The sequence below is a fragment of the Ailuropoda melanoleuca genome, chromosome X (genome assembly GCF_002007445.2).
Source record: "Ailuropoda melanoleuca isolate Jingjing chromosome X, ASM200744v2, whole genome shotgun sequence".
In the NCBI taxonomy this organism is placed as follows: Eukaryota; Metazoa; Chordata; class Mammalia; order Carnivora; family Ursidae; genus Ailuropoda; species Ailuropoda melanoleuca.
The window spans coordinates 64,895,977-64,968,065 of NC_048238.1; the positions used below are offsets into that span (position 1 = coordinate 64,895,977).

Genomic DNA, 72,089 nt, shown 5'->3' on the forward strand with positions numbered 1-72,089 from the left:
AGGGAAACCCTCTTACAGTGTTCGTGGTAATGCAAACTGGTGCAGACACTGTGGAAAAGAGTATGGAGGTTCTTCAAAAAGTGAAAAATAGAAATACCCTATGTATGATCCAGCAGTTGTAGTACTAGATGCTTACCAAAAGGATACAAAAATACTGATTTGAAGGGGCACATCCACCTTGATGTTTATGGCAACATTATCAACAATAGCCAAACTATGGAAAGAGCCCAAATATCCATCAACTGATGAATGGATAAATGAATAAAGATATATATATATATATATATATATATATATATATATATACACACACACACATAGATTATGGTATATATGTATCAAAAGTAATGAAATCTTGCCATTTGCAATGACATAGATGGAGCTAGAATGTATTATGCTAAGTGGAATAAGTCAGTCACAGAAAGACAAATACCACATGATTTCAATCATATGTGGAATTTAAGAAATCAAACGTAGGGGAAGGGGAAATAAAGATGGGGGAAAGCAAATCTTTAGAAACTCTTAACTATAGAGAACAAACTGAAGGTTGATGGAGGAGGTGGGCATTGTAGGTGCTAAATGTTGATGGATGTTAAGAAGGTCACATGTTGTGATGAGCACTGGGTGTTATACATAAGTGATGAATCACCAGATTCTACACCTGACACCAATTTTGCCATATATGTTAACTAACTAGAATTTAAATAAAAACTTGAAATCAAGAAAAAATGAAAACAGCTTGAGGCATTACAATCACACATTACAAGATGAACTAAAAAGCAGTAGTAATCAAATTAAGTATGGTACTGAGCTATAAATAGACACATACATCAATGGAACAGAAGAGAGTTTAGAACTAACCCCACACTTAAATAGTTAATTAATCTATGACAAAGGAGGAAAAAATCTATAATGAAAAAAAGTCTTTTCAATAAATTGTGCAGGGTAAAGTGGATAGCTATATGTGAAAGAATGAAAATGAAGCACCTCTTCTTATTATTATTTTTTAGAGGGTGTTGAGGTGCAGAGGGAGAGAGGGGAAGAGAATCCCAAGCAGTCCCCATGTCCAACATGGAGCCCAGTGCAGGGCTCAATCCCACAAACTTGAGATGTCCAATGCTTAGCCAACTGAGCCACCCAGGCACCTCTGGAGCACTTTCTAACACCATACACAAAAATATCTCTAAATGGATTAAAGGCCTTAGTGTGAGACCTGAACCCATAAAAATCCTAGAACGGAATACAGGCTGTAATTTATTTGATATTAACCACAGCAACATTTTTTGAGATGTGTCTCCTAACGCATGGAAAACAAAAGCAAAAATAAACTATTGACACTACATCAAAATAAAAAAAAATATTTTGTATATTGAAGTAAGCCATCAACAAAACAAAAAGGAAACCTACTAAACAGGAAATTATATTTGTAAATGATATATCCAATAAGTTAATATCCAAAATATATAAAGACCATCCACAACTCAACACCAAAAAAAAGTAAATAAATATTCTATTAAAAAAATGGGCAGGACATCCGGGTGGCTCAGTCGGTTCAGCATCTGACTCTTGATTTCTGCCCAGGCCATGATCTCATGGTCATGGGATCAAGCCCCTCATTGGGCTTCAAACTCAGCAGGGAGTTTGCTTCCCTCTCTCTCTCTCTCTCTCTCTTCCTCTCTCCCTCCTCCCACTCATGCTTTCTCTCTCTGAAATACATACATACATACACACATATATATTTTTTTAAAAAATGGGCAGAAATTCTGAACATTTTTTTCAAAAAAGTCATCCAGATGGCCAACAGACATGTGAAAAGATGCTCAATATCACTCATTACCAGGAAAATATAAATCAAAACTATGAGACATCACCTCACACGTGTCAGGACAGCTAAAATCAAACCAGAAGAAATGACAACTGTTGGCAAGGATATGGAGAAAAAGAAACCCTCTTGTACTGTTGCAGGGAATGCAAACTGATGCATCCACTGTAGAAAACAGTGTTGAGGTTCTTCAAAAAATTAAAAATAGAAATACCATATGACTCAGTAATTCTTCTAGTGGGTATTTACCACAAACAAAAACACTAATCTAGGAAGATATATGCATCTTTGTGTTTATTATAGCCATATTTACAATAGGCAAGATGTAACCAACCTAAGTGCCAATCAATAGATGAATGGATAAAGAAGATGTGGTATATTTGTGTGTGTGTGTGTGTGTATATATATATATATATATATACATATATATATATACATATATAGATATAGATATGGATAGATAGACAATGTATATACACACAGAGACACACACACAATAGGATATTACTCAGCCATAAAAAATGAATTATTGCCATTTGCAGCAACATGGATGAACCTGGAAGGTAAAAAAAGTCATTAAGTAAAGTAAGTCATACAAAGACAGGTACCATATGATTTACTTATGTGTGGAATTTAAGAAACAAAACAATGGGAAGAAAGAAAGAAAGAAGGAAAGAAAGAAAGAGAAAGAAAGAAAGAAAGAAAGAAAGAAAGAAAGAAAGAAAGAAAAAGAAAAGAAGAAAGAAAGAAAGAAAGAAAGAGTGAGTGGAGGGGAGGAGGGAAGGAAGGAAGAAGAGAGAGAGGGAGGAAGAAAGAAAGGAAGAAAAGGGGGAAAAAAGTCTCTTAAATACAGGCAAGAAACTGGCGATTACCAGAGGGGAGGTGGGTTGTGAGATGGGTGAAATAAATAAAGGGAATTGAGAGTATACTTATCTGGATGAGCACTGAAATGTACAGAATTGCTGAAACATTATATTTTACACCTAAAACTATTACACTCTATGTTAATTATACTTGAATAAAAAAGGAACTGATATTTTAAAAAAATGAAACAAATAAATAAAAGGAAAACAAAAAATGAAAATAAATGAATGGGATATTAATAACCTTTGAGGTATTTCAAAAGTACCTTATTTCTTTATGATAACTAAACACGGACATATTTAAATAAGCACCATAAACTTGGTGTACCTATGTTGGTGGTGGGTTTTTTTATATTAATTTTTTATTATATAATGTTAGTCACCATACAGTACATCCCTAGTTTTTGATGTAAAGTTCCATGATTCATTACTTACGTATAACACCCAGTGCACCATGCAATACGTGCCCTCCTTAATACCCATCACCGGCCTATCCCAATCCCCCACCCCCCTCCCCTCTGAAGCCCTCAGTTTGTTTACCAGAATCCATAGTCTCTCATGGTTCATTTCCCCTTCTGTTTACCCCCCCCTTTCTTCTTCCCTTTCTTCTCCTACCTATCTTCCTACTTCTTATGTTCCATAAATGAATGAAACCATATTATAATTGTGTTTCCCTGCTTGACTTATTTTACTTACCATAATCTCCTCCAGTCCCATCCATGTTGCTGCAAATGTTGTGAAATTGTTCTTTTTGATGGCTGAGTAATATTCCATTGTATATATGGACCACATCTTCTTAATCCAGTCATCTGTTGAAGGGGCATCTTGGCTCCTTCCACAATTTAGCTATTGTGGACAATGCTGCTATGAACATTGGGGTGTATATGGCCCTTCTCTTCACTACATCCATATCTTTGGGGTAAATACCCAGTAGTGCAATTGCTGGATCATAGGTGGTATTTTCTAATCTTGGCACCAGCTAAACTGACCAGTGGTAATACTGATTGTAATAATTATTTCTAATTATATGATTAAAAAGTTAACATAAACCTTCATTGATCTAAGGATAGAAATGTAGAACATAAGTGATCATGTTATAGTTATTCTAACAGTTTAAGAGCCTCCTCTTTGTTATATATTTAAAATAAGGTGTTATAGTGCAACTGTTTCTGAAGGTGGAGTTTAATACAAGTCATTGAATAATCTTTATATGTATGAATTTCTTGAATCAAAAAGCACTGTTAAATGTCTAGAGGATTAAAATAGCCAATTTGATCTAATACAGTGTGTAATATTGATTTTCTATTACTATGTCAAATTCTAAATTGTGTCAGCTAACAATGGTAAACACAACACTATCAACACAAAGATACAACTCTGTTAGGTGCCTTATTAATAGAAACGGAGTAATAGCAAAACGTTTATCCAAGGAACTACTATATACCCTTAAAAAGTGTTGTAAAACTGATGGTTAACAGATGAGAAGTGGGTCAAGGATGGGTTAAATAGGTGGTGGGGATTAAGGAGTACAATTGTTGTGATAAGCACCAACTGTATGGAAGCGTTGAATTACTATACTGTACATCTGAAATTCATATTACACTGTACATTAACTAACTGGAATTTAAATAGAAACTAAAAAAGCAAAAGCAAATGATTAAAAATAAAATCAATAAAATAAATGAAAAAGGTGTTATAAAATATTTCATCTGTGTCATATATATCCAATTAAAAGTTCAAAAGGAAATTTAAATCTTTTGAAATAAAAAACATTGTTTTTGGCTTTAATTCTAAATAACAGATTGTTTTTTCTGATTTATTCTACTTTTAGCCTCTGCATGAAGAAAATACTGAGCTACTCCCTATTATGGGCTAATTGTGGACTTATAAGTACATCAGGGATTAAAGCCCTAAACTTGTGACTCATTTAATCTTAATCACCTATTTAAGAGTCTTATCTCCATATATAATCAATTAGCGGTTAGAACTTTAACATGTGAATTTGGAGGAGACAAAATTCAATCTATAACATATGGTTATATATCACTCAGAAGTAATCATAGTCATTAAAGAGAAATTCTATGGAGATAAATGAAGAGTACAATAAATAAGTATCATACTATACAATATTAAAAGGTTAGTGTTTTATTTCTAGTTAGATACAAAGCAAGGGGAGAGGGAGAAGGCAAGATGGTGGAAGAGTAGAGGACCTCGTTTTCATCTGGTCCCTTGAATATAACTATCAAATCATTCTGAACACCCATGAATTCAACCTGAGATGTAAGAAAAGAATATCTGGAATTCTATAAATAGAAAAGTGACCTCTTTTTGCAAGGTAGGAGGTGTGCAGAAGTGAATCTGAGGGGAGATTTTGGAAGATAAATGGTGGGGGGTAAGAAAGCCTCTGTAAGCCAGCTACCAGAAAGTGATATAGGCCAGGAGGGCAAAATCAGAACCCTTAGAAATCTGCTGTAGTAAGACATCTCTGCCTGAAAGGTGCTCAGGTATTGAAATGGGCAGAATTATAGGTGGGACAGTGTGGTCTCAGGATCCCTAGAGCCAGAATTAACTGGACTGCCTGAGCAAGTAGAGTTCCAAAGCACTGGAGTGGAGAAAACAGGATCAGGGAGCCCAGAAGGAAGTTCTCAGCTTTGTTCACCATAAAGCATGAGCAGGGGCCAATGGGGTGACTGCTCTCTGCCTGGGGACTCTGAAGAAGACTGGAACACTGGGAATCTCTGCCATTCCCCAGGAGGGGTAGAGTGGGGTGTGGACATGAACTGGCAAGAGCTCTCAGGGCAGGTGCCCTGATAAAGGCCAGTACCAGGCAAACTTCCACCTTCCTCTGGGAAAGGCAGAGCAGATGTGCACACGATCCAGGGATTACTGTCAGGGACAGGGCCCTAGGAAGTGCAGTAACATAGGACCTTCTGACTTCCCCAGGGGGATCGGTGTGAGCATGCACCAACATCAGTCTTCAGAGTTTGGCACACACAAAAGTGAAGGACGTTTAGTCCTATGGGTTTACAGAATAGAAGGGACCGAGATCTTTTGGCTCTGGGTCTGGAGATTTGGGTGCAGCCATTTTTATTGGAAAGCATTCAGGGAACAAAAGCCACATAGAGGACCAGCTTACACTGAGCCTGGCCGACTGGGTAGGTGTGGTGCAACTCCACACAGGCAAAGAAATCTGAGAAGCAGCACAGCAGGTCTCTCCTACAGAAGACCAGCTGGGAGAACAGGAACACAGCAAGTTAATGGACCCCACAAGACAGTAAAAAAACTTCCAGTTATAAGGGAAAACAGTATATAGAACTCAAGGTTTTTTCTCATGATTCATTTATCTTTCAGTTTAAAATTTCCCATTGATTTTTTTTTCTTTTTTCCCTTTACAACTAGTTTCTTATTTTATCAACTCTTTGTTTTTGTTTTGTTTTGTTTTGTTTTAAAGATTTTATTTATTTATTCGACAGAGATAGAGACAGCCAGCGAGAGAGGGAACACAAGCAGGGGGAGTGGGAGAGGAAGAAGCAAGCTCACAGCGGAGGAGCCTAATGTGGGGCTCGATCCCATAACTCCGGGATCACGCCCTGGGCCGAAGGCAGACACTTAACCACTGTGCCACCCAGGCGCCCCTATCAACTCTTTGTGTTTGTTTTTTAACTTTCATTTTTACATTTACATTTTATAAATATATTCTTCATTTTTGACTTACGCTCTATTCAACCTTATGCTTTGTGTGTGTGTATATATATACATACATACACATTTTGCTTCCCTTACAATATTGGGACTTAGTGTCTTCTAACATAGAGACCAAAGTACACTAAGGAATAAGTGGACCACCAGATTTGTCCACCCAGTGAAATTATATTCTCTCTTTGCCCCCCCACCTTTTTTCTTTTGCTTTTCTGTTTTGTTTTCTGATCTTTTCAGATTTGTCTAGTGTGTATTTACTTGGGTCATGGTTGATATTTTTGATTCTGTTCACTCGTTCATTCAGTCATCTCTAGGCAAAATGACTAGAAGGAGGAATTTACAACAAACGAAAGAACCAGAGGTAATGCTCTCTGCCACAGATCTAATCAATACGGATATAAGTAAATTGTCACAGATGGAATTCAGGATAACAATTATAAAGCTACTAGCTGGGCTAGAAAAAGCATAAAAGACACTAGTGAATCTCTTAGTGCAGAAATGAGATCTAATCAGGTTGAAATTAAAAATACTTTAACTGAGATGCAGTCGAAATTGGATTCTCAAACAGCTAGTGTAAATGAAGCAGAAAAGAGAGTAGGTGACATAGAAGACAAGTTGATGGAAAAGAAAGACTGAGGAAAAGAGAGAAAAACCACTAACAGACCATGATGAGAGGCTTTGAGAAATCAGTGATGCCATAAAATGAATCAACATCAGAATTACTGGGGTGCCTGAGGGCGAAGACAAAGAGGGCCAGAAGGTATATTTGAGCAACTCATAACTGAGAAGTTCTGTAATCTGGGAAAGGAAATAGCCATTTATGACCAAGAGTTAGAGAGGATCCCTCCCAAAATCAATAAAAAATAGATCAACACCCCACCATATAATAGTGAAACTTGAAAATTTCAGAGATAAAGAGAAAATCCTAAAAGCAGATCAAGACAAGAGGTCCCTAGCCTACAGAGGTAGGACCATTAGACTGACATCAGACCTACCACACAGACTTGGCAGGGCAAAATGGGCTGGCATGATATATTTAGGGTACTAAATGAGAAAAATACGCAGCCAAGAATACTTTATCCAGCAAGGCTGTCATTCATAATGGAAGGAGAGATAGAGTTTCCAGAACAGACAGAAATTGAAAGAATATGTGACCACAAAGTCAGCTCTGCAAGAAATATTAAGGAGCATCCTATAAATGAAGAGAAAGCCCAAGAGTAACATAGACCAGAAAGAAACAGAGACAATCTACTGAAACAGGGACTTTAAAGGCAATGCAATGGCAGTAAAATTAATATCTTTCAGTAGTTACTCTGAATGTAAATGGGCTAAATACTCCAATCAAAAGACACAGGGTATCAGATTGGTTAAGAAAGCAAGACCCAGCCATATGTCGTTTACAAGAAACTCATTTTAGACTTAAGGACACCTCCAGACTGAAACTAAGGGGTTGAAGAACTATCCACATGTTAATGGACCTCAAAAGCAAGCTGGGGTAGCAATACTCATATCAGACAAATTAGGTATTAAAACAAGACTGTAGTAAGAGGCGAAGAAGAACACTATATCATACTGAAAGGGTGTACCCAACAAGAAGGTCTAAAAATTATAAAAATTTATGCTACTAATTTGGGAGCAACAAATTATATCAACCAATCAATAAACAAAGAAAATGAAAACATTAATAATGATATATGAATAGTAGAGGACTTCAACACCCCATTCACAGCAATGGACGACCATCTAAGCAGAAGATCAACAAAGAAACAAGGGCTTTGAATGACACACTGGACTAGATGGACTTCAAGGATATATACAGAGCATTCCATCCTAAAGCAACAGAATACACATTCTTCTAGAATGCATATGCAACTTTCTCCAGAATAGATCACATACTACGTCAAAATAAGGACTCAACCAGTACCAAAAGATTTGGAACAATCCCTGCATATTTTCGGACCACAATGCTTTGAAACTGGCACTCAATCACAAGAGAAAATTTGGATGAACTCAACACATAGAGGTTAAAGAGCATCCTACTGAAGAATTAATGCATCAATCACGAAGTTAAAGAATTTTTTAAAAACATGGAAACTAATGATAATGAAAACAAAACTATTCAAAACATTTGGGATACAGCAAAGGTGGTCCTAAGGGGGAAGTACATTGCAATACAAACATCCCTCAAAAAAATTAGAAAAGAGGGAGAAAAGATGGCAGAGGAGTAGGGGACTGCTTTTTCAGCTGGTCCCCTGAGTTGAGCTGGATATCTACCAGACCATCATGAACACCCATGAAATGAGCCTGAGATGCAGGAAGATACATCCGGCTCTCCACAAATGAACATCTCCAGTGCTGAGTATTGAGGTACGAAGAGGGGAGCTGTGAATCCGTGCACAGATATTGGAAGATAAACGGAAGGGGGAGGGAGCCACTGCGCTCAGGCACTAGGAAGCACTAAGCACCTGAATGGGGAGGCGGCTGGACTCCTGGACAGGCACCCACAGGAAAGGAGACTGAGACCTTGAGCCTGGGAACGCACAAGCAACCAGACTGAAAACTGGAGCTCCAGAGTGCTCACTGGAACTGGAATAAAACCGGGAGCTCGGGAGTGCATGCACGACCTGACTGAAAACTGGAGCTCTGGAGCACTCACTGGAACCGGACTGACACAGGGAGCTCGGGAGCACGCGCACAACCAGACTGAAAACCAGCGCTCGGGAGCGCATGCAAACCACATGAAACAGGGAGCTCAGGAGCGTGCAGGAACCGGGGGCGGTTGGCGGTGTTAGAAGCACAAAGGAGAGAGACGTGCCAGCCCTGGAAGTGAGGGCTGGGAGAGTGGCTGTGGGGCACACAACCCGGGACACTGCAGGGTTTTTACCAGCACCGACACAAACAGAGTTAAAGTGGCCAGGAGAGCTCAGTGGAGAGCGGACAGCGATCTCTCTGTTCTGAGACAGAGGCTAGGATATGGCCACTGCTGCTCTGACTCTCAGAAGAGTCAAAGAAAACTGCCAGGGAAAGCCGCCAGAGAACAAAAGCCTGGAAATACCAGCTCACATTGTGCCCATCCCCATTCCCCCTTGAAGGGAACACAGCGACTCTACCCAAACAGGGTTGCCTGAATATCAACGTGGCAGGCCCCTCCCCCAGAAGGCAGGCTGAAAAATCAAGAAGCCCACATCCCTAAGGTCCCTATAAAACAAGTGCACACTGCCTGGGTCCTAGTCAATAATTTGGGCTCTGGGCACCCCTACAGCCTTTCCTCATCAGAATGAAGAGGAGGAGAAATCCCCCCAAAAAAGAAAGGAGACAGAAACTGTGGTCTCTGCCACAGAACTGATGGATATGGATATAACCAAATTATCAGAAATGGAGTTCAGAGTAAAAATGGTCAACATGATGTGTAGGCTTGAAAAAAATATTAATGAAAATATTAACAAGAATATAGAATCTCTAAGGGCGGAAATGAGAGTGAATCTGGCAGAAATTAAAATTGCTATGAATCAAATACAGTCTAAACTAAACTCTCTGACAGCCAGGGTAAATGAGGCAGAAGAACAAATTAGCGAATTGAAGGATGGGATGGTAGAAAACAAAGTTAAAACAGAAACATGGCTCAAAAAAATCCAATCTCAAGAATGTAGATTAAAGGACATTACTGACTCAATGAAACATTCCAATATCAGAATCGTTGGCATTCCCTAGAGGGTGGAGAAAGAGAGGTCTAGAAGAGATATTTGAACAAATTATAGCTGAAAACTTCCTTAATCTGGCAAAGGAAACAAGCACTCATGTCCAAGAGGCAGAGAGGACCCCTCCCAAGGTCAATGACCACAGACCTACACCACGTCAGTTCATAGTGCAATTCGCAAATACTAGATCCAAGGATATAGTATTGAAAGTGGCCAGGGGAAAGAAAATCCTTATGTACAGAGGGAAAAATATCAGAATAACCTAAGACCTGTCTACAGAGAAATGACAGGCTAGGAAGTGTTGGCAGCGTATTTTCAAAGCTCTATCTGAGAAGAACATGCAACCAAGGATCCTTTATCCAGCAAGGCTGTCATTCAGAATTGATGGAGAGATAAGGACCTTCCAGAATCGTCAGAAACTGAAGGAATTCATAACCACCAAACCATCCCTCTATGAGATATTAAGGGGGGGGGTTCTATAAAAGTAAAAAGGCCCCACAATTGATACAGAACAGAAATTTACAATTTATAGAAACAAAGACTTCACAGGCAACATGACATCATTAAAATCATATCTCTCAATAATCACTCTCAATGTGAATAGCCTAAATGCTCCCATAAAACACCACAGGGTTGCAGACTGGATAAGAAGACATGACCCATCCATTTGCTGTCTACAAAAGACTCATCTTGAACCTAAAGATATATCCAGTCTGAAAGTGAAGGGATGGAAAACCATTTTTCATGCCAATGGACCACAAAAGAAAGCTGGGGTAGCAATTCTTATATCAGACAGATTAGATTTTAAACTAAAGACTGCAGTTAGAGATATAGAAAGACACTATATTATTCTTAAAGGATGTATCCAGCACATGGATATGACAATTATAAGTATCTACACCCCCAACAGGGGAGCAGCAAGATACACAAGCCAACTCATAAGCAGAATAAAGAGACATATAGATAATAATACATTAATAATAGGGAAGATCAACACTCCACTCTCAGCAATAGACAAATCATCTAAGCAGAAAATCAACAAAGAAACAAGAGCTTTGAATGACATATTGAACCAGATGGACCTCATGGATATTTACAGAACACTGCACCCTAGAACAACAGAACACTCATTCTTTTCAAATGCACATGGAATGTTCTCCAGAATAGACCATATACTGGGTCACGAAACAGGTATCAACCAATACAAAAAAACTCAGATTATTCCCTGCATATTCTCAGACCACAGTGCTTTGAAATTGGAACTCAATCACAAGGAAAATTTGGAAGAAACTCAAACACATGTAAACTAAGAACCATCCTGCTCTAGAATGATTGGGTAAACCAGGAAATTAAAAATCAATTTAAACAATTTATAGAGACCACGAGAATGAAAACACAACAGTCTAAAACCTATGGGACACTGCAAAGGCAGTCCTAAGGGGAAAATGCATAGCCATCCAAGCCTCACTCAAAACACTAGAAAAATCTAAAATGCAGTTTTTATATTCTCACTTCAAGAAGCTGGAGCTGCAACAGAAGAATAGGCTTAACCCATGCACGAGAAAGCAGGTGATCAAGATTAAAGCAGAGATCAATGAATTAGAAACCAGGAGCACAGCACAGCAGATCAACAGAACAAGAAGCTGGCTCTTTGAAAGAATAAATAAGATTGATAAGCCACTGACCAGACTTATTCAAAAGAATAGAGAAAGCACACAAATTAATAAAACTATGAATTAAAGGGGAGAGATCACAACCAACACCAACGAAATAGGAAGGATCATTAGAAATTTTATCAACAACCTTATGCCAATAAATTAAACAAACGGGAAGAAATGGATGACTTCTGGAAACCTATAAACTACCAAGACTGAAAGAGGAAGAAATTGATTATTTAAGCAGACCGATTAATTATGAAGAGACTGAAGCAGTGATTAGAAACATCCCCAAGGGGCGCCTGGGTGGCACAGCGGTTAAGCGTCTGCCTTTGGCTCAGGGCATGATCCCGGTGTTATGGGATCGAGCCACATCAGGCTCCTCCACTATGCGCCTGCTTCTTCTTCTCCCACTCCCCCTGCTTGTGTTCCCTCTCTCACTGTCTGTCTCTATCTCTGTCGAATAAATAAATAAAATCTTTAAAAAAAAAAAAAGAAACATCCCCAAAAACAGGAGTCCAGGGCCTGATGGGTTCCCTGGGGAATTCTACCAAACATTCAAAGAAGAAATAATACCTAGTTTCCTGAAGCAGTTTCAAAAAATAGAAACAGAAGGAAAACTACCAAACTCATTCTATGAGGCCAGTATTACCTTGATCCCCAAACTAGGTAAAGACCGCATCAAAAAGGAGAATTACAGACCGATATCCCTGATGAATATAGACGCCAAAGTTCTCAACAAGATCCTAGGTAATAGGATCGAACAGTGCATTAAAAGAATTATCTATCATGACAAAGTGGGATTCATCCCTGTGATGCAAGAGTGCTTCAACATTCACAAGTCAATCAGTGTGATAGTTCATATCAACAAGAAAAGAGTCAAGAATCATATGAACCTCTCAATTGATGCAGAAAAAGCATTTGACTAAATACAGCAACCTTTCCTAATTAAAACAATTCAGAGTGTAGGGATAGAGGGTACATTCCTCAATCTCATAAAAACCATCTATGAAAAGCCTACAGCAAATATCATTCTCAAAGGGGAAAAGCTGAAAGCCTTTCCCCTAAGATCAGGAACATGACAAGGATGCCCACTCTTGCCACTATTATTCAACATAGCACTAGAAGTCCTTGCAACAGCAATCAGACAACAAGAAGGGATAAAGGTATCCATATCGACAAAGAAGTCAAACTGTGTCTCTTCGCAGATGACATGGATACTCTATATGGAAAACCCAAAAGAATCCACCCCCAAACTACTAGAAGTTATAGAGCAATTCAGTAATGTGGCGGGTTACAAAATCAATGCTCAGAAATCAGTTGCACATCTATACACGAACAATGAGACTGAAGAAAGAGAAATTAGGGAATTCATTCCATTTACAATAGCACCAAAAATCATACATTATCTCGGAATTAACTTAACCAGAGATGAAAAGGTTCTACATTCTAGAAACTACAGATCACTCTTGGAAGACATTGAAGAAGACACAAAAAGGTGGGAAAATGTTCCATGCTCATGGATAGGAAGAATAAACATAGTTAAAATGTCTATATTACCCAGAGCAATCTACACTTTCCATGCCATCCCGATCAAAATACCAATGACATTTTTCAATGAACTGGAACAAACAGCCCTTAAATTTGCATAGAACCAGAAAAGGCCCCGAATCGTCAAGGAATTGTTGAAAAGAAAAAACAAAGCTGGGGGCATCACAATGTCGGATTTCGAGCTGTACTACAAAGCTGTGATCACAAAGACAGCATGGTAAGACGGTCTCTTCAATAAATGGTGCTGGGAAAATTGGACAGCTATATGCAAAAGAATGAATCTTGACCATTCTCTCACACCATACACAAAGATAAACTCCAAATGGATGAAGAACCTCGATGTGAGACAGGAATCCATCAAAATCCTAGAGGGGAGCATAGGCAGCAACCTCTTTGACATCGGCTATGGCCTCACACCATACACAAAGATAAACTCCAAATGGATGAAGAACCTCGATGTGAGACAGGAATCCATCAAAATCCTAGAGGGGAGCATAGGCAGCAACCTCTTTGACATCGGCTATGGCTACTTTTTTCATGACACATCTCCAAAGGCAGGGGAAACATAAGATAAAGTGAACTTGTGGGACTTCATCAAGATAAAAAGCTTCTGCACAGCCAAGGAAACAGTCTAAAAAACTAAGAGGCAGCCCACAGAATGGGAGAATATATTTTCAAATGACACTACAGATAAAAGACTAGTATCCAAGTTCTACGAAGAACTTCTCAAACTCAACATATGGGAATCAAATAATCAAATCAATAAATGGGAAGAAGATATGAACAGACACTTTTCCAATGAAGACATACAGACGGCTAATAGACACATGAAAAAATGTTCAAAATCATTAGCTATCAGGGAAATTCCAATCAAAACCACCTTGAGATCCTGCCTTATACCTGTTAGAATGGCAAAAATGGACAAGGCAGGAAACAACAAATGTTGGAGAGGATGTGGAGAAAGGGCGTCCCTCTTACAGTGTTGGTGGGAGTGCAAGTTGGTACAGCCACTTTGGAAAACAGTGTGTAGTTCCCTCCAAAACTTAAAAATTGAGCTACCCTATGATCCAGCAATTGCACTACTGTATGGTGACTAACATAATGGAATAAAAAATTATTATAAAAAATTAGAAAACTCTCAAATGCACAAGCTAACATTACACCTAAAGGAGCTGGACAGTGAACAACAAATAAAGCCTAAACCAAGCAGAAGAAGAAAAACAATAAACTTTAGAGCAGAAATCAATGAGATAGAAACCAAAAGAGCAGTAGGACAGAACAACAAAACTAGAAGCCGGTTATTTGAATGAATTAATAAGATCGATATACCACTGCCCAAACTTATCCAAAAGAAATGAGAAAGGAACCAAATTAATAAAATCATGCATGAAAGTGTAGAGAACACGACTAACACCAAGGAAATTGAAACAATTATTAGAAATTATTTCCAGCAACTATATGTCAACAAATTAAGCAACCTGGAAGAAATGATGCCTTCCTAGAAACTTACGAACTGCCGACACTGAAACAGGAAGAAATAGACAATCTGAATAGACTAATAACTAGTAATGAAATTGAAGCAGTGATCAAAAACCTCCCCAAAAACAGAAGTCCAAGGCCAGATGGCTTCCCTGGGGAATTCTACCAAACATTTAAAGAAGAAATAATACCTATTCTACTGAAACTGTTCCTTAAAGAGAATCAGGAGGAAAACTTCCAAACTCGTTCTATGAGGCCAGCATTACCTTGATCCCAAAACTAGACAAAGAACCCATCAAAAAGGAGAATTACAGACCGATATCCCTGATGAATATGGATGCCAAAATACTCAAAAAGATCCTAGCTAATAGGATCCAACAGTACATTAAAAGGATTATTGAGCATGTCAAGTGGGTTTTATGCCTGGGATGCAAGGGTGGTTCAACATTCACAAATCAATCAACGTGATAGAACACATCAATAAAAGAAAAGACAAGAACCATATGAACCTCTCAATTGATGCAGAAAAAGCATTTGAAAAAATACAAATTCCGTTTCTGATTTAAACTCTTCAGAGTGTAGGGATAGAGGGAACATTCTTCAAATTCATAAAAACCATCTATGAAAAGCCCACAGTGAATATCATTCTCAATGGGGAATAGCTGAGACTTTTTCCTTAAAATCAGGAATACAACAAGGATGCCCACTCTCACCACTACTGTTCAACATAGTGCTAGAAGTCTTAGCCTCAGCAATCAGACAACAAAAAGAAATAAAAGGTATTGAATTTAGCAAAGAAGTCAAACAATCTCTCTTTGCAGATGACATGATACTTTATGTGGAAAAGCCAAAAGACTCCACCCCCAAATTACTAGAACTCATACAGCATTTCAGCAATGTGGCAAAATATAAAATCAATGCACAAAAATCAGTTGCTTTTCCATACACTAACAATGTAAATGTAAAAAGAGAAATTAAGGAGATGATTCCATTCACAATAGCAGCAAAAACCATAAAATACCTAGGAACAAACCAACTAGAAACTACAGAACACTTATGAAAGAAATTGAAAACACAGAAAGATCGAAAAACATTCCATGCTCATGGATTGGAAGAATAAAGATTGTTAAAATGAATATGCTGCCCAGAGCAATCTATACTTTCAATGCCATTCCTATTAAAATATCATTGGCATTTTTAAAAGAGATGGAACAAACAATCCTAAAATTTGTATGGAACCAGAAAAGACCCTGAATCACCGAGGGAATGATGAAAAAGAAAAACAAAGCTGTGGACATCATGTTGCCTGATTTCAAGCTTTATTACAAAGCTGTGATCACCAAGACAGCATAGTATTGGCACAAAAAACAGACACATAGATCAATGGAACAGGATAGAGAACACAGAAATGGACCCTCGGCTCTTTGGGCAACTAATCTTTGAGAAAGCAGGAAAAAATATTCAACGGAAAAAAGACAGTCTCTTTAATAAGTGGTGTTGGGAAAATTGGACAGCTACATATAGAAGAAAGAAACTCACAACATACACAAGGATAAACTCAAATTGGTTGAAAGACCTAAATGTGAGACATAAATCCATCAAAATTCTAGAGGAGAGGGGTGCCTGGGTGGCACAGCGGTTAAGCTTCTGCCTTCGGCTCAGGGCGTGATGCCGGCGTTACGGGATCGAGCCCCACATCAGGCCCCTCTACTATGAGCTTGCCTCTTCCTCTCCCACTCCCCCTGCTTGTGTTCCCTCTCTCGCTGGCTGTCTCTATCTCTGTCGAATAAATAAATAAAATCTTTAAAAAAATCCTAGAGGAGGACATAGGCAGTAACCTCTTTGACACTGGCCACAGCAACTTCTTTCAAGACACATGTCTGAAGCAAAACAAAAGCGAAAATGAATTTTTGGGACTTCTTCAAGATAAAAAGTTTCTGCACAGCAACGGAAACAGTCAACAAAACTAAGAGGCAACCCACGGAATGGGAGAATATATTTGCAAATGACATTACAGATAAAGGGCTGGTATCTGAGTGGTATAAAGAACTTCTCAAACTCAACATCCAAAAAAACAAATAATCCAGTCAAGAAATGAGCAGAAGATATGAACAGACACTTCCCCAGAGAAGACATACCAATGGCTAACAGACACATGAAAAAATGTTCAACATCACTAGTCATCAGGGAACTACAAATCAAATCCACAATGAGATACCACCTTACACCAGTTAGAATGCAAAAATTAACAAAACAGGAAACAACAAATATTGGAGAGGATGTGGAGAAAGGGGATCCCTCTTACACTGTTGGTGGGAATGCAAGTTGGTGCAGCCACTCAAGACGTTAAAAATAGAGTACCCTGCAACACAGCAATTGCACTACTAGGTATTTACCCCAAAATACAGATGTAGTGAAAAGAAGGGTACATGCACCCCAATGTTCATAGCAGCAATGTCCACAATAGCCAAACTGTGGAAAGAACTGAGATGTCCTTCAACAGACAAATGGATAAGGAAGATGTGTTACATATACACAATGGAATATTATTCAGCCATCAGAAGCAATGAATACTCACCATTTGCATCGACATGGATGGAACTGGAGGGGATTATGCTAAGTGGTGTAAGTCAAGCAGAGAAAGATAATTACCATATGGTTTCATTCATATGTGGAACATAAGCAATAGCACGGAAGATCATAGGGGAGGGGAGGGACATCCGAAGGGGAAGAAATCAGAGAGGGAGATGATCCATGAAAGTATGGACCCCGGGAACAAACTGAGGGTTTTGGAAAGGAGGGGGTGAGGGGAGGGGATAACAGGCTGATAATTATTGAGGAGGGCACATGCTGTTATGAGCACTGGGTGTTATACATAACTAATGAATCATTAAATACTACATAAAAAAACTACTAACTAAAAAAAGCAATTTCCATTTCTATATACTAATAATGAAGCAGCTGAAAGAGAAATTAAGAAAACAATCCCATTTACAATTTCACCAAAAACAAACCTAATACCTAGGAATAAACCAAAGAGGTAAAAGACCTTTACTCTGGAAACCATAAAACACCGATGAAAGAGATTGAAGAAAAAAAAAAGAAAGAAAGAAAGAAAGAAGAAAGAAAGAAAGAAAGAAAGAAAGAAAGAAAGAAAGAAAGAAAGAGAAAGAGGAAGACACTCAATGGTCATGAGTTAGAAGAAGAAATATTGTTAAAATGCCTATACTACCCAAAGCAATCTACATATTCAAATCAATCCCTATTAAAATACCAAAAGCATTTTTCACAGAACTAGAACAAATAATCCCAAAATTTGTATAGGAGAACAGAAGGTCTTGAGTAGCTAAAGCAATCTTGAAAAAGAAAAGCAAAGCCAGAGGTATCACAATTCCCAATATCAAGTTATATTACAAAGCTCTAGTAATCAAAACATTATAGTACGGGCACAAAAATAGACACATAGATCAATGGAACAGATTAGAAATCCCAGAAATAAATCCACATTATATTGTCCATTAATCTTTAACAAAGGAGGAAGTGTAATCCAATGGGACAAAGACAGTCTCTGCAAAATGGGTGTGGGGAAAACTGGACAGCTACATGAAAAGAATGAAACTGAACCACCTTTTTTTTTTAAAGATTTTATTTATTTGACAGAGATAGAGACAGCCAGCGAGAGAGGGAACACAAGCAGGGGGAGTGGGAGAGGAAGAAGCAGGCTCATAGCGGAGGAGCCTGATGTGGGGCTCGATCCCATAACGCCGGGATCACGCCCTGAGCTGAAGGCAGACGCTTAACCACTGTGCCACCCAGGCGCCCCAAAACTGAACCACTTTCTTACACCATACACCAAAATAAACTCCGAATGGATTAAAGACTTAAATGTGTCACGTGAAACCATAAAAATCCTAGAAGAGAGCACAGGTAGTAATGACTCTGACATTGGCTATAGCAACATTTTTCTAGGTAGGTATCCTGAGGCAAGAAAAACTAAAGTAGGGGAAACTTATGGTTATCCATTCTACTACAGGTACAAAACAGGAGTCTCAACCATATTACTTTACTTCCATTGTTACTTAGATAATGTATGTTTCTGCAAGGATATTATGTTGCATTTATTAAAGAAAAATCTAGGCGAATGAACAGATAAAACTTTATTCAAAAATAAACTATAGGGGTGCCTGGGTGGCGCAGTTGGTAAGTGTCTGCCTTCGGCTCAGGGCGTGATCCCGGCATTCTGGGATCGAGCCCCACATCAGGCTCCTCCGCTGGGAGCCTGCTTCTTCCTCTCCCACTCCCCCTGCTTGTGTTCCCTCTCTTGCTGGCTGACTCTGTCAAATAAATAAATAAAATCTTTAAAAAAAACTATAATAATAGCAATTTTATGAAACCCACACTTGTAATAATATAAGATTCTGTTACTAACATTTCTAAATTTCCAATATAGATACTTGTATACTTGTTTTCCAGTCAGCATTCAAGTCAGCATTTTTTTTTTCATGTAATACTGCAAAAACAAAATATCATTTCAGGTGAGTGAAATGACTATGTGTTATTGCAAACACATTCAGAGGCTCTGTGTCAGTTATATCATCTTGGAATATTTTCAGTTTAACAGCCCTTTGCAAACTATAGTATCTGCCATGCAAGTACATACATGTGCACATATTTGCACACACACACACACACAATTAATTACTATGGTACAAATTTTTTTCAAGTTTTCTCCAATAGAAATATACAGCTGTGTCTACATGCAACTGGAACAAGTGGTAGAAAATGAAAATGGTTATTTGCATAAAAATTGAAACTATTCTATAAAAATGTACTCTTGTCTTGCATTATGTTGAGCCATATGAAATTGCTATTTTTATGGTTCAAAGGATGTCAAATACTCATAATCTCATATGGTTTAGTATATTTAATCTTATTATAATGTCCAGTAAACATTTACTGACAAAGCATACATCTCCTTTTAATAGAGTGTACAGTGTTTTAAAATCATACTGACTATTTGATACTTGATGGTTGCATCTATATTATGATAAAATATTCATGTACAGTAAAATGTTAACAATTTTCTGGTTATCTTATCTATTTTACAAATAATGGTAATTTTGTGTTTTTCCAATATTTGAATAATTATAGTTATGACATTAGGAAAAGTTTGACTAAATACTCTTTTGGGTTCTGATTTATTGTCTAAATAATTTTTTTTTTAAAGATTTTATTTATTTGTTTGACAGAGATAGAGACAGCCAGTGAGAGAGGGAACACAAGCAGGGGGAGTGGGAGAGGAAGAAGCAGGCTCCCAGCAGAGGAGCCTGACGTGGGGCTCGATCCCATAACGCCGGGATCACGCCCTGAGCCGAAGGCAGACGCTTAACCGCTGTGCCACCCAGGCGCCCCTGTCTAAATAATTTCTGATCTATATTTTGTCTAACACAACTGCCAAGAATTCTTAACAGTCCTAACTCCAGGTTTTATACAAGTCTGGTCTATTGCTAATAGCCTTGTCCTGAAGCCCAAACTCACTAGGATTTTGTTTGTTTCTAGAGAATCATATTTTGCTCCAATATATTTTACTTTCTAATCACAGCCCTACAAAACTGTAATCTTTGGAAAGCCACAATTAATCTCAGGTTTTTATATCATTAATAAAGTGAATTTCTTGGATGAGTTTATACTTAATATATGTTGGTTTTAATATTTTTGAGTGCTCTGCCATCTCCACCAGCCCTGGAAGATAAGTTGGGTGATATATTTTAATGTATATCAAAGCCACGTATCCCTCAAATTCCAAAACATAACTAAGCATGCTTCATTCTTCCTATATCTATTACCCACAAAATAAGTTGCTTCAGCTTCTGATTCAAAATAAAGATTTCATACATATCAACTTATGAGGCTACTGATATGTAATTATTGTAGGCTTTTATAATAGGATCATATAGCACCTTCTATTTGTGTACTTAATACTTCAATGCTTATTGTAAAGTAATTATTTGATAGGTATGTTCCAAATGGGTATTCATATTTGAAATCATTATGTAAGTTGAGAACTGCCTGAATAGGAATTGTATATTTGTAATTTGTAACATTAACTTACACAAATGTACTGCAAAATAGAAAAGCATATTACCAAATAAATAAACCATGGATATGTGCTTATTTACTTTTGAGTGAAACATTTTCTTTTGTAAAACATTAATTGAAAATGTGCTTATTCAAAGTAGGTGGTTACAGTTTTTTTTAAGATTTTATTTATTTATTTGACAGAGATAGAGACAGCCAGCAAGAGAGGGAACACAAGCAAGGGGAGCAGGAGAGGAAGAAGCAGGCTCATAGCGGAGGAGCCTGATGTGGGGCTCGATCCCATAACGCCAGGATCACGCCCTGAGCCGAAGGCAGACGCTTAACCGCTGTGCCACCCAGGCACCCCTGGTTACAGTTTTTTTTTTAATTTTAATTTTATTTTAATTCCAGTATAGTTAACATAAAGTGTTATATTAGTTTCTGGTGTACAATATAGTAATTCAACAATTCCATACATCACCCAGTGCTCACCACGAAAGGTGCATTCCTTAATCCCCATCACCTATTTCATACATACCGCTACCCACCTACCCTCTGGTAACCATTAGTTTGTTCTCTAGAGTTAAGAATTTGTTTTTGGGTTTGTCTACCTCTCTTTTTTTTCCCCTTCCTCATTTCTTTTTTTTTTAATATTTTATTTATTTATTTGTCAGAAAGAGAGAGCACAAGCAGGGGGAGTGGCAGGCAGAGGGAGAAGCAGGCTCCCCACTGAGCAAGAAGCCTGATGCTGGACTTGATCCCAGGACCCTGGGTTCATGAACTGAGCGGAAGGCAGACACTTAACTGACAGAGCCACCCAGACGTCCCATTGCTTTGGTTTCTTAAATGCTACATATGAGCGAAATCATATGATATTTGTCTTTCTCTGACTAACTTATTTCACTTAGCATTATACTATCTAACTCCATCCATGTAATTGCAAATGGCAAGATTTCACTCCTGTTTTCAGCTGAATAATATTCCATTATCTAAATAACATCTCTTCTTTATCTATTCATCTATCAGTGGACAGTTGGGCTGCTTCCATATTTTGGATATTGTAAATAATTCTACTATAAACATAGGGGTACATGTATCCCTTTGTATTCGTGTTTTTGTATTTTGGGGTTAAATACCCAGTAGTGCAATTACTGGATCATAGAATACTACTATTTTTCACTTTTGAGGAATCTCAATACTGTCTTCTATAGTGCCTGCACCAGTTTATATTCCCAACAACAGTACAAAAGTGTTTCTCCTTCTCCATATCCTTGCCAACACTTGTTTCTTGCGTTTTTGATGTTAGCCATTCTGACAAGTGTGAGGTGATATTGTATTTTTGATTTACATTTCCCTGAAGAGGGGTGATGTTGAGCGTCTTTCCATGTATCTGTTGGCCATCTGTATGTTTTCTTTGGAGAATTGTCTGTTCATTTATTTTGCCCATTTATTAATTGGATTGTTTGGTTTTTGGGTCCTGAGGTGTGTGCGTTTTTATATATTTTGGATACTAACAATTTATTGAATATATCATTTGCAAGTACTTTCTCCCATTCAGTAGGTTACCTTTTAGTTTTGTTGATTGTTTCCCTCATTGTGCAGAAGCTTTTTATTTTGTTTTAGTCCCAATAGTTTATTTTTACTTTAGTTTTTCTTTCTTTTTTTTTAAGATTTTATTTATTTATTTGACAGAGAGAGACAGCCAGTGAGAGAGGGAACACAAGCAGGGGGAGTGGGAGAGGAAGAAGCAGGCTCATAGCGAGAGAGCCTGATGTGGGGCTCGATCCCATAACACCGGGATCACACCCTGAGCCAAAGGCAGAAAAGAAAGAAAGAAAGAAAGAAAGAAAGAAAGAAAGAAAGAAAGAAAGAAAGAAAGAAAGAAAGAAGAAAGAAAGAAAGAAGAAAGAAAAGAAAAGAAAAGAAAGAAAGAAAGAAAGAAAGAAAGAAAGAAAGAAAGAAAGAAAGGAAGAAAGAAAGAAAGAAGTCCTATGGTCTAAAAATAAAGAGGATCATGGAACCAGAGCAATGAGACAGATTCATCTTTTTTTTAATAATTTTTATTTTGTTATATTAGTCACCATACAGTACATCCCCACAGATTCATCTTTCTTGATGTCATGTGTGGATCTGGGTGACTAAAAGCAATTGTGTTTCAATGGATACAGGAGTCATGAGACAAGAACTTACAACTGAAAAAAATGTGAAGCTAAAACTCAACCTTGCACATAGCTAGCACTTTTGAAGCCGTCTATCTTCATGAAATGGTGAACTAGGAATAGTATGCTTACCATTAAATAAATTCTTCAGTAAAACTTCCCTATATCTATCTAGAGTCTAGATAAATGTGTGTCTTGTAAATTCTAATGCTTCATATTTTCATGCTGTTTCAATATCCCCATAAACAGGCTGTGAGCACACCACCCAGGTGACCAAGTGCACCAATATGAAAAGCTGACCCCTGCCACAAATCCTCTTTCTTGCCCTCTTCTGACTATGACCTGGTGACATTCAAATGCACCAGTGAAATCCCCTTACACCTTTTTTTGTATGTGTGTACTACACTCTGGCCCCAAATAAAGGCACTTGCCAAAGGATTCTCTCCCTCTCCTTCTTCTCCACCCTCTCTCTCTGAGCTCCCCATCTGCTTGGTTGAACTCACTCTCATGTTGATCCCGCCTGTGTGGAACTCTCATGACATGCAGTGGCTCTATCCTAGGACCTCTGAGTATAATAAACTTTATTTTTCTGCACTTCTCCTGTGTCTCCCTCTTGTTTTTCACCTGACTTATCATCTCATGAAAGAATTCAAATCACTATGTTAGGCAAAATCTTAAAGTGTGTCTATGATCTCCACTCTCTGATGTTATTTCCAAGATTATGTTATACTACATGGTAATAGGAATTTTGCAAAATAAAATTAAGGTTAATAATCAGTTGAGCTTGGGGCACCTGGGTGGCACAGTCAGTTAAGCATCTTGATTTCAGCCCAGGTTATGATCTCAGGGTTGCAAGACTGAGCCCCAAATTGGGCTCCACACTCAGTGTGGAGTCTACTTAGGATTCTCTCTCCCTCTCCCTCTGCCCCTCCCTCCCTGTGCTCTTTCTCTTTCTAAAATAAATAAAACTTTAAAAAATCAACTGAGCTTAAGATAAGGAGATTATCCATTTCTCTAGCTGATCCTAGAAAGGGAGGTCAGAGAAATTCAAGGCATGGAAAAGATTGGATTCATGACAGGTTCTTCATTGCTGAGATGGAGGGCCTAATGTAACAAGCACCTGATAGTGGTCTCTAGTTGCTAAGAGCAGTCCCCAACCCACAACTAGCATAATAATGAAAACTTCAGTTCTACTAACCTAAGAAAATGAATTCTTCCAAAAAGTTGGTGGAGTTTACAAGCTACATTTACTTAACTCAGCCTCTAGATTAGCACATAGCCAAGTCAGCACTTTGACTTCAGTCCAATGTGGTTCAGAGAAGAGAACCTGGTGAAAACAAGCTGGATTCTTGAATGATAAAAAAACTATAAAACAGCAAATCTGTTTTGTTTTAAACCACTAAATTGTGGTAATTTGTTATACAATGATATAAATCCAGTATACCTACTTGCCTTAGGTAAAAGAAGAGTGATTTATGTGTTTTATTAGAAGGAAAGTGGACACTTTAATAAATGTATTAGATAAACATAAGACAAACTTATAATTCTGGAGTGGAAAAGGTGTTTCTAATGATGACTTAATGTATAGAAAAGAAAAATAATTCATAAATTCAACTACAAAAAATAATTAAAATTTCTCCATGGTGAAAAACACCAAAGCAAAATCAAAAGACGATTATTATTTTGTGCAATTTTAGCATAAATGCCTAACAATTAGTTTTGTTTTGTTTTTTGGTTATCGTGATGTACCTTCTGGCATTAAGTATTTGATTGCTGAGGAATCCGCTCCAAAGATGTCCATCTTGGGATTAAAGACCTAAATGTGAAATCTAAAACCATAAAAATCCTAAAAAAAATTACAGGAAGTAATTTCTCTGACATTGGCCATAGCAACATTTTTTTAGATATGGCTGCTGAGGCAAGGGAAATAAAAGCAAAAATATACTATTGGGACTACATCAAATAAAAAGCTTCTGTACAGTGAAGGAAGCAATCACCAAACTAAAAGGCAACCTACTGAATGGAAGAAAATATTTGCAAATAACATATCCTATAGAGGGTCAGAATCCAAAATATACAAAGAACATATAAAACTCAATACCCAAAAAAGAAATAATCCAACTGGAAAATGAGCAAAAGACATGAACAGACATTTTTCCAAAGAAGACATCCAGGTGAACAACAGACACATGTAAAGATGCTCAACAGCACTTAACCATCAGAGAAATGCAAATCAAAACTACAATTAGATATCACCTTACATCTGTCAGAATGACTAAAATTAAAAACATAAGAAACAACAACTGTTAGCAAGGATGTGGAGGAAAAGGAACCCTCTTGCACTGTTGGTGGGAATGCAAACTGGTGCAGCCCCTGTAAAAGACAATACCGAGTTTCCTCAAAAAGTTAAAAATAGAACAACCCTGCACTCTAGTAATCACACTACTGGGCATTTACCTCCCCCCTGAAAAAAATCAAGGGGAGGAAAATGCACTCCTATGTTTATAGCAACATTATTTATAATTAACCAAATTATGGAAGCAGCCCATGTTCAACAATAGATGAATGGATAATGAAGAGGTGATATATATCTATCTATAGCTATAGCTATATACAATGGAATATTATTCAGCCATAAACAGGAATGAAATCTTGCCTTTTGCAATGACATGGATGGAGCTGGAGAATATAATCCTAAATGAAATAAATCAATCAGAGAAAGACAAATACTGTATAATTTCAGTCATGTAGGAATTAAGAAACAAATTAGCAAAGGAAAAAGAGAGAGAGAGAAACTAAGAAACAGATTCCTAACTATGGAGAACAAACTGATGGTTACCAGAAGGGAAGTGAGTGGGGAATGGGTTAAATAGGTGAGGGTTAAGGCGTGCACTTGTTGTGATGAACACTGGGTGGCATATAGAACTGTTGAATCACTATAGTGTACAGCTGAAACTAATATAACACTGTAGGTTAACTACACTGGAATTAAAAAAGACTTCATAAAAAAGTAATAAAGTATATATTATCTATTAAAAAAAAGAGATGTCCATCTTAAATAAACACATTGTCAGTTAAGCAACTAGATGAAGAGCCAGGCCAGCTCAACCGCTAAGTTTCCCTCTTTAGACAGTTCTGGGTGATCTAGATAACTGACCATTTGATCAATTGCTTGCTTTTCCCTTCTTGTGCTTTAATCCATGCAGTAATGTTTTAAATTCACCAATAAAGAGTGAACCAGTGAAACCTTAGGCACCACATCCTAGACCCAAATAAAGGCAGAACCCCAGGTCCCTGTTTACTTGCTCACTCTCTCCCTCTACCTGTGATCTCACTGTGTGGCCCCAGGTGTGCTGTGTACCTTCCAGGACATATGACTAATAAACTTTTATTTTTTTTTAAGTTCCCTGCTGATTGTTGCTGAGGTGTTCCTTGCAATCATAATAAGAACAGCAAGTGCTTATCCAGCCACAACATTGGCTCCAAAAGAAGAAATGTCTGTGGAGGCTGGCCACAGTAGTGTGGGCCCAGATGAGTGCCCCCAGGCATTTGCAGGTAATAATATCACAATTGATAGGCTGAGATTAACCCAAAATAGCAACTCATACAAGTATGAGATTATTTATCTACTTCTACCTACCTACCTACCTACCTACCTACCTTTAGCTATTTTTCCATCTATATACAGAGAAATAAATAACCACAAACAAACCAATAAAAATATAGGGAAAGAGAATAAACACAACTGTCCCTTAAACATATAAAGCAGATGTAAAATTTCACTTTGTCATAACAAAAGATAGGCAGTTTAAATCTTCATTGAAGTAGCATTCTTATCTATGAGATTAGCAAAAACATACATATTTAACAATATAGAATGTTAGTGAAGCTGTAGGAAAACAGGTTTTTCATACTTTGCTTATGGGGCATGAAATGACATTATCCCCTAGTAGGTAAATTTCAAAATAACTTTTAAAATTTCAAAAGTATTTATCTTTATATCCAGCAATCTCACTACTAAGGATATATTCTACAATTGTGCCTATAAAATGACTTATAAAAATTATTTGTTGCCACAATATAATAAAAATTTGTTAAAAAATGAACATCTGTAATGCACTGATTAAAAATTATACTACGTTCATGCAATGTATCTGCTAACAAGAATAAGACATCTTTCATATATTAGAATTTAAGAAATGAAACAGATAAAGATGGGGGGAAAGAGAGAAGCAAACCATAAAACAGACTCTTAACTATAAAAAACAAACTGAGGGATGCTGGAGGGGAGGTAGGCAGGAGGATGGGTTAAATGGGTGATGAGTATTAAGGAGGGAACTCGTGATGAGCACTGGATCTTGTATATAAGTGATGAATCACTACATTCTACTCCTGAAAATAATATTACACCATATGTTAACTAACTGGAACTTAAATAAAAACATGAAATTAAAAAAATCTTTCCACGTACTAATGGAAAAAAATACAAAATATGTTGTTTCATAGGAAGATTTATGTGAAAAATGGGGTGAAACTAACCTTATATTCATATTGTTTGACCACACATAAACAATTTTATAAGGGTATAAAAAACCTACTAAGGATGGTTATTGGTAGAGGTTAGAAAATGCTTTAGCTATGGAAAAGGTGGCAGTGTGCTAATAGACATTTTGGTATCCTATGCCATATCACCTTCACCCACATTGGATTTAGCATGAACTCTGTTGGATAGTTCCTATGTACATTGGTAGAGTCCCACCTAAAACATTTTTCCCCCTGAAGACTTTCTATAAACCCCATTAAGATTCCTCAGCTCAGAATCAGAACAATTAATATCCCCAGGGGTACTCTCAACCATCCATTCAAAAATATTAAAGCAGGGGCGCCTGGGTGGCACAGCGGTTAAGCGTCTGCCTTCGGCTCAGGGCATGATCCCGGCGTTATGGGATTGAGCCCCACATCAGGCTCCTCTGCTACGAGCCTGCTTCTTCCTCTCCCACTCCCCCTGCTTGTGTTCCCTCTCTCGCTGGCTGTCTCTATCTCTGTCAAATAAATAAATAAAATATTTAAAAAATATATTAAAGCATATTCCATGTGGCACCTCATATGATTTGCTGCAGGATTGAGCCCTGGTTGCCCATAGCATTAACCAGTTCAATAATGTACCATTTACTGTTTTATCATCCTTCCCTGAAAAATGTTATCACTATCCCCTCTTTCTTATTTAAAGAAATCAACTCCCATTTGAACTTCAGTGATTGATTTGTCTCCAACTCTGCATTTAAATAACAACTAATACATCAATATATACATTTTTATATTGTTTGGAGTTTTGAACTACATGAGCATCATATTTATTTTTGAAAGTCTGAAATCCAAGTCCTGGCTATAATGTGGACTTGAGAGAGTTTTTAGAAATTCCTGAGGGAAGCACATCAATTTTGAAAATAATTTGGCAAATTCTAGTTAAGTGTGATATATACATATTGTTACAATTCCAGTCTTAAAGAACTCTTACATGCATGTCCAAGAATATATATTCAACAATGTTACTATCAGCATTTTTATAATTACAAATAGCTGAAAATTACCTGAATGTACATTAATAAAAGATAAATTTCAATAGTTAAAAAATTGAACTATATTCAACAGTGAAAGTGAATGAACTATTGCTCTACCTATAAATGTAGATGACTACAATAAATATTTTTGTGAGTTTGCTGAGTTTAAAAGCATATTGCATTCATTTATGGAACATAAGTAGGAAGATCGGCAGGAGAAGAAAGGGAAGAAGAAGGGTGGGTAAACAGAAGGGGGAATAAACCATGAGAGAATGTGGACTCTGGGAAACAAACTGAGGGCTTCAGAGGGGAGGGGGGTGGGGGATTGGGATAGGCTGGTGATGGGTATTAAGGAGGGCACGTATTGCATGGAGCACTGGGTGTTATATGCAAGTAATGAATCATCGAACTTTACATCAAAAACTAGGGATGTGCTGTATGGTGACTAACATAATATAATAAAAAATATTATTAAAAAAAGAATAAAATAAAAGCGTATTGCAGAAAAATACACATGCCATTTTATACATATGCTTTTTAAAACATGCAAAACATGCTACTTATTGTTTAGGAACACATTTAAGTGTGATGAAATATGAAGAAAAGCATGATAAAGATAATGAGCAAGTTATAACAATTATCGCTAGGGAAAAAGCAAGGTAATAAACCGAATAAATTTGTACTATGAAATTCAACAACATTGTAACATCTTTTTTTGTAAAGTTTAATTTCTTAAACTGAATTTTCAATGCAAAGGTGTTCCTTATATTGTTACTTATTATTAATTATTATTATTATTATTATTTATAGTGTCTGTCATAGATTTAGACTATTTCATAACACATTTTGAAAAAAGACAACAAATATAACGCAAAAATGATTATAGTAAATAAAGAATGGTTTTAGTCATTTTATTTCTACCACTTTCGTTGAAATGTTTTCCCAAAGTTGTTTCTTCTAACTTGCGGAAGATTAAAGCCATATTTTGGATGTTGCTATATGTCTATTTTCAAAACAAAGTATTATTTCCATGCTGATGTCTACCATAATGTTTTTTACAAACTGGACGTGTGATTATTACATGTGTAATAGATAAATAATTGAAAATTCCTTTTTTTTCTTTTTTTGGGGGGTGTCTGTCCATATCTTTAACTTTTGAGCATACAGTATACAGTTATAATAACAGTTTTATCACCCATTTCTGCTAATTTAAACATTTTGGTCAATTCTGAGTCACTTCTGATTATTTATGATCCTCATTATGAGCTGTATTTTTCTGCTCCTTTTTATGGCTCATAATCTTTTATTTTTTCTAGCTTTTATTTATTTATTATTATTTTTTATTATGCAATGTTAGTCACCATACCGTACTTCATTAGTTTTTGATGTGGTGTTCCATGATTCATTGTTTGCATATAACAGCCAAGTGCTCATTGCAATACATGCCCTCCTTAATACCCATCACTGGACCAACCCACGTCCCCACCCCCTCCCCTCTGAAACCTTCAGTCTGTTTCCTGGAGCCCATAGTCTCTCATGGTTCATCTGCCTCTCTGATTTCTTCCCATTCAGTTTTCCCTCCCTTCCCTGTGGTCCTCCACGCTATTCCTCATGTTCCACATATGAGTGAAACCATATGATAGTTGTTTTCTTTGCTTGACTTATGTCACTTAGCATAATCCCCTCCAGTTCCATGTCGAAGCAAATGATGGGTATTCACCCTTTCTGATGGCTGAGTAATAATCCATTGTATATACGAACCACATTTTCTTTATCCATTTGTCTATTAGAAGGGATCTTGGCTCCTTCCACATTTAGGCTATTGTGGATATTGCTGCTATGAACATTAGGGTGCATGTGCCCCTTCTTTTCACTACATCTGTATCTTTGGGGTAAATACCCAGTAGTGCAGTTGCTGGGTCATAGGGTAGTTCAATTTTTAACATCTCGAGGAACCTCCATACTCTTCCAAAATGGCTATACCAACTTGTATTCCCACCAACAGTGTAAGAGGGTTCCCCTTTCTCCACATTGTTACTCTGAAGTCTATTTCTGACATCTTGTTTATATCCATATTCATTAGGTCTGTGTCAGAGGCCACAGTCTCTGATTCATTTCTTTGTTGGGGGTTCCTCCTCTTAGTCATTCTGTTGGGGGGGGTAGTTGAGGGAATGTACAGAGTCCAAAGTATTAACCACACCCCAAGCAAGATGTTTCTGTTTTATAAGGACCCTTGGGTTCTTGTCCTCTTGATCTTCATGCCTGTCTTCTGGGGGAGCAGCCTGCTGCACTGTTACTCAGGCAACTCTGCTTGGGTTGCTCTCTTGTGGCGGTGGACTCAGTGAAATCCATTTGGGGGGGGGGCTTTTGTTCTATGGCGGCTTTCCCTGGTGGCTTTCCATGTTTCTTCCAAGAGTCATAGCAGAAGTGACCTCATCCAAACCTTTGTCTCAGAACAGAAATCACAGTCTGCTCTTCACTGAGCTCTCCAGGATACACTGCCTCCATTTCTGTCTGTGCTGCTAAAACCACAGTCTTTCCAGTTGTGTGCCCCACAGCAACACTCCAGGTGGTGGTGGTGGAGCCCAGGACCGGGCCATCACTTCCCTTTGTGTTTCTAAAACCAGGAGCTGCCTGCAGTTTGCGCAGGTGCGTGCACACCCACAGCTCCTGGATCCTATCTGGGGGCTGCACTAAAGTCCTTTCCCTGCCACTATGGATCTGCAAGTCTGTGCAGGATCCCCAGCACAGGAAGCTTTTGCCCTTCTGTGTTATTTCACCTTCCCGGTGCAAGTGCTTATGGTGGCTCCCTCCCCCTTCTGTTTATCTCCTGATATCTGTGTGCAGAATGTCATCTCCCCACTTCATACCTCAAGACTGCCAGAGATTTTCTACTTGTAGAAATCCAGATATAAATTCTCACATCTCAGGCTGATTTTGTGGGTATTCAGAATGGTTTGGTAGCTATCCAGCTAAATTCAGGGGGCCAATTGATATAGGGCCCCCTACTCCTCTGCCTTTTTTTCCCTCATTCCCCTTTTTTTCTCAAGATTTATTTATTTATTTATTTTAGAGGGAAAGAGAGAGACTGAGAGAGAGTGTGTGCTACATAAGCAGGGGGAGGGAGGAGGGACTCTCTGCTAAGCAGGGAGCCTGATGTGGAGCTTGATCCCAGGACCATGGGATCGTGACCTGAGCTGAAGGCAGATGCTTAACCTACTGAGCCACCCAGGTTCCCCAATGATTGAAAATTTCTTATATAAATATACTCAAGTCATTTCCAATTATCAAATATTGGCAGAAGTGATGCTATAAATAATTAATGTATAATAAACCAAAACTGAACATTTTCATAAGATTTTTTCTTTCCTTATTTGTTACAAAAGGATTTTTAAAATTTATGTGCGTGGTGTTTGAAGCCTAAGTAATTTATTTTGTATTTAACCAAATGCTAAATTATATAACAATATGAATATAACAACACAAAATTGTTATAAATCTGGAGTATTTTTATACTCTACTAATTAAGATGCCAACTATTCAACATGAAATCTTTCAGAGATGACAGTAACTGAAATGCCTCTACCCAGGGATGATGAATGCCCCTTTGGCATAAAATAAAAGAATAAGGTAACAAGTGTCTAGAGATATTTTGGGTGTGACCAACATGTTCTTTCATACAAATGAAAAAGTATTTTGTGTTATCCATTGAGGTGACATATTCCTGAATCCACTACAGCTCTATTATTTTTTGTATCAAATTTTTATTACTGGTACACACAAGTGTGGGAAATGCCTTAGGTTGGACAGACTACATTAGAAATCTATACTTCTTAAAACTCTCATATCTTCCTTTTTTAAAATTTTCTGCTACATTTCCTCACTATTCCCCTTCCTCCTATGTACATTAAGGTGTGTGTGTGCGTGTGTGTGTGCGTGTGCGTGTGTGTGCGCTGTGTGTTTATTTTATTGTAAATCTACTTCAATTGGTTAGGTTTCAAATGTAATCATTGTTTATCACAGTTGTTTGAGGCACAAAATTTTCCCAGACAGGAAGAGACACCTTAGAATCTAAAGGAGAATAAGTAAAGCAAAAGTTCTCTTTATTTATTTTTGAAGTCAACTCCATGTCCACCATGGGGCTTGAACTCATGACCCTGAGGTCAAGAGTTGTGTGCTCTACCAACTGAGCCAGCAAAGCACCCCCAAAGAGTTTTCTTTAGATGTCAGAAAGGATTATGACATTGTGATATTATGCCACAGACTATATAATAAAAGAAAGATTAAAACTCCTTATGGACTATTCTGGGTAGTGTTAACACTATGACAGCTATTCCCTCTCTACATGCTTAGCTGAGCAGAAATAGTTGAGCCATTACTTACTGTTACCATAGCAACAATTTTAACACACTCATAAATTTTTATGCTGTCAATAGATTAAAATGAAACAGACCAAGAATTCTGCAAAAAAAGGTGTTAATTCTATTAATAAAACTAAGTTTGCACACTTTCCCAACCAGGAGGTCACATCTTCAAAGATGTTCAAATACTGATAATGGTATGGACAGTGGGTACATTGGATGATCTTAATTTCACTTGTTTTAGCACATCAAATAGAAAAATAGAAAAAAAAAGAAAAAGAAAAGAAATAGCTGAGGCCTCTTCTATTTCCAGAAGAAGATGAATTGGAACTACAGTAACCATCAAATAATTTGCATGCTGTACCAGTAGCATAGAATAAAAACACAAAAGCATGATAATAAGAAGTGATAAAAGGATATCAATGACAGTATTAAAATATAGTTTTTAAAATGTGCTGTTCATAATCTCCATGTAATGAATTTCTTTCCTATCTTAGTCTATGGCAAGTAGCCAGAATGCATTAAAAAGTGCTTGATAAATGAGTTCAAAATATGTCATTCACAAAAAGTCAAGAATTCAGTTATTAGAGACTTCCTTCAACCATTATTATGCTTCATATCTGGTAACACTAGGGAAAAAACTACAATAGCAACAACTAGATTTTGAAATGTACTTTTTAATATATTGTTATGTTCAGTTAGCTAACATATACTACATAATTAGTTTTTGATGTAGTGTTCATTAGGTGAGTATAACACCCACTGCTCATCATAACATGTACCCTCCTTAATACACATCACCCGGTTACCGCATCCCCCTATACCCCTCCCTTCCATAACCCTCAGTTTGTTTCCCGGAGTCTCTCATGGTTCATCTCCCTCTCTGATTTCTTCTCATTCAGTTTTCCCTCCCCTCCCCTGTGGTCCTCTGTGCTATTCCTTATGTTCCATATATGAGTGAAACCATATGATAATTGTCTTTCTCTGCTTGACTTATTTCACTTAGCATAATCCTCTCCAGTTCCATCCATGTCAGTGCAAATGGTGGGTATTCATCCTTTCTGATGGCTGAGTAATATAACATTGTATGATGTACATATGTACATCTTCTTTATTCATTCATCTGTTGAAGAGCATCTTGGTTACTTCCACAGGTTGGCTATTGTGAACATTGCTGTTATGAACATTGGGGTTCACGTGCCCCTTCTTTTCACTACATATGTATCTTTGGGGTAAATACCTAGCAGTGCAATTGCTGGGTCATAGGGTAGCTCTATTTTTAATGTCTTGAGGGACATCCATATTGTTTTCCAGAGTGGCTGTACCAGCTTGCATCCCCAACAACAGTGTAAGAGGGTTCCCCTTTCTCCACATCCTATCCAACATTTGTTGTTTCCTGTCTTATTAATTTTTGCCATTCTAACTGGTGTAAGGTGGTATCTCATTGTTGATTTGATTTGTATTTCCCTGATGACTAGTGATGTTGAACATTTTTTCATGCGTCTGTTAGCCATTTGTATGTCTTCTTTGGAGAAGTGTCTGCTCATGTCTTCTGCCCATTTCTTGGCTGGATTATTTATTTTTTGGGTGTTGAATTTAAGAAGTTCTTTATAGATCTTGGATACCAGCCCTTTATCTGTAGTGTCATTTGCAAATACCTTCTCCCATTCTGTGGGTTGCCTCTTAGTTTTGTTGACTGTTTCCTTTGCTGTGCAGAAGCTTTTTATCTTGATGAAGTCCCAAAAGTTCATTTTTGCTTTTGTTTCCCTTTAGAGAAGTGTCTTGAAAGAAGTTGCTACGTCCACTGTCAAAGAGGTTACTTCCTATGTTCTCCTCAAGGATTTTGATGGATTCCTGTTTCACATAGAGGTCTTTCATCCATTTTGAGTTTATATTTGTATATGGTGTAAGAGAATGGTCCAGTTTCCTTCTCTGCATGTGGCTGTCCAATTTTCCTAGCACCATTTATTGAAGAGACTGTCTTTTTTCCATTGGATATTCTTTCCTGATTTGTCGAAGATTAGTTGACCATAGAGTTGAGGATCCATTTCTGTAGTCTCTATGCTGTTCCATTGATTTATGTGTCTGTTCTTGTGTCAATGCCATAAAATGTACTAGGAAAAAATTATATCTTAAAAGCTCAGTTTCAAAAAATTTAGTCTTCCTAGATGTCCCTTAAACTTATGAATTGTGCCTCTTATGACATCCTTTTACCCAGATAAATTGACAACAATGCATCATTAACAATAGTTCATTTTGGATATCTTGTATATCCTGATCAGTGCCCAATGCTGATGACCACAAAATTCAGAGACAACAAATTGATGTTTGTATTGGTTTTGTATAATTCATTTTTGCTACTGACACTTGTAAAGATCTTTTGTATGTTTTGGAAATTTCTTCCCTAATGAAGCAGAAACCTCCTGCCATGGAAGACAAAACCTAGATCTCTGAGCCTTCTTTTCAGTTATGGCACATACATAGATCTAAAACTACATCATATTTTGCATAACAAACTAATAACACAAAATACCAGGCAGCAAATGGATTCCGTTAAGGCATTGACAAGGCATCTACAACCAGTTGCTAGCTTCAGAGGTTCTAGCCCCAATATCCATAGGACATTAGTCTCTGTAGCAACATGGTAGCATTACTATTTCCACCAGATCAGCTCAAAAGTATCATTTTGAGGATTGTCCTTGGCTGCATGGCCTCTGAACATGCTTATATAGTTTTCTTCGAGATTCTACGTAGTTACATGGTTTTTTTTTAAAGATTTTATTTATTTATTTGACAGAGAGACAGCCAGCGAGAGAGGGAACACAAGCAGGGGAGTGGGAGAGGAAGAAGCAGGCTCCCAGAGAAGGAGCCTGATGTGGGGCTTGATCCCAGAACACTGGGATCACGCCCTGAGCCAAAGGCAGACGCTTAACGACTGAGCCACCCAGGTGCCCTTGTAGTTACATGCTTTTTAGCAAATTCCTTTCTCTCTTCAATTGAGTTTTATTTGGAACTAATAATACAAATCCTGCCAATAAAATAAACATTCATAGTACATTTATTATATAATGGGTACAAGATTTTCTTCCATCTCCCAAAAAATATTAGTGAGATTACATAGGGGTTGTTAGTAAGTAAACAAACCAATTGAATTCATATCCATAAAGAGTTACTGGATCGCAGTTATCAATATCTTCATAGTTTGTACATGATTGATCTAAGGCTATTATTTTTAAACTATCAAACTAGTCAACATGACAGCAGTGGATGAAATATTTGATGAAATCTGGTTATGATTAATCCATGGTCCAAATGATTCTCAGATTAAATGGATCAATTGATAATTGGCTTGTGAATCTATGAACAGTTAATCTGATCTCCCTTATAGCCACTTATATATTACATTGCTTATGTTCCATTGCTTCTGTCTTTTTTAAATAAACAAATATTTTGAAGTTATGAAAACTATTTCATAAGTATTATTATTCATTATATATTATTCCACACATTCCTTACAAACATTACCATGTGGTAGATATCACTAATGAGATAACCTGGCAGCATAATGATATTTAGGAATAAATACTGCAAAATTCTTCATCAATCATACTGCAAGTTCCACAAATTACCCTACCACCCATCAACAATGAGGGTAGCTTAACAATCATTTCACAAAAATGTTTTTCATATAAAACAAATTCTTTACTTATCTTTCTTCCCCAAACTCCCATGTTTTAGAGTCACATTTGACATTCTTATAAAACAAATTTCAATTATACTATCAATACTAATAATGTCCATTTTCAAAACATAAGAATACATGTTTGGTTTCAATCAAGATGATTTTACTAAAGACCTATTGATAATATATCCTTTTACATATGCTATTTTAAGCTTAGTGAAATGTTCAGTGAAACAAAAATAGCCTGGATACTTTGAATCTAGGAGGTGTTTCTCTAATAATAAAATATAAATAATATTACAAAGGTAAAGAGAAACATATTTATCATAATTTTCTTACTGAACTCACTAAAATGTAGATCTACTCTTGACCACAGAAAAAAGTTTCATTCCTTGAACCATGAGAGACTGTGGACTCTGGGAAACAAACTGGGGGCTTCAGAGGGGAGGGGGGGGGAATGGGATAGGCTGGTGATGGGTATTAAGGAGGGCATGTATTGCATGGTGCACTGGGTGTTATACGCCAGTAGTGAATCATGGAACTTTACATCAAAAACTAGGGATGTACTATATGGTGACTAACATAATATAATAAAAAAATTATTATTTAAAAAAAAGAAAAAGAAAAAAGGCTCATTCTTGAATAAGTAATATGGCCTAATTTAATCTTCTTTTATACTGTCAGTCTTCAGATTACTCAGAAACAGAATTAGACTAGTCAATGCATTAAAAGAAAATAGCATCTCTTGTTATTGAAAGTTTTGTTTAGGACCTGTTTTAATGAAATTATAGTAGCTCTGACATTTTTATTTTATTTTATTTTATTATGTAGCAGATATCAGCTAATTTGAATCAAATTCTTTTTTTGGCTCTAAGGAAGAGAAAGTACTCAACTTTCAATTTACAAGTCAACTGGAATCATAGGATCATGTATATCTTGATATGTATTTCTCACTTTATATTTACCACAGCCCTAAAAAGTGAAAGTCTTGGAAATGTAACAGAATGCATGTAGGTACAAAATTTGCTGTGGAAAGTCAATTGAGGCAGCATGAAACAGTTACCTTATAATAACATCTCCATCTTTTTTTATTTGCATTACTTGGAGCAAGGGACTTTTAACCTTTTTTTAGCCTAAATGTGTCTACAGAAGATATCCTCATTTTTCTCCAAGAAATGTATCATTGATAATATGGCTGTAACAAATACATTATCACCCTTTATTTGAAATGCTTCCATTTTTTTATAATGTGAGGTCAAGTAACTGAAAATTTTTGCTCTCACATCATTCATGGGTTAAAAATCATTGAAACTATATGAAACATACATATGATAAGACATCTATTAAAGAGATATTACACTGATATTTAAATATAAATGAGAGTGAATAGCAGGAAGATGGAAGAGTAGGAAGACCTTAAGTTCACCCTGTCCCATGTTTACAACTAGATATCGTTCACATTTGAGTCAATAAACTGGAGACCAATCTGAAGACTGGCAAAACAAACTCAACAACTAAATGGAGAGAAGAAGCCCTATTAGAGAGGTTAGAAAGTCAGAAACAGTGGTAGGGTGCTGCCCATAGTGGGGAGGGAACTGTGAAAAAGGAGAGTAACAGGGACCCTACACAGGGAAAACAAATCCCCCTAATGTCTGGCCTTGAAAACAGAGGGGCTGAATTCCATGACCAGCAGGACTTATAGCCTGGAGCTTTATTATTTATTTATTTATTTATTTATTTATTTATTTATTTAAGAAAGAGAAGAGCCTGAGTGGGGGGTGGGGGGTGCTGCTATGGAGAGGTAGAGGGAGAAGCAGACTCTCTGCTGAACAGGAAGCCAGAAGTGGGGCTTGATCCCAGGACCCTGGGATCATGACCTGAGATAAAGGCAGACACTTAACTGACTGAGCCACCCAGGTGCTCTGGGTGAGTTGGGATAGAGAGTGATAGCTGGGTTCCTGCCCTTAAAGAGAAAACAGACCGGGGAGACAACAGAAAATTCACAGTTCATGCAACACCTAGAGCAAATGGGAGGGATATCTATTTATAAGGATTTTGGAGCCTATTGGGAGATTCTACTGGAACAAATGAGTTGGCAGGGGACATTTTCCTCCCTGGCCACCCAGGATAAACACAAAACCACCTATGGAGGCAGCATGACACTGACACTTACTACCTGACCTAATAGAAATGTGCCCCACCCAGAAGTTCTCCCCCTCCAAGCCTGCTGCCCTTGGCCCTGTACTCACCACAAATTTTTTAAACGCTACATGCCCTACCTGGCCGCTGCCTCTATGTGCCATGCCCCCAACAGCCATAGCAGTGGGCATCTGACCTAGAACTAGTAGCTCAGTGCAAATATTACTAACACTGCTGCCTTGCCTCTAAACCCTACTGTGGTCATGGCCCCACAGAGCCAGGCTGCTTGGGTTTCACTAATACCACAGAGGATAGGCAAAACCCAAAACAGGCAAAGAGTCAGTGAAGAAGTCTGGATTGAAAGGAAAAGTGATTAAGACCAAAAAAAAATGACAATGTAGTAAGACAAAAGCAACACACATGGGAGACACCTTTGAAGTCCCAGGTTCTGGTGAACAGGGGACACTGCACTGAAGGTCCCTATAAGACCTTTTTATAAACCCCCTATTTTCAAGATCAGAAAACATAGTTGACTTTCCTAAGATATGGAAACAGACACAAGGATGTAGACAAAACTAGGAGACAGAAAAATATGTCTCAAATGAAAGAACATGACAAAATCAGAGCAGGGGATCTAAGTCAAAAATAAATAAGTAGTATTCTTGACAGAAAATTTGAAGTAATGATCATAACAATACTCACTGAACTTGAGAAAATGATGAAAGACATCAGTAAGATTGTTGACAAAGACATAAAAAATAGCATACCAGATATGAAGAACTCAATAAATGAAATTTAAAAAATACATTAGACAGAACATAATAGGCAAGAGGAAGCAGAAGAATATATCGGTGACCTGAAGGATAGAGTAATGAAAGCATCAATCTGAGCAGAAGAGAGACAAACGAATCCTGCATAATGAGAATAGACTTAGAGAACTCAGTGACTACCTAGTGTAATGACATTCACATTATAGGGATACCAGAAGGAGAATAGAGAAATAGGGGGTAAGAAAATGTATTTGAAGAAATAATAGCTGAAGACTTCCTGAATCTGGGAAGGAAAACAGATCCAAATTCATAAGGAACAGGGATCCCTCAATAAATTCAACCCAACGAGGTCTACACCAATACACATAGTAATTTAAATGGAAAAAAAATATTGATAAAGAAATAATTTTAAAGGGAGCAAGAGTGAAGACAGTTACATACAGAGGAAAACCCATAAGGATATAAGGGGATTTTTTTCAGCAGTAACATTGCAAACCAGAAGGGAGTGGTATGATATATTTAAGGTGCTATAAGGGGAAAATCTGCAGCCAATAATTCTCTATCCAGCAAGCCTATCATTCAAACTAGGAGAAAGAAAGTTTCCAAGACAAACAAAAACTAAAGGAGTTCATGACCACAAAATCAGCCCTACAAGAAATATTAAAGGAGATGGGGCATCTGGGTGGCTCAGATGGTTAAGCATCTACTTTCAGCTCAGGTCATGATCTCCAGGTCCTGGGATCAAGCCCCATGTCAGACTCCCAGCTCAGTGGGGAGTCTGCTTCTCCCTCTCCCACTGCCTCTCCCCCGGCTTGTGCCCTGTTTCTCTCTCTCTCAAATAAATAAATAAATCTTTTTAAAAAAGTAATACTAAAGGGGATTCTTTGGGAAGAAAAGGCCAAAATTGAGAGTATGAAAAGTAAGAAATAAAAAAGCAAGAAAACATGTATTTATGTAAAAATCAGTGAAGGGATTCATAAAACAAAAAAATGAAAATATGATACCAAATATCTGAAACCTGGAAGGAGAGGAGTAAAGAATGAGTTCAAAATCAAGCGACCATCAGCTTAATAAAGACTGCTATATGCAGAAGGTGTTATATGCAAACTGGTAACCAAAAAATTTTTAAAAACTGTAATAGATATCCAAAAAATAAAGAGTAAGTAATTCAAGTATATCACTAAAGAAAACCAACCAACCATTAAAGAGAGAAAGAGTAGAAATGGTCATAAAAAAAAACACAAAAACAACAACAAAACAAGTAACAATATGACCAAAAATACATATCTATTAATAATTACTTTGAATATAAATGGACTAAAATCTCCAATCAAAAGACATAGGGAGAGAACAAAACTGTAAGTCTACAAATAGAAAAGCAACTACCTTCTGGAAAGTTGGAGATATGGAGAGTTGATTTGGGGGAGATATAACTGGGGTACCATGGAGGGAGCCTTGCTTACAGAGACTACCGCAAAGTATTATAAGCAGCTGAGTGCAAAATTTGAAATTTTAGAAGTCTGCCACCACTAGGGTCGTGCCTGGCTTAAATGTGCTCAAGTGGTGAAGCAGGGTAGACACAAGAGCAGACAGGGTGATCTGAGGATCCCCTGGGTCACAAGAAGAACAAGTGGTGCCAACACGCTGCACTGTTCCTAGGCATAGGAGCAGGGACTCTGGTTGAGGGCAGCCTGAGTGCTGACTCTTTGCTCTGCCTTGCTATAAACTCTGAACCACTGTGCGTTCTGCTTTCCTGGCACTGGCTGACAAACAGCAAAAGCACAGGAGACCCTCCTCCAGAGGATGAGTGTAGGTCTACACCACGGGAGTCCCTGAAATTTGTGGAGTTTTGAAACCCTAGTTATGCACCTGAGATAAAACAGCTCATAGACAGGGTGAAGGCAGGGACTTGATGGAAGCTGGGAACACAAGAGGGGTGAATGATGGCTCTTTCATGAGGACTTCCCGAAGAGCGGGGACTGCTAACTCTCAGCCCCATTGCTAGAGAGCAGGGTGCAGCAATTTTCATCCTGCGCATCAGCACTGAAAGCCCTCAGGAAGCAAAACAGCACCACCTAGTGGAGGCTGGAGCCACTTAAACCAAGCCCTGCCCCCAACCCTGCAGGTACATCTCCACTAAAAAAACTCAGCCGGAGAATAAGCACAGCAGGCCTCTCCCCCAGAAGACCCAGCACAAACACCTCCCCTGCAATAAGTCTACTGATCATAGAATGCTGGAAAGCTATAGCTCTAAGGGAAACAGGATCCAACTTCCTGTTTACTTTCACTTTTTATTTATTATTATTATTACTAATATTATTTAACTTTTTTTCATATTTTAATAACTTAAAATTTATTATTTTAATTATAAATATTTTTATTATTTTATTATTTTATTTTGTTTTATTTATTTTTGGATCTAGGTTCTTTTAAGAAGCAGACCAAAACACACTTAGGATCTAGGTTTGTTTTTTTTTTTTCTTCCCTGGACAAAAATGACAAGATGTGGTAATTCACCCCAGAGAAAGAACAGGAAGTAGAACTCACAATCAGTGATTTGATCAATCAGATATAAGTAAGATGTCTGAACTAAAACATAAAAAAACAATTATAAGGCTACTAGCTGGGCTTGAAAATAAAACACAAAAGACACTAGAGAATCCCTTACTGCAGAGATAAAGAACAGAAATCTAGTCAGGCCAAAATTAAAAATGCTATAAATGAGATGCAAACCAGAATGTATGCCATAAAAATAAGGATGGATGAAGTAGAGGAATGAATCAGCGATTTAGATGATAAAATTATGCAAAATAATGAGGCTGAAAAGAAGAAGAAAAGAAAAGTAATGGATCATAATGGTAGACTTAGGGAACTCAGCAAATTACTAAAATGTAATAACATTCGTATCATAAGAATCCCAGAAGATGAAGAGAGAGAAAAAGGAGCAGAGTTTTATTCAAGCAAATTATAGCTGAAAACACTCCTGTTCTAGGGAAGGACACAGATAGCAAAATCCAAGCAGCACAGAGAACTCCAATAAATTCAACAAAAGCCAACCATCACCAAGACATATCAGTTAAAATCACAAAATGCACAGACAAGGAAAGAATCCTGAAAGCAGCAAGGGAAAAAAAAAAAGTCCTTAACCTACAAGGGAAGATGGATCAGGTTTGCAGCAGAACTCTCTACAGAAACTTAACAGGCCAGAAGACAGTGAATGGGAAAAACATGCAGCCAAGGATACCTTATACAACAAGGCTGTCATTAAGAAGAGAAGGAGAGATAAAGAGTTTCACACACAAATGAAAACAAAAGGAATTAATGATGAGTAAACCAGCCCTGCAAGAAATATTAAAGGGGACTCTTTGAGTGGGAAAAATCGACCAAAAGTAACAAAGACTATAAAGGACCAGACAACATCACCAGAAACACCAAATGCATGGGTAACACGATGGCACTAAATTCATATCTTTCAATAATCACTGAATGTAGATGGATAAATGCTCCAATCAAAAGACATAGGGTAACAAAATGGATAAATAACAACAACAACAACAAAAAACCCATCGATATGCTGCCTACCACAGACTCATTGTAAACTTAAAGACACCTGCAGATTGAAAGTGACGGGATGTAGAACGATTTGTCATGCAAAAAGACATCAAAAGGAAGCCAGAGTGGCCATCCTTATATCAAACAAACTAGATTTTAAACCAAAGTCTTTAACAAGAGATGAAGAAGGGCACTATATCATAATAGAGGGGACTATCCAACAAGAAGATCTAATAATTGTAAATATTTATGCTCCAATCTTGGAAGCACACAAATATAAATAACAATTAATAACAAACATAAACTCACTGATAATAGTGCAATAATAGTAGGGGACTTTAACACTCCACTTACAGCAATGGAAAGATCATCTAAGCAGAAAATCAACAAGGAAACAATGACTTTAAATGACACATAGGATCAGATGGACTTCACAGTTGTATTCAGAACATTTCATCCTAAAGTAGTGGAGAACACATTCCTTTTGGGTGCACATGGAACATTCTCCAGAATATAGCACATACTAGATCACAGATCAGCCCTCGACAAGCACAAAAAGACCAAGATCATATCATGCATACTGTCAGCCCACAATGCTATGAAATGAAGGCAATCACAAGAAAAAAATTGGAACGATGGAAAATACATGGTGGTTAAAAACATCATGCCAGAGGATAAATGGCTTAACCATGAAATTAAAGAAGAAATTTTAAAAGTACACAGAAGCAAATGAATATGAAAACACAATAGTCAAAAAACTTTGGGATGAAGCAAAGGCAGTCCTATAAGAGAACTATATTTCAATACAGGCCTACCTCAAGAACCAAGAAAAGTCTCAAATACACAACCTAAACTTGTACCTAAAGGAGCTAGAAAATAAAAGGCAAATAAAGCCTAAAGCCAGCAGAGAAAGGGAACAAATAAAGATTAGAGCAGAAACAAATGATATAGAAACAAACAAAAAAAGTAGAACAGATCAATGAGAGCTGGTTCTTCAAAAGAATTAATGAAATTGATAAACCTCTAGCCAGACTTATCAAAAACAAGAGAAAGGACCCAAATAGTTAAAATCATGAATCAAAGAGGAGAAATTACAAACAACATTGCAGAAATACAATTATAAGAGAATTCTATGAAAAATTATATGCCAACAAACTGGGAAAGTCTGGAGGAAATGAGTAAATTCCTAGAAACTTACAAATACCAAATCTGAAACATGAAGAAATAGAAAATTTGAACAGACCCATACAAGCAAAGAATTGAATCAGTAATCAAAAATCTCCCGACAAACAAAAGGCCTGGGCCAGATGGCATGCCAGGGGAATTTGACAAAATATTTAAATAAGGGCTAATACCTATTTTTCTCAAATTGTTCCAAAAAATATAACTGGAAGGAAAATATCCAAACTCATTCTATGAAGCCAGAATTACCTTGATTCCAAAGTCAGACAAAGAACCTACTAAAAAGAGACTTATAGGCCAATATCCCTAAAGAACATGGATGCAAAAATTCTCAATAAAACATGAGTATTCAAATCAAAACCACATTGAGATACCACCTTACACCAGTTAGAATGGCAAAAATTGACAAGGCAAGAAACAACAAATGTTGGATAGGATGTCGAGAAAGGGGAACCCTCTTACACTGTTGGTGGGAATGCAAGTTGGTGCACCCGTTTTGGAAAACAGTGTGGAGGTCCCTCAAAAAGTTAAAAATAGAGCTACCCATGACCCAGCAATTGCACTACTGGGTATTTACCCCAAAGACATAGATGTAGTGAAGAGAAGGGCCATATGCACCCCCAATGTTCATAGCAGCATTGTCCACAATAGCTAAACTGTGGAAGGAGCTGAGCTGCCCTTCAACAGAAGAATGGATAAAGAAGAGGTGGTCCATATATACAATGGAATATTACTCAGCCATCAGAAAGAATGATTACCCAACATTTGCATCAACATGGATGGGCCTGGAGGAGATTATGCTAAGTGAAATAAGTCAAGCAGAGAAAGACAATTATACGGTTTCACTCATTTGTTGAACATAAGGAATAGCAGGGAGATCGGTAGAAGAAAGGGAAGACTGAAGGGGGGTAAACAGAAGGGGGAATGAACCATGAGAGACTATGGACTCTGGGAAACAAAGTGAGGGTTTCAGAGGGGAGGGTGATGGGGGATTGGGCTGGGCTGATGATGGGTATTAAGGAGGGCACATATTGCATGGAGCACTGGGGGTTATACGCAAACAATGAATCATGGAACACTACATCAAAAACTAATGATGTACTGTATGGTGAATAACATAACATAATAAAAAAAACACACAAGTAAATCAAATCCAATAGTGCATTAAAACAATTATTTGCCAAGACTCGAAGATGGTGGAGAAGTAGGAGTCCTTAATTCCGTCTGGTCCCAGGAATTCAGATAGATAACTATCAAATCATTCCAAACACCTGCAAACTCAACTGGTGATTGAAGAAAATAATAGCTCCAACTCTAAGAAGAGAAAAGCAACCACTTTCTGCAAGATAGTGCAGAGAAGTGAATCCAAGGCAATATATGGGAAGGTAGACTGTGAAGGGAGGGAGCCTCTGTCAGCTACTGGCAAGTGATATAACAGCAGAGTGGAAAAATAGAACTTTCAGAAGTCTGCTCTGGTGAGGGACATCGCTTAGGCTGCTAAGCAGGGACAGTAGCCCAGCTGAGGCAGTGTTGTCTCAGGATCCTCAGGATCACAAGAAGCCTGGGGGTGCCTGAGTGCAGCAGAGCTCCCAGGCATTAGAGAGGGGAAACTGGCTACAAAGAGTGAGCCCAGGAGTGGGCTCTAAGCTCAGGGTTGTCATAAACCTTGAAACAGCCGCACTCAGAGAGCAGAGGCCCAATAATGAACAGATCCAGCAAGAACCCCCTCCCTTCCCCCAGGAGGAATGATGCAGGAGCATGCCACAGGAATCTGCAGGGTTTGAAGACTCAAAATGGGGCACATGCCTGAGATAGAAATGCTCGATCACAGGCTTGGTGAATATGGAGTGTGGCCAAAGACCAGGGAGACAGGAGTGATTGTTTTTCTCTGATAGCTCACTGAGGAGTGAGGCCCAAGCTTTCAGCTCTGGAGCTGGAGATTGAGAGGCCGCCATTTTCATTCTCATCCTCTAAAGCTGTTATGGAAAGCCTTCAGGGAACAAAAGCCGGTAGAGCAAACCATAGCAGATTACTTAGCCTGGCCCCATGGCAAGGGCGGTACAATTCTGCCTGAGGCAAATACTCTTGAGAATCAACACAACAGCCCCTTGCCCCAGAAGATCTGCAAGAACATCCAGACAAGACCAAGTTTACCAATCAATGAGAATTACAAAACTCCAGCTCTAGGGGAATAGAGCACATAGAACTCAGGCTTTCCCCCCATGATTCTTTAGTCTTTCATTTTAATTTTTTTAATTTTATCTATTTTTTTTCTTTTTTAAAATTTTTTCTTCTTTCCTGTTTCAACCAATTTCTTATTTTATCAACCTTTTTAATTTTTTAAAAATTTTCTTCTTTACAGTTACATTCTATCCCTTCATTGTGTTTAATCTTATTTTTGTGTATATATATATATAGTTTTCTTTCTTTGAAATTTTGGGATGCAGTTTCTTTTAACAGACAAAAATTACCCAAAATCTAGTATATGGCTCTGTTCTACTCACCTGTCTGATATACTCTCTTTTAATTTTGTTGTTGTTGTTTTGTTTTGTTAAAGTATTTAATTTTCATCTTTACAGTTTCATTCTATCCTTTCATCGTATTTAATTTTATTTTTGAACATATATAGGTTTCTCTTTCTTTACAATTTTGGCATCTAATTTTATTTACTTATTTGTCAGAGAGAGAGAGCACAAGCAGGGGTAGCAGCAGCAGAGGGAGAAGCAGGCTTCCCACTGAGCAAGGAGCCTGACACGGGACTTGATCCCAGGACTCTGGGATCATGACCTGAGCTGAAGGCAGACGCCCAACTGACTGAGCCACCCAGGTGTCCCAGACATTATTTCTTTAAATAAACTTTCTTACTCTTTCTCCTTCTCTTCTTCCATAACTGCAATGATGAGTAGATTACTTCCCCTAATAATAAATATCCCATAATTCACATAGTCTTTCTTCACTATCTTCACTATTGTTTATCTTTTTTGCTCCTCTGACTGCATAATATTAAATGACATGTATTTGAATTTATAGAATCTTCTGTTTGGTCAAGTCTGCTCTCTATTGAATTCTCCACTTCAATCATTGTATTCTTCAGCTCTAGAATTTCTGTTTTCTTAATTTCCGTTTCTTTTTTGAACTCATTTTGTTCATACATTGTTTTCCTAAATTCATTTAGTTGTCTATGTGTGTTTTCTTATAGAACATTGAATTTCTTTAAGAGAACTTTTCTGAGTTCTTTATCAGACAGTTCATAGATCCCTATTTATTTAAGAACAATTATTAGCTTCCTTTGGTGGTGTCATTTTGTTTTGTTTTTAGAAGATTTTATTTATTTATTTGAGATAAAGAGAACAAGTGGGGGGGAGGCAGGCAGAGGTAGAGGGAGAAGCAGGCTCCCCAGTGAGCAGAGAGCCCAATGTGGGGCTTGATGCCAGGACCTTGGGATCACGACCTGAGCCAAAGGCAGACATTTAACCGAGCCACCCAGGCACCCCAGGTGTTGTCATGTTTTTATGATTATTCATAATCCTTGCAGACTTGCATTGGTGTCTGTACATTTGGAGAGGTAACCACCTTTCTAATCTCTATAGACTGGCTTTGCCAGGAAAAATACTTTACCAGTCAGCCCTTCAAAAGATTCTTATGGGCCATCTGGTGGTGTTTGTGGGTAGGGTTATTGCTAGAGTCCTCAGCAGGCAGGTTGGTGCCTGGGTTAGCAGGTGGCATGCCTAGTATTTATTTCCACAAGGGCTAATCTGGACTCTGAGCTCATGGGGCAGTCCTGGAGCCTGGGTCTACTATGGTGAGCCTGGCAACTGAGTCTACAGAGGTAGGTATGGGACCTGGGTCTACACAGGTGGGCATGGATCCTGGGTCCATAGGGCCTATTCATGTATTGGGGATCACTGAGATGTGCCTAATGCCTGGGTTATTGAAGGCTGGTCTGTCATTTGGGCATGCAGAGGCAGGCTTGGACCCTGTGTCCATAGGGGCTAACCCAGTGTTAGAGTAGACCTTGAACCTGAGTTCACAGGGACTGGCTTGGCACTAGGGGTGGCCTTAAACTTGGATCCATCAGAATGGGTGTACCCCACTCTGTCAATCATATACACTAGCTCAGGAGGAGCCTAAGGTCACAGGGGCCAGTTTTCCATTACAGTGGGTTGGAAGACTGGCATGTAAGAGTCAGTCTGGAGTATGGATCTGTAGGGGTGGCCTGGAACTAAGGTAACACATGGGAGTCAGCCTGTAGCCCAGAGCTGTGGGTGGGAGTTTGGAGGTCATATCCATGGCAGCCAACCTGATGTAGGGGCAGTCCAGGAGCCTGTAATTATAGAAATTAACCTTGAGGTTCAGCCTGCTGCTGAGGTAAGTTGAAAACCTGGGTCTCCCAGAGTTGGCCTAGAGCAGGGCATTTAAATATAATGTGGTGTTTTGTGCCACAGATGAGGTCACCTAGGGCAGTGACTTCTACTTTTGATCATGAATATAATTAAAAAGCACATTTTACATTGCAACCCAGTGAACATGAATAAGAAAATTGTAATTAAATCTGATATTTACACCTCAATTTCCTTTAAAAATTAGTTAATTTTTTCCAGCAGTTTAGGTTCACATTGAAATTGAGGGGCAGTTTCAGATATTTCCCATATATTTACTGCCCCAATACATGCATAACCTTCCCTATTATCATCATCCCCCACCAAAGTGCATTTGTTGCAGTCAATTAATTTACATTGATATATCATAATCATCCAAAGTCCATAGTTCACATTATAGTTTACTCTTGTTGTAAATCTATTGACTTTGGACAAATGTATAATGAATGACATATATCCATCATTATGACATCACACCGAGTATTTTCACTGCCCTAAAAATCCTCTGTGCTCTACCTATTCATCACTTTCCACACCAAATCTATGACAGTCACTAATCTTTTTACTGTGTACTGTTTTGTCTTTTCCAGAATAAGATATACTTGGAATCATACAGTATGTATCCTTTTTAGATCGACTTCTTACTTACACTTAGTAATGTGCATTTAAATGTCTTTTTATGGTTTGATAGCTCATTTTTTGAAAGCATAATGTGCAAGTATTTATTTTAATTACTCCTATATGAAGGTCCTTATTTTTGGACAACAGCAAGGCATTTTATTACCCACTCTTTCCATTCCTTAAAGACTTCAACAGGTTTTGGTATATTCACATTATCCTCACGATTGCATTTTGTACTGAATCCAAGGGTGTTAGCAGATTCATCATCAACCCACCACACCAGCACTTTGTATCTTTCTATTATATTTAAGCCAATAGCACACCACAACTTGCTTAAACAGATAGGGCAAAGGTTGAGAGGGCACCAATCAGCTTCTTCCAAGTGGTTAGATTTGGGGTGTTGCTCTCCAGGGTATGGTACATGCATTGAAATAATAGCTGTAAGCTCTAAGAACGAATGAAGTAAAATTGGTCCCTTTTAACATATTTATTGACTCATCTGCAAAATTTTTGCTTTTTATCCCTTCGATTTTATGTACTTCTGGATTAAAGGTTCCAGTTCCCATATGGTGAAACTTCCACAAGTTGAATATTTGGTGGATTTAATGAATGTAAGAATAAAATAGTTGCTTGATCACTTTGCATTTCTCATGTTAATAGACCAATAGACAAGATGGCTACGATATTGGTAGGAGTAATTTGCCTGTATACCCATGAGGTGCTACAGTTGCTGCTACATAATGAAGGCAGAGAAAGCTATGTCTGGAACTACACTGAGATACAACTTTACACCCATTAAGAAGGATATTATTTTTAAAAATAACATTAACAAGTGTTGGCAAGAATATAAAGACATTTCAATCCTTGTGCATTGCTTCTAGGGATATAAAGTGGTACAGCAACTATAGGAAACATTAAGGTGGTTATTCAAAAAACTTAAACATAGAACCCAGTAATTCCACTTCTGAGTATATAACAAAAACATTAAAAGCAAAACTCATAATAATAAAAAAAAGAAGTTCTCTGTCAAACATAAAAAAAGACTCTCTTCCTTTGCCCCTCCCTCCACTAAAAGAAATCAATAAATCTTTTTAAAAAATAAATAAAACATAATTGTTCTTATTCCTTTAAAAAAAGAAAGGAAAAACTCAAAATATTTGTTCACCAAATTTTACAGAAGCATTTTCACAATAGTCAATCAATCCAAATTTCCACTTATACATAAATGAATAAATTAAAATGTGATATACACATACAATGGAATTCTATTCAAACTTAAAAATGAATGTGATACTGATATATGCTACAATATGATTTTACCTTGAAGGCATTATGCTACGTGAATGAAGCCAGAGACAAAAGAACAAATATTGTACAATTTCATTTATATTAGGTGTCTAGAGTAGTTAAAATCATAAAGACACAGGGTGCCTGGGTGGCTCAGTCAGTTAAGGGTCTTCTTGGGCTCAGGTCATGATCTTAGGGTCCTGGGATTGAGCCCCACATGGGGATCCTTGCTCAGTGGGGAGCCTGCTTCTCCCTCTCCTTCTTCCTCTGCTGCTCCCCCTGCTTGTGCGCTCTCACTCTATCTCATAAATAAATAAATAAATAAATAAATAAATAAATAAATAAATAAATCTTTCCCAAAAAATCATAAAAACAGAATGTAAAATGGTGATTGCTAATGACTATGGGATGGTGGAGAATGGGGAGTTATTGTTTAATGAGTATACAGTTTCTGTTTGGAAAGAGGATAAAGTCCTTGAGATGAATGGTGGGATGGTTGCATAACAGTGTGAGTGTATTTCATGCCACTGAACTGTACATTTAAAAACGAATAAAATGGTAAATTTTGTGTTTTATATATTACCACAATTCAAAAAGAAAAAAAAGTAAGACAACCAACTACTACAACATTTCAGTCATAGACGTCTGGGTCACCTCAATAAGCAATAAATTTAGACTAGCTAAATTTTTGGCCTATGATGAGGGAAAACTACAAGGAAATATCATGTTAACCCAGGTTAGAATTTAGCTCCTCTGACTTATACATACTTCTATTATCACAAAATATGGCATTGAAAATGTGGTATCTTGGTTGATGTTGAGTTGTTTTAAATCAGATATATTATAAAATAGGATGATGGGAGTAATAAGAGGTCTCACTTAACAACTTTACCTTTTACATGTCAACTATTACCTGAGTATATTGTTTAAGTTACACAAAAATAAGTTCTAGAGATTTCCTATACAACATTGTGCCTATAATTATGAATACTGTATTGTGCACTTAAAAATGCATCAAGATGCTAGATCTCATGTAATGTGTTCTTGCCACAATAAAAAATATGTATATCACTTTCACGTGAAACTACCCTGACATTATACTCAAATACTTATATTTGAGTATATTGACTTGTGCTGTCATTTATTTACAAAATATCCAGACTCTAAATTTAAACAATTTTTTCATGGGGAAGACTACAGGTATTATTAAAAAGAAAATATATTTAAGTGTTTCATATAGACATCTTAAAGTGGTTTTAAAGACCTCATAAAATTGGCATTGCTCTCTGAAAAAGCAGGGAAATGATATGTGATTTTAGAAAATATTAAAATACTTAGGTGCACTAGTAATATCTAAAAATTCTTAAAAGCCAAGTCCATCATTTCAATTAAAATAATTCCCTACTGAGACCCCACTATATTTCATGAAGAAGGGAGGAAGACACTGTTAGACAACAAGTGTTCCATGATTTATGGCAAAAAAAAATTCAGCAGATAACATATATGACTTTCAAAAAGACATTTCCAATCATACTCATTTCATAATTTATCTAGGCTATAACAACAAACTGAGCAGCATAGCTGAAGAAAATACATCATGCAAATTGTAGCATAGAAATGTAACTGTTGAAGAATTTATCAAAACTTTGGATACTTTTGAGTTTATTAAGGATTTTATTTAGAATGACATTACATATGTCAAAGGATGAGGCTACTGAGGCAACCTGGCACAAGATTGATTTTATTGTTCATATCCATGTTTTAAAGCCCAGTTTAAATTGGGGAAATTATTTTATTTATGGACAAGTTTTAGATGTCAAAAGTTGAGTGCTCATTTTCACAGTGCATTGGACATTGCCTTTAGTAGGGTAAAAATTATTCTGGCCAGGGTAATAAACTTTATATCTTTGCCAAATAACATGTGATAGGGGAGAAAGGTTCTTTCCTTTCCATCTGGAGGTAGCCATCAGCTCAAAGGTAAGCCAAAACGGGCACTTACAAGTACATACAGGAGCTATGGAGGAAGAAGCAGTTCAACAAAATGCACTTTCTTCTCAGGGTACACTGCGGGCAGTACTACCAGCTCTTTGCATTCCACAGGGCTCCCTGCCCAACTCTTCCCAAAAAAGCATGTGTACTGTGGTACAGGGCCAAGCAACGCTATGCCATATATAGGATTCATGTGCTATGGTGGTCACAAACGCCCAGTTCCTAAGGGTGCAACCTACCTCAAGCTTGTCTGTCCATCATGGTGTTAACCAGCTAGAGTTTGCCTGAAGCCTTCAGGCTGTTGTAGAGGAATGAGCTGGACACCATGGTGGGGCTCTGAGTATACTGAATTCTTACTGAGTTGGCAAAGATTCCATGTACAAATTTTCTGAAGTTATCTTTTTTGATCCATTCTATAAAGCTATCAGAGGTTATCCTCACACCCAGTGGATCACCAAACCAGTCCAGACACTGGGAGATGGGAGGGCTGACATCTGCAGGCCACAAGAGATGTGGCCTTGTAAAGGGTCACAAATTCCACCACACTATTGGTGGTTCTTGCTATGCCATAGAGAAGACACATACTCTATAGCTCTGCCGTTATCACTAATATAATTAATGTTTTTAAAATTCTTACCTAATAAAAATTCAGGAGAGGCATGACTGCTTGAAAGTGTTCTTTAATTTGTCTGTTAAAATTAGTTATCTGCAGGGGTGCCTGGGTAGCTCAGTTGGTTAAGCACCTAGTACAGAATTCAGCTCAGGTCTTGACCTCAGGGTTGTGAGTTCAAGCCCTGTATTGGGTTCCAGCCTGTGCATGGAGACTACCTTAAAAAAAATAAAAATAAAAATCAGTTGTCTGCAGATTGTTCCATGAATGCAATGTCAGATTATGGAAGTTGAAGTGCAATAATGTTTGAAGATTCTAAGTGATGGTGTATCTTGGTTTTTTTTCTTTTCTTTTCTTTTCTTTTCTTTTCTTTTCTTTTCTTTTCTTTTTTCTTTCTTTTCTTTTCTTTCTTTTCTTTTTTTTTTTTTGCATTATGTTCAGTTAGCCAACATACAGTACATACTAAGTTTTTGTTCTAGTGTTCAATGATTCATTAGTTGCTCATAACACCCAGTGCTCATCCCAGCATGTGTCTCCTTAATACCCACCACCTGGTCACCACATCCCCCAGCCCCTCCCTTCTTTAACCCTCAGTTTGTTTCCTGGAGCCCAGAGTCTCTCAGGATTTGTCTCCCTCTCTGATTTCTTCCCACTCAGTTTTCCCTCCCTTCCCCTGTGGTCCTCTGCTCTATTCCTTATATTCCACATATGAGTGAAAGCATATGGTAGTTGTCTTTCTCTTCTTGGCTTCTTTTACTTAGCATAATCCCCTCTAGTTCCATCCATGTTGATGCAAATGGTGGGTATTCATCCTTCCTGATGGCTGAAGAATATTCCATTGTATATATGAACCACATCTTCTTTATCCATTCATCTGTTGAAGGGCATCTCAGCTACTTCCACAGTTTGGCTATTGTGGACTTTGCTGCTATGAACATTGGGGTGCATGTACCCCTTCTTTTCACTAAATCTGTATATTTGGGGTAGATACCTAGTAGTGCAATCACTGGGTTGTACAGTAGCTCTATTTTTAACATCTGAGGAACCTCCATACTGTTTTCCAGAGTGGCTGTACCAACTTGCATTCCTACCAAGAGTGCAAGAGTGTTCCCCCTTCACCACAACCTTGCCAACACTTGTTGTTTCCTGTCTTGTTAATTTTGGCCATTCTAGCTGGTGTAAGGTGGTATCTCATTGGGGTTTTGATTTGTATTTCTCTGATAGCTAGTGATATTGAACATTTTTCATGTGTCTGTTAGCCATTGGTATGTCTTCTTTGGAGAAGTATCTGTTCATGTCTTCTGCCCATTTTTTGACTGGATTATTTGCTTTTTGGGTATTGAGTTTGAGAAGTTCTTTATAGATCTTGGATACCAGCCTTTATCTATAATGTCATTTGCAAATATCTTCTCCCATTCTGTAGGTTGGCTTTTAGTTTTATTGATTCCTTCACTGTGCAGAACCTTTTTATGTTGATGAAGTCCCAATAGTTTATTTTTGCTTTTGCTTCCTTGCCTCAGGAGACATATCTAGAGAGAAATTGCTATGGCTGATGTCAGAGAGGTTACTGCCTATGTTCTCTTCTAGGATTTTTATGGGTTCAGGTCTCATTTAGGTCTTCAATCTACTTCAAGTTTATTTTTGTGTGTGGTGTAAGAACATGGTCCAGTTTCATTCTTTTGTATGATTCTGTCCAGTTTTCCCAACACCATTTGTTGAAGAGACTGTCTTTCACACTGGATACTCTTTCCTGCTTTGTTGAAGATTAATTGACCACATGATTATGGGTCCATTTCTGGGTTTTCTATTCTGTTCCATGGATCTATGTGTCTGTTTTTGTGCCAATATCATACTGTTTTGATCACTATAGCTTTGTAATACAACTTGAAGTCCAGGATTGTGATGCCTCCAGACTTCCTTTTCTTTTTCAAGATTGCTTTGGCTATTTGGGGTCTTTTGTGGTTCCATATAAATTTTAGGATTGTTTGTACTAGCTCTGTGAAAAATGCTGGTGGTATTTTGATATGGATTTCATTAAATGTGTGGATTGCTTTGGGTTGTATAGACATTTTAACAATATTTGTTCTCCCAATCCATGACTCTGGAATGTATTTCCATTTCTTTGTGTCTTCTTCAGTTTCTTCCATCAGTTTTTTATAACTTTCAGATTGTAGGTCTTTCACCACTTTGGTTAGGTTTATTCATGGGTATTTATTCTTATTGGTATAAGTATTAATGGGATTATTTTCTTAATTTCTTATTCTGTTGCTTCAGTATTGGTGTATAGAAATGCAACACATTTCTGTACATTGATTTTGTATCCTGCAATTTTATTGAATTCATTTATCAGTTCTGGCAGGTTTTTGTTTTAGTCTTTCTGGTTCTCTTTATATATTATCATGCCATCTGCAAATAGTGAAAATTTGACTTCTTCTTTGCGAATTTGGATGCCTTTTATTTATTTTTGATTGCTGTGGCTAGGACTTCTTGTACAATGTCAAATAAAAGTGGTGAGAGTGGGCACCCTGTGTTGTTCTTACCTTAGGGGAAAAGCTATGTTTTTCCCCATTGAGGATGATGTTTACTGTGGGTTTTAAATATATATGGCCTTCATCATGTTGAGGTATGTTTCCTCTATTCTTCCTTTGTTAAGTGTTTTTATCATGAATGAATGTTGTACTTTGTCAAATGCTTTTTGTACATCTATTCAAATGATCATATGGTTCTTGTATTTTCTTTTATTGAAATGATGTATCATGTTGATTGATTTGTGAATTTTGAACCGGGCTTGCAACTTGGGAATAAATCTCACTTGACTGTTTCGTTTTGTTTTTTTTTAACATATTGTTAAATTTGGTTTGCTAATATTTAGTTGAGGATTTTTGCATCGGTGTTCATCAAGGTTATTGTCTTATAGTTTTTTTGTTTTGTTTTGTTTTGTTTTGTTTTGTTTTGTTTTGTTTTTGTGGTGTCTTTATCTGGTTTTGGCATAAGGGTAATGCTGGCCTCCCAGAATGAATTTGAAAGTTTCCCTCCTTTTCTATTATTTATTTATTTATTTATTTAAAAAATTTTATTATGTTATGTTAGTCACCATACAGTACATCATTAGTTTTTGATATAGTGTTCCATGATTCATTGTTTGTGTATAACACCCAGTGCTCCATGCAATATGTGCCCTCCTTAACACCCTCCACTGGGCTAGCCCATCCCCCCACACCTCTCCCCTCTAAAACCCTCAGTTTGTTTCCCAGAGTCCATAGTCTCTCGTGGTTCATTTCCACCTCTGTTTAGTGCCCCTTCATTTTTCCCTTCCTTCTCCTACTGATCTCCCTGCTATTCCTTGTGTTCCACAAATGAGTGAAACCATATGTTGTCTTTCTCTGCTTGACTTATTTCACTTAGCATAATGTCCTCCAGTCTCATCCATGTTGATGCAAATGTGTAATCATCCATTCTGATGGCTGAGTAATATTCCATTGTATATATGGACCACCTTTTCTTTATCCATTCGTCTGTTGATGGGCATCTCGGCTCCTTCCACAGTTTAGCTATTGTAGATATTGCTGCTATGAACATTGGGGTGCACGATCTGTTTCATTGTGTGGGGTTCTTTTCAATTTAAATTAAATTAGCCAGCATATACTTATACTGCATCATTAGTTTTTGGTGTAGTGTTCAATGATGCATTAGTTGCATGTAACACCCAGTGCTCATCACATCACATGCCCTCCATAGTGCCCATCAGCCAGTCTTTTTTTTTTTTTTTTGGTTTCTATATGACTTACTTCTGCTTTAATTTTTATTACATCCTTCCTTCTGCTGCTTTTAGGTTTAGTTTATTTTTCTTTTTCTAGCCTCTTTAGGTTTAAGGTTAGGTTGTTTATTTGAGATTTTTCTTGCTTCTTGAGGTAGGCCTGCATTACTATATACTTCCCTCTTTTGACCACTTTTGCTCCATTCCTAGGGTTTGGGGCTGTGGTGTTTTCATTTTAATTTGTTTCCATGTACTTTTTAATTTATTCTTTAATTTTGTGGTTGACCCATTCATTGTTTAGTAGCATGTTATTTAAACTCCATGTGTTTCTGGTTTTCCACACATTGTGTGTGTTGGGGGGTGCTTGACTTCTAGTTTCATAGTGTTGTGGTCAGAAAATATGCATGGTATGACTTTGATCTTCTTGAATTTGTTAAGGCTTGTTTTGTGGCCTAATATGTGATCTATTCTGGAGATTGTTCCATGTGTAGGGGATAACAATGTGTATTCTGCTGTTTTAGGATGGAATATTCTGAATATATCTTTTAAATCCATATGTTGCAATGAGTCATTCAAAGCAATTGTTTCTTTATTGAATTTTTGTTTGGATGATATGCTCATTGATTTAATGGCTGTTAAAGTCCCCTACTATCAATGTATTAATGTCAATTTGTTCCATTATGTTTGTATTAAATGTTTTGTGTATGTGGGTGCTCCTATGTTGGGTGCATAAATATTTATAATGTTATCTTCTTGTTGGAAGTCCCCTTCGTTTTTATATAGTATCCTTTTTTGTCTGTTATTACATTCTTTGCTCTGAAATCTCATTTGTTCAATATAAGTATTGCTACTCTGGTTTTCTTGTGACATCCACTTGTATGCTAGATATTTCTCCATTCCCTAACTTTCAATATGCAGGTGACTTTAGGTCCAAAATGAGTCTCTTGTAGGCAGCATATAGATGGGTCTTGTTTTCTCATCCATTCTGTCACCCTATGTCTTTGTATTAGAGCATTTAGTCCATTTACATTCAAGGGAATAATTGATAGATATTTATTACCATTTTATTACTTGTTTTGTGGTTGTTTCTGAAGATTTTCTCTGATCTTTCCTTTCTCTCTTTCATGTTTTGCTGGGGTTTTTTAGTGATATATTTGGGTTTCATTGTCTTTGTGGTTTGCATAATTATTAGTGGGTTTTGATACATGATTACCATTAGGTTTGTATATAACCTCATCTGCATATCGCTGTCTATATTAAGTTGATGGTCATTTATGATTGAACCCATTCTTATCCCCTCTCCTCCCTGTGTCTTAGGTGTATGTTATTATATTTTATATACTTTGCTTGTGAATTCCTTTACTGATTTTTATAGAAATATTCATTTTAACTGCTACTGTGTTTCCTACCTTTATAATATCACTTGGTCTCTTCTTTCCACTCAAACAGTCCCCTTTAAAATTTCTCACAGCGCTAGTTTAGTGGTCATGAATTCTTAAGATTTTGTTTCAGAAATTCTGTCTCTCTTTCTATTCTGAATGATAGCCTTGCCAGAAAGAGTATTCTTGGCTGCAGATTTTTCCCATTCAACACTTTGAATATATCATGCCACTTCCTTCTGCCTTGCAATTTCTGTTGAAAAATATCCTGCTAGCCTTTTTGGTTTACCCTTGTAACTTACTGCTGTCTTTTATCTTTCTCCTTTTAATTTTTTCTTTATAATTATATTTTTCAAATTTAATTAAAATGTGTCTTGGTAGGGTACTGCTTTTGTTGATTTTGATGAAAGTTCTCTGTACCTACTGGATCCAGATATCGGTTTCCTTCCCCAGAGTAGGGAAGTTTTCATCTATTATTTCTTCAACTATATTTTCTACCCCTTTTATCTTTCTTATTCTACTGTGGCTCCTTTAATATGAATGTTGTAATGTTTGATGGAGTCACTGAGTTCCCTAAGTCTATTCTCATTTTGCATAATTCTTTTCTCTTTTCTTCAGCTTACTTTCCTTTACTATGTCTTCTAGGTCACTAATTTGTTCTTCTGCTTCTTTCATCCTGGTATTCATTCTATCATTCCATCAAGCGTGTTTCTCATTTCATTTTTTGTGCCCTTTATTTCTGCTATATTATTCCTTATCTCTGTGTTAAGAGTCTCATTCATGTCTTCTACTCTTTGCTCAAGTCCAGTGAGTATCTTTATGATTATTGCTTTAAATTCTCTACCAGGCATGTTACTGATATCTGTTTCACTTAGATCTCTGTCCATGGCCTTGTCTTATTCTTTCATTTGGGAAAAATTTCTCTGTCTCCTCATTTTGTCTGTTGCTCTGCATCTGTTTCTGTTTGTTAAGGAATTCAGCTATGTCTTTGGGTCTTGAAAGTAATGAGTTTATGATGATGAGGTCCTAGAGTCCCCTGGAGTACAGCATCCCTTTTTGCCAGAATGTGGCACTTCAGGAGTGTCCTATGTGTTGCTAATTCCCGCTGTTGTGCCTGAATCAATTTTTATTTCAGTGCAATCATCTCCATTGACTCTCTGCCTGTTGTGGGCTTTTCTAGCTCTTTGTGGTGTTAGTGGGACCCAGGCAGGCCAGCTCTGAGGGGGTGTGCCCACTGGGGAACTTGGGAGCAGGGCAGTGGTATTAGCAAAATGTACACTGGGCCACTAAAACTATGCCAGATATACAAAGCACTGTGGTAGCTTGGGGCCATGGGCTGGAGCAGCCAGGTGTATAAGACTGTCACAGCATGTGGTGATGGCCAGGTACAGCTGGGCCCTATATGGGATGGTAGCTCAGGGCACATAGCTTGGCACAGCAGAGTGGCAGGGCACTGTGTAGTGGTTGGTTGTGGTACAGGGCAGCAGTGTTCATCAGGTTGCTGGGCAGGGTGAGCATGCGGCTTTAACAAAATTTGCTCTGTACCCTTAACAAAATTTGCTCTGAGCCCAGGGCCAGGGCTAGCAGGCTTGGAGTTGGTGAATCCTCAGGAGAACTCATGGGCATGGCACACTGTTAGCAGGTTAGTTAGCAAGTGTCTTTGCAGCCCTCCAGGTGTTTCTGGGTTTATACTGGGGCCTAGGGGAGGAAATTGGCACCTGCCATCTCCCTCATTTTTGGAGAAGTCCCACAACATGCTCCAAAATCACAATGAACAGATCTGTCTCCTGTTTGCCCTCTGGTGGCATTTTGTAAACTTCAGTTTTTATGTTGCCCCTCTTCGTGAGCCTCTGTCTGTTTAAGGGCAACAACCCAGCTATTACTCACTCTCCTTCCTGGCTGGCACAGGGCTGAGACAAGTGTCTTTTAACATTCCAGGCTCCAAGTCACAGTGGTTATACAAAGAGAATTCAGTCTCTGTGGTTTTCAAGGTCAAATATTATGGAGAGTAACCTTCCTTTTATGTGCTTCCTGGTGGGAAGACCCATTTCTCTGCCCTCTCCAGATTGCAATTCCCTCCCACCTGCAGGCAGCCTCCCCCTGCCTTTCCAACCTCCCAAACATTTAAGATGGAGTTTGTCCTAGCAGTCTTTGAATCACTCTCTGATTTATTGAATTCAATGTGGATGATATGTAGTTGTAAACGTGGGACAGAATAAGCTCAGTGTCCTCTTACTCCACCATCTTCCCAAGCTTCCAAGTTTTTATTTTAATTTCAGTATAATTAAAACACAGTGTTACATTTGTTTCAGGTGTACAATATAGTGATTCAACAATTCTATACATTACTCATTGCTCATCAATGATAAGTGTACTCTTTAATCTCCATCAACTATTTCACACATCCCCCATCCATTTACCCTCTAGTAATGATCAGTTTGTTCTTTATAGTTGAGAGTCTGTTTCTTGGTTTGATTCTCTCCTTTTATTCTCTTTGCTCATTTGTTTTGTTTCTAAAAATCCATATGTGAGTTAAATCGTATGGTACTCTGATTGAATTACTTCACTTATCATTATACTCTCTAGCTCCATCCATGTTGCAAATGGAAAGACTGCATTCTTTTTTATGGCTGAATAATATATGTTTTATATATATATATATATATATATATATATATATATATATAAAACATACATATATTACATATATATACATATATATTACATCTACTTTATCCATTCATTTATCAGTGAACATTTGAGATGCTTCCATAATTCGGCTATTATAGATAATGCTGCTATAAACATCAGGGTGTGTTAATATCTTTCAATTAGTGGTTTTGTGTTTTTGTGGTAAATACCCAGTAGTGCAATTACTGGATCATATGGTAGTTCCATTTTTAGCTTTTTGAGGAAACTCCATACTGTTATCCTAGTGGCTTTACCAGTTTGTACTCCTACCAACAGTGTGCAAGGGTTCCTATTTCTCTACATCCTATTAAACAAGAGTTGATTCTTGTGTTTTTTATTTTAGCCCTTCTGACAGGTGTCAGGTGATATTTCATAGTAGGTTTGATTTGCATTTCCATGATAATGAATGATGTTGAGCATCTTTTCATGTGTCTGTTGGTCATGTGGATGTCTCATTTAGAGAAATGCCTATCCACGTCTCTGCCCATTCTTAATTGGACTCTGTTTTGGGGGTTTAGTTGTAAACATTCTTCATATATTTTTTCTTCCAAGATTTTATTTAAATTTAAGTTAGTTAACATATAGTGCAATATTAGTTTCAGGAGTAGAATTCAGTGATTCATCACTTACATATAACACCCAGTGCTCATGACAAAAAGTGACCTTCTCAATGCCCATCACCCATTAACCCATCCCCCTACCTCCACCCCTCCAGCAACCCTCAATTTGTTCTCTATAATTCAGAGTCTCTTTTTTAGGGGTGCCTGGGTGGCTCAGTCATTTAAGTGTCTGTCTTCAGTTCAGGGTCCTGGGATTGAGCCCCTCATTGGGCTCCCTGCTGAGCAGGGAGCCTGCCTCTCCCTCTTCTCCCTGTTCATGCTCTCTCTCACTACCTCTGTCTCTGTCTCTCAAATAAATAAATAAAATCATTTTTTTAAAAAGTCTGTTTTTGGTTTGCCTCCCTCTCTGTTTTTATCTTATTTTTCCTTCCCTTCCCTATATTCATTTGTTTTATTTCTTAAATTCCACATATGAGTGAAAGCATATATTTGTCTTTCTCTGCATATTTCGCTTAGCATAATACACTGTAGCTCCATCCACATCATTGTAAATGGCAAGATTTCATTCTTTTTGATGGCTAAGTAATATTCCATTGTGCATATATACATATATATATACACACACACCACATCTTCTGTATATATACATATATATATACACACAAACACACTATATATATACACACACACCACATTTGCTGTATCCATTTATCAGTTGATGGATTTTTGGGCTCTTTCCATAATTTAGCTATAGTTGATTGTGCTGCTAGAAACATCAGGGTACATGTGCCCCTTCAAATCAGCATTTTTGTAACCTTTGGATAAATACCTAGTAGTGTGATTGATGGGTAGTAGGGTAGTTCTATTTTTAACTTTTTGAGGAACCTCCATAATGTTTTCCTGAGTAGTTACACTAGTTTGCATTCTCACCAACAGTGTAAGATGGTTCCCCTTTATCTGCATCCTTGTCAACATCTGTTATTTCCTGAGCTGTTAATTTTAGCCATTCTGACAAGTGTGAGGTGGTATCTCATGGTGGTTTTGATTTGTATTTCCCTGATGATGAGTGATGTTGAGTATTTTTTTCATGTATCTGTTGGGCATCTGTATGTCTTCTTTGGAGAAATGTCTGTTCATGTCTTCTGCCCATTTCTTAACTGGATTATTTATTTTGTGGTTGTGGGTTTGATAAGTTTTTTTTTTATAGTTTTGGATACTAGCCCTTTATATGATATGTCATTTGAAAATATCTTCTCCCATTCTGTAGGTCAACTTTTAGTTTTGTTGATTATTTCCTTCACTGTGAAGAAGTATTTTATCTTGATGAAGTCCCAGTAGTATTTGGGTTTTTGTGTTGTTGTTGTTTTTGGTTGTTGTTGGTTTTTTGTGTTTTTTTTTTTTTGCTTTTGTTTCCCTTACTTCTGAAGACATATCTAGTAAGAAGTTGCTACAACTCATATGAGAATGGACATCCCAGTCATGTTCCTGACTATAGAGGAAAATATTTCAGTTTTTTCTCCATTGAGGATGATATTAGCTGTGGGTCTTTCATGTATGGCCTTTATGATGTTGAGATATGTTCCTTCTATCCTTACTTTCTTGAGGGTTCTTATCAAGAAAGGATGCTGTGTTTTGTCAAATGCTTTTTCTGCATCTATTGAGAGGACCATATGGTTCTTATCTTTTCTTTTATTAACATGATGTATCACATTGATTGATTTGTGGATATTTAACCACCCCTGCAGGCCAGGAATAAATCCCACTTGATCATGGTGAATAAACCTTTTAATGTACTGTGGGATTCAATTAGCTAGTATCTTTTTTTATATATAATAATATTTTTTATTATATTATGTTAGTCACCATACAGTAAGTACATCCCTGGTTTTTGATATAAAGTTCCATGATTCATTAGTTGAGTATAACACCCAGTGCACCATGCAATATGTGTCCTCCTTACTACCCATCACCAGCCTATCCCATTCCCCTATCCCCCTTCCCTCTGAAGCCCTCAGTTTGTTTATCTTGTTGAGAATTTTTCCATCTATGTTCATCAGAGCTATTGGTCTGTAATTCTCCTTTTTTAGTGGGGTCTTTGTGTGGTTTGGAACCAATGTAATGCTGGCCTCATAGAATGAGTTTAGCAGTTTTCCCTCCATTTCTGTTTTTTGGCATAGTTTCAGAAGAATAGATATCAATTCTTTAAATCATTGGTATCCCAATGATTTATCCCCTAGGAATCCATCCAGCTTTGGACTCTTGTTTTTTGGGAGATTTTTGATTACTGATTCAATTTCTTTGCTGGTTGTGGGCCTGTTCAAATTTTTTATTTCTTCCTGTTTCAGTTTTGATAATTTGTATGTTTCTAGGAATTTATCCATTTTTTCCAGATTGTCAAGTTTCTTGATGGATTATTTTTCATAATATTCTCTAATGATTGTTTGTATTTCTGTGGTGCTGATTTTGATCTCTTATTTTTCATTCATGATTTTATTTATTTGGGTCCTTTCTCTTTCCTTTTTGATAAGTTTGGCTTGGTGTTTATCAATTTTATTAATTCTTTCAAAGAACTAGCTCTTTGGTTTTATTGATTTGGTCTACTGGCTGTTTCTCTATCATTTATTCTGATCTAACCTTTATTATTTCCCTTATTCTGTTGGTTTAGGTTTTATTTCCTCTTCCTTTTTTAGCTTCTTTAGGTGAAAGTTTCAATTGTGTATTTGAGGCTTTCTTGATTCTTGAGATAGTCTTATTGAAATGCATTTCCCTCTTAGGACCACCTTTGCTGTATCCCAAAAAGTTTTGGACTATTGTGTTGTCATTTTCATTTGCTTCAGTGTATTTTCTTTTTATTTCTTCTTTAATTTCCTGGTTAACCCATTCATTTTTAGTAGGGTGTTCTTTGACCTCCATGTGTTTGTGGTCTTTCCAAATTTTATCTTGTGGTTTACTTCAAGTTTCACAGTGTTGTGGTCTGAAAATATGCATGGTATGATCTCAATCTTTTTGTATTTGGTGAGACCTGATTTATGTTCCTTTTGGAAATATTCCATAGGTACTTGGAAACAATGTGTATTCTACTGCTTTAGGATGAAATGTTCTGAATATATCTGTTCAGTCCATCTGGTCCAGTATGTCTTTCAAAGCTGTTGTTTTCTTGTTGATTTTATGCTTAGTTGATCTGTCCATTGCTGTATGTGGTGTGTTAAAGTCCCCTACTATTATTGTATTACTATCAATTAGTTTCTTCATGTTTGTTATTAATTTATTTATATATTTGTGTGCCCCTAAATTGGAGGCATAAAAGCTTAACATTTGTTAGATCTTCTTGACGGATAGACCCCTTAATTATGATAGAGTTCTCTTCTTCATCTCTTGTTATAGTCTTTGGTTTAAAATCTAGTTTGTCTGATATAAGTAAGGCTACTCCATCTCTCTTTTGATGTTCCATTAGCATGATAGATGTTTCTCCATCCCCTCACTTTAATCTGTAGGTGTCTTTAGTTCTAAAATGAATTTCTTGTAGGCAGCATATAGATGGATCTTGTTTTTTAATCCCTTCTGATACCTATGTCTTTTGATTGGAGCATTTAGCCCATTTACATTCAGAGTGCTTATTGATAGATATGAATTTAGTGCCATTGTGTTTCCTGAAAGTTGGTGTTTCTGGTGATGTTCTCTTTTCCTTTCTAGTCTTTGTCATTTTTGTTCTTTCCTTCCTACTCAAAAAGTCCCCTTTATTATCTCTTGCAGGGTTGGTTGTGTGGTCATGATCTGCTTTAGTTTTTGTTTGTCTGGGAAGCTATTTACCTTCTATTCTGAATGACAGCCTTGCTGGATAAAGTATTACTGGCTGAATATTTTTCCCACTCAGCACATTCAACATACCATGCCACTGCCTTCTGGCCTGCCATTTTTCTGTGGCATATCTTCTGTGAACCTGATTTGTCTTCCCTTGTAGATTAAGAACTTTTTTCCCTTGCCGCTTTCAGGATTCTTTCCTTGTCTGTGTATTTTGTGATTTGACTATGATATGTTTTTGTGTTTTCTGGCTTTTGTTGAATTTGATGGGATTTCTCTGTGCCTCTTGGATTTCGATGTCTGTTTCCTTCCCCAGATTAGGAAAGTTTTCAGCTATAATTTGTTCAACCCTCTGTCCCTTTTCCCCTCTCTTCTTCTGGGTCTCTTATGATACAAGTATTATTATGCTTTAAGGAATCACTGAATTCCCTAAGTCTACATTCATGATGCAATACTTTTCTTTCTCTTTTCTTTTCAGCTTCATCATACTCCATAATTTCATCTTCTATATCACTGATTTGTTCTAGTTTGTCTGTCCTCATTGCCATTGCATCCACTCAGTTCTCCATCTTGGTTATAGTATTTTTTATTTTAGCCTGCCTAGTTTTATTTCTTTTATATCTGATGTAAGGGATTCTCTAGTGTCTTCTATGCTTTTCTCAAGCCCAGTTATTATTCTTATGACTTGTTTTAAATTCTTGTTCAAGTACTTTAATTATATCTGTTTTTATAAAATCCTTGGTCATGACTTCTTCCTGTTCTTTCTTTTTGGGTGAATTCCTCCATCTTGTCATTTTGTCTAGGTCACTGGTGTGTGTGTGTGTGTGTGTGTGTGTGTGTGTGTGTGTGTGTGTGTGTTAGGAAAGCCTCCTGTATTCCTGCTCCTGACAGTAATGGCTATATTAAGAAGAGGCCCTATACTGTCTTGGCCCTGGTGCTTCAGTAAGTATTTCAGAGTGTGCACCCTGCTATTGTGTTTTGGCTACTCCTACCCTCAGATCAGTCCTCTGAAGAGTCTCTTCTTGCCTGCAGTTGGGAGTGTTGGGCTTTGTCCACTGTGCGACATTTTAATTAGGTGTGTTTTGGTCTGCTTATTAAAAGAAGCTACATTCTCGGGGGGCCTGGGTGGCTCAGTCAGTTAAGTATCTAACTCTTGACTTCAGCTCAGGTCATGATCTCAATGTCATAAGATCAAGCCCTGTGTCTGGCTTCAGGCTGGGCATGGAGCCTGCTTAAGATTCTCTCTCTCCCTGTACTCTGCACACCCCTGCTTATGCTGTCTAAAAGAAAATAAAAGAAGTTAGATCCTGTTTCACCTAGAGCTGAAAGCTTACAGCACTCTATGATCAGTAGACTTGGTGCATGTGAGGGGTTTGTGCTGGTTTTCTGGGGGATAGGCCTGCGGCACTGTTTCTCATGTGTATTTACCCTTGTGAAGATGCACCTGCAGGGTGCAGGGGGCTGGGGCTTGGTGTAAGCAGCTCCAGCCTCCACTGGGGCTCTGTGTTGCTCACTGAAGTCTGTCATTGCTGATGGGTGAGTGAGGGGAATGGTGTGATGCCTGCCTCTCTCTCATTCCCAGAGTGGGGAGTTCATAACTGCCACTCTTCAGGAAGCCCTTACAGAAAACTGAACTGCTCTCTTGTGTCCCTGGCCTCTGGCAGATCCCTGCCTTCACCCTGTGTCTAAACTGTCTGCCTCCCAGGCCACACTGCACTCTTGTGTTTTATTTCAGGCATGTTGCTGGGTTTCAAAACTCCAAATTTTAGGGACCTGTTATGGCACAGGACCACACTGATCCTCTGGGGTAGGGTCTCACCACACTGTGGCTGGTACTGGTTTGTCCCAGAAATGCGGTTGCACAGCCATGCAGCAGTTCAGAGTTCATGGTAAAGCACAGCAAAAAGCTGGCAGCAAGGTTTGCTGCTCTCAGCAGGTGTCTCTATTCCTATGCCAATGAGCAGGGCAGTACATTGGTGCTCACCAGCTCTCTTTTTCCCTGGAATGGCTGTTCCACCTCTCCCAAATGCACTACAAGTAGGGGAACTTTTTCTTTCCATGTGACCCAAGGGATCCTAAGACCACACTGCCCACCCCTGGGCCTCTGCTCTCCTTCCCCACAGGATTACAATTAAGCCCACCAGGCAGGGCCCTGGTGATGGTGTGCACCTCCAAAACTTCAGACTTTGAGCTCTGATGCTTATAAAAACTTATGGTAGTCAGCTCTCCTTTTCCTAGTGCATGGTTTTGGGGAAGAGTTTTTCTTGTGTGATCCCTTGCATGCTGCTCTCTCTCTCTGTCTCTGTCTTTATCTCTCTCTATCTCTCTTTGTCTCTCACTCCTCTGTCTGTGATCAGGACTCCCTCCGGGTCTGTTAGTAAACATGTTTCATTAAAAGATTGCACTATAGGGGTGCCTGGGTGGCACGGTGGTTAAACGTCTGCCTTCAGCTCAGGGCGTGATCCCGGCATTATGGGACAGAGCCCCATATCAGGCACCTCTGCTATGAGCCTGCTTCTTCCTCTCCCACTCCCCCTGCTTGTGTTCCCTCTCTCACTGGCTGTCTCTATCTCTGTCGCATAAAAATTAAAAAAAAAAGATTGCACTATAGAAAACACCTGTTTCTAAAAATTATAACATATAGTCATAAAGTTGCTGATCTAAAAAATTTTTGGTATAACAGGTCACAATTACTATGTAGTTTTTACTATAAATTAAGGCTTCAAAACATTAAAAATTCTAACAAATGTAATTAAGACTACTGGAAATAATAAGGAAAACAACTCTGTATGTGAAGAAAATGAGGTAGTTGTTTTTGGTAAAAATGTTATGAAGAATGGGAATACATTTTTGTTAAGAAAAAAAAGTAATCTTGTCCTAAAATAAGACTGGTTGTCTAAAGAGGAAAACCTTAGGACAAAATCAAAATGTAATTTTTTTTTGAAGTTGTAAAAAAGAATCTTTAAAACATTTTATGTATGGTCAGGACTAAGATTAAAAGGAATGAATACATTGATCTAAGATTAAACTTTATTTTTCTCTGTTGAAAGATAACATGATATTCTTAGTTATTGGTCTACTTTAAATATTTTAAACGTTTTTTTTCTCTTTGTCTCCAAAAAAAAAAACTTCTATGTTTTATCTTTATCAGGTCTTCAATTACTTAAAAAAATTAAATCTTCTCAATATTAAAAGAACTAAATCTTGCTAACAACTATGTAACCTTCTGTAGAATCTCTTATTGCCATTTTAAAGAGATAATTAACTATTAAATTTTAAGTGATCTGTAATCCTACATAGACATGTGCTTTAAAACCTTCTGAAGATTTTAACAAACTTCCCCAAAATTCAAATTCTAAATGAAGTATTTTGATTAATTGGATTTATTCATTTGCTATGTTAAATAGCATGGGAACTATTATCAATGAAGCGATGATAATCCTTCTTTGGTTATATTATGTGGGTAAAGCACTATAACAGTTTATAAATTCCTAAAGTTTTAATATTTTGGTGTATAATGTAATCACTTGTAATTCTTTTTTTAAGATTTTAATTTTTTGGCATATATTTTTTATAATGTTCTTTTATAATTTTTTTTATTTTTTTGGTGTTGCTTGTTATTTCTCCTCTCTCATTTGTGATTTTATTTATTTGGGTCCATTCTCCTTTCTTTTTGATAAGTCTGGCTAGGGGTTTATCAATTTTATTATTTTTTTCAAAGAACCAGCTCCTGGTTTCATTGATCTGTTCTACTGGGTTTTTTGTTTGTTACTTTCTATATCATTTATTTCTCCTTTAATTTTTATAATTTCCCTTCTTTCACTGGCTATAAGACTTCATTTGTTTTTTTTTCCTACCTCAATTACATGTAAGATTAGGCTGTTTATTTACGGTTTTTTTTTTTGCTTCTTGAGGTAGGCCTGTATTGGTATATACTTTCTTCTTATGACCACTTTGGCTGTATCCTAAAGGTTTTGGATCATCCTGTTTTCATTTTCTTTTATTTCCATGTATATTTTTAAATTTCATCTTTGATTTCCTAGTTGACCCATTCATTCATTACTAGATGTTGTTTATTATCCATATATTTATGGTCTTTACAAATTTTTTCTTGTGGTTGTCTTCTAGTTTCATAGCATTGTGTTCAGAATATATGCATTGGATGATCTGTTTTCTTATACTTATTGAGGTCTGATTTGTGACTTCGTATGTGATTTATTCCAGAGAATGTCCCATATGTACCTGAAAAGAATGTTTATTCTGCTGCTCTAGGATGAAATGTTCTGAGTATATGTGTTATTCCATGTTGTCCAGTGTGTCACTCAAAGCCATTGTTTCTTTGTTGGATTTCCACATAGATGATCTGTCCATTGATGTAAGTAGGGTGTTAAAGTCCCCTACTTTTATTCTATTATTATCAATGAATTCCTTATTTTTATTATTGTTTTATATGTTTAGGTGCTCCCGTGTTGGGAGCATAAATATTGACAATTGTTAGGTGTGCTTGTTGGATAGTCCCCTTTATTATGATATAGTGCCCTTTTTCATCTCTTGTTACAGCCTTTGCTTTAAATCTAATTTTTCTGACATAAGTATGGTTTTTCTTTTGATGTCCATTAACATGATAGATGGTTCTCCATCCCCTTACTTTCAATCTGCAGCTATCTTGAGGTCTATGGTCTCCTGTAGGCAGCATAAAGATGAATCTTGTTTTTTATCCATTCTGACTCCTTATATCTTTTGATTGTAGCATTTAGTAGATTTACCTTCAGAGTAATTATTGATAGATATGTATTTAGTGCCATTTTATTACTTGTTTTGCCATTGTCTCTAGAGATTTTCTCTGTTCCTTTCTCGTCTTTGTCACTGTTGGTCTTTCCTTTCCACTTTCAAAGAGTCCCCTTCAATATTTTTTGCAAGGCTATTTTAGTGGTCACAAACTCCTTTAGTTTTTGTCTGTGAAACTTTATCTCCCCTTCTACACTCAATGATAGCCTTGTTGTATAGAATATTCTTGGCTACAGATTTTTCTTTTCAGCATATTGATTATATTATGCCTGTCTCTTATGACTTGCCACATCTCTGTGCAGAAATCTGCTGCTAGCCTTATGGGTCTTCCGTGTAAGTTAGGGATTCTTTTGTCTGGCTGCTTTTAGGGTTTATCACTATATCTTGCAAATTTAACTACAATATGTCTTTGTGTTGGCCTGCTTTTGTTGTTTGATGGGAGTTCTCTGTAACTCCTGGATTTGAATGTCTGTTTCCTTCCCCAGATTAGGGAAGTTTTCAGCAATTATTCCCTCAAATAAACCGTCTGCACCCTTTTCTCTCTTTTCTTCTGGGACTCCTCTGATACAAATGTTATTACATTTGATGGAGCCACTGAGTTCCCTAAGTCTGTTCTCATGGTACATAGTTCTTTCTTTCATCCAGCTTCATTACTTTCATTCTATCTTCTATACAACTTATTGATTCCTCTCTTTCTTCCATCCCAGTGGTCATTACATCCAGACTGTTTCAAATCTCAGTTATTGCATTTTTCATTTCTGACTGTTTTTAACTCTTTCATCTCTGTTGTAAAGGTATCCTGATGTCTTTCATGCTTTTCTCAAACCCAACAAGTATCCTTATGATTGTTGCTTTAAATTCTCCATCAGTCATATTACTTATATCTGTTTGATTTAGATCTCTGGCTGTGACCTTTTCCTGTTCTTTCATTTGGGATAAATTCATCTTTCTTGCCATTTTTCCCCCTAAGTCTCTGTCTTCTTCTGTGTTTTAGAAAAGTCATGTTTCCTGCTTCTGAAATAATAGTTTTTGAAGAAGAGGTCACATAGTGTCCAGGGCCTGATGCTCAGGAACTGTCTCTGATGTGTGCGGCATGCACTCTGTTGCTGTGTTTTGTCTGCCTTATCTTTCAGGCCACTTATCTGCATGGGCTCTCCCTGCCTGCTTTGGGCAGTGTTTGAACCTTGGCCAGAGTGTGGCAAGTTTTACCTAAGTGTGCTCTGGTCTGCTTGTTAAATGAGACCTTTACTACTTCCACTAGAACTAAAGTCTTGCAGAACTCTCTGGTCAGTAAATGTGTTGTGTTGTGTGAGGGGGTGATTGCTGATCTTCTGGGTAAGGGGCCCTCTGTGTTGGGCTTTAGGCACACTTGCCCAAAAAAAGCAGTACTAGCAGAGCACAGAGGGGTGGGACTTGGTGTAAGCAGGTTAGGCAACCAGTATTGTTACTATGCTGTTTACTGAAGTTGCTTTATGTTAAGGGGTGGGGATGGGAAATGACAACAGTCAGCTCCTTTGTCCCTGGAGAGGGGCCTCTGTATTTATTGCTCTCAGGGAAGTCCTCCCAGAAGAGTGAATAATTTCCCCTAGTGCATCTGGGATGCTGTCCTCATGCTGTCTGTCTCTGGGTTGCTCGCCTGCCTGGAGCAGCACAGTGCACTTTGCACTGTATCCCAGCCAAGCCTTCTGACTTCCAAACTCCAAATTTTAGGGACATGGTGTGGCAGGGGGCTGTGCCAGTCTTCTGGGGGAGGGTCTCACCATGCCGGGATAGATGCAGATTTGACCCAAGCAAGGCAGTCACACCAGAGCTCAGGAGTGTGGGATTTGGAGCTAAGCAGGTTAAACAGTCAGTATCTGGGTTAGCTGCCCTCAAGTGTCTTTGTGCCTATGCTGAAGGATGAGGGAAGAAACACATGCCCATCAGCTCTTTTGTCACTGGAGAGGCATCTCTGTGAAAGCTACCTCTCACAGATG

General features: G+C 37.5%; 1 pseudogene; it reads left to right on the forward strand.

Annotated features, from left to right (window-relative positions):
- Positions 1-2,368: 2,368 nt before the first annotated feature.
- LOC100482642 lies at positions 2,369-53,119 on the forward strand (annotated as a pseudogene).
- The last annotated feature ends 18,970 nt before the right edge of the window (positions 53,120-72,089 follow it).